Here is a 66806-nt window from a genome sequence, read left to right on the forward strand (position 1 = left end):
CCTCTGGTGCGCCTAGAGTCACTAGCTCGGTGCCTTGAAGCGGTGGACCGGCAGGGGATGACCGTACTAGCTGCTCTAGAGACCTCCGTAGAGGTAGCGAGCCTCTCAGCACCGCTACGTTTCCGGGCGGTAACTGAGAGAAGCGCTCGCCGGAGATCGCTGCGCCCTGGAACAACGGCAGGGTTGGCAGAATGATCTCCTGAGGGCACTGAGGAGAGACGGGCACCGTGAAATGCGGTGTACACCACTCTTCCCCAGAGGGAGCTGGCCCTCAAAACGTCCTAGGCGTCAGGACGTTATGATGAAGGCTATCCAGCGAAAACAACAGTCCGTAGAACTGCTTTCCACTAGAAGCCTTCGGCCTGGGAGCGCCACTTTGACTCTAGCGTCTGCGGAGTACAAAAGTGACACCCCCGGCACGTGGGGCTGGAACACTTTGGGACTGCTCCGCCCAGCAGCCCCTGACCGCCTCAACCTCCTCAGAGGAAGAGCGGTACACACGTGTTCTCACAAAAGAAATCACATCCCTAGAGCCCCTGTACATCTAATTTCACATAGTCAGATAAATATGTCATTTTATTCCTTAGAATTAAATGTAGTCAGCAACCAGACTAGTCAACGCGATCTGGTGTAGAAAAAATCACATAAAAATGAAACCATGTAATACACGCGTTGCCTCGGCAGCGCTCATGTCTTTTTTATATATATATATTATTTTATGCTACTCAGTCACACAAATAACATAAATCTCCTCAGAGAAATATGGATGCTGCAGCGAGCTGTCTCAGAGGGTGAAGAAACTGCAGCGCAAGTTTCCAAGCCTCGAGAATGAGCTCTAGATCCTGAACACGGGTGGAGATAGGACGAGCCGTCTCCAACCCGTTCGCCAGATCATGTGCGATTCCTGCTATCGCGGTCACCGCCGTGCCTCAGCAACAGCGAGACTGCGACCGCAAGATCGCATGCACGGACACACTCCTGAGAGCGTGCCCGGCGAGAGAGCATGCAGCAGCAGCAGCGAGCTGTCTCAGAGGGCGAAAGAACCGCAGCGCTGGTTTCCAGGCCTCGAGCACGAGCTCTAAATCTAGTGAACACGGGCGGAGATAGGACGAACCGTCTCCAACCCGTTCGCCAGATCATGTGCGATTCCTGCTATTGCGGTCGCCGCCGTGCCTCAGCACCAGCGACCTCAGGATCGCATGCACGGACACACTCCTCAGAGCGTGCCCGGCGAGAGCGGAGCGCTTTACAGTGAGAAAAAGCACAGTCAGCCCCCTGAGAGCTGACTGCGCGAGCTCCACTCTTTATTAATGCTGCTTATGTTAATATTAGGCATAACATGCTTGTGTAACTGGTGCTTGTGTGACTGGTGCTTGTTTGACTGGCGAGCTCATCGACGCCTATCCACATCAATCTCCTCAGAGAAAGACAGGCAGCGCCGTCGCGCCCTCTCATCGGGGAGAAAGTACCGCAAACGCGGGCTTCCGACCACCGAGAGCGGGCGCCGGATCTGGTGGCTAAGAAAGAAGATAGGGACTTGCCCGTCTTACATTCCTTCCAGCAGAGCCGAAAGCGAGTCCCGCGAGCACAACCACCGTTTTGCCTCGGCGAAAACGGGACTGACACCGCGAGAAACGCCAGTGAAAGCTCTCTCCTCAAAGAGAGCCTTCTGAGAGTGAAGCAAAGGCTCGCATCGCAGCCGTCAACTCCCTCGAGAGCTGACACTGCGCGCTTCACTCTCAAGCAATCAACACACGAGCTGCGTGTGTCCCTACCCTTTTTTTTTTGGCAGGGAAAAACACACAGCCTGAGCGCTGCCTGCTCTCGCCCAAAACTTCTCTTGATTGAAGCTTTGACAATGGAGTTTATCAGTGGACAAACGACACTAAATAAGACTCACAAACAAATAGTGGCTGACACACACACAGAGCGCTTGCTGAAGACACAAGGCTGGGGCCGGCTGTGCCTCTCCTGCTTTTATGCTTCCTGGTCTCTGACGTCACCCGCCTATGACGTCTCGCCCTTCCTTTGGACTGATTATACATATTATTCAGAGACGTCACGCTGGACGCGTTCCCCAATCGTTCTCGACGCAGCTCGAGTTCCTGAAGAGGAACATGGTGTATCTCAAACTGTCTGACTGACAGAAGAGGACTCAGCTGTGTATGTCTGTGCAAGACAAGCACAGTGTTGTACAAATAAACTTGTGGTGTAAAACTGCAGTTCACGACATAAAGTTAATATCACAAACATTATAGTTTATATTAGGCTTGGAGTGAATAAAACTAAATAAAGACTGTAGCTTTAAATATTTTATACTAATCAAACATCGAAAGATCAGATCAATGTAATAGATATTAATAAGCGCTGGATTCTGGGTATCCTCTGTGTAAGTGTAAAAGATAATCTCAGTAATCTTTCATCATTTCCTCATTATGCATATTCAAAAGAGTCTATGACAGGCTGCAAGTATTAATATCCTGCTGAACTGAATTAAGCTGTAGAGTCATAAACATTCACAAGATGAAGAATATACCCGCATTACTAATATTGTTCAACTTAAACTGTGAGTTAATAAAGTGTGTGAGACAGAGAGACAGACAAGAGCCTTGAAATCACCAGAGATGAAAAGCATGATGTATCTGAAACTAATGTTTGTGGCAAAATGATTCAAAAACTGGTCTAGACACACTTTTACTGTAAAACTGCAGTTCTCTTCTGTGTCAGTAGGTTGCAGTCGAACACTAGAAGTTGTCCACTACACAGTGACACACAATCACAGAAACACAGCAACTCAGTCAAAATATTTGTTTTAAACTTTTCAAAACTTAATGAGACAGTCTGTTCACAATCAAGATTCCTATTAATTTCACAAACACTCTAATTCAAGTGTAATGAATCTTTAAATGCATGGAAACTATATAAGCTTTGTTTATGTGTGTACATACAATATAATGCACACATAAGGTCCCTTTTTTATAGGATGTGCTGCTGATCTGAAATCTAGCACTGGTTCAACACAAAAGCTCATTCTGTAGCATATCATCAAAGGGTTTGAACAAACATTCAATGATAAGACACATTTTAACAGAAGAATACAATGTTTAATAATAAGCAGCACACAATGACAAGAAAATAATACATTTTATGCAAAACTAATGAAGACAAATGTAGATTGCATCATATAGTCATTCATAAAGCCAGAGCTGCAAGTTTTGCTATTGATGTTTCATTGTAATGACTGAATCTGAAAATTTAAATGACATAACATATATGGTTATTATTACCAGATCCATTCTTAACATTTGCAGTGACAACAGCAACAACAATTATGGTGATGATGGTTGTAATGATGGCACAAATATTGGCAGCAAGAGCACAGCGGCCGAATTTCTTTGCTCCTTTGACATCTCTCCTATACTTCATATTCATTGCCTGTGAATGTAAAAACACAAAAGAATATTTTCCTATTATCTAATTACCATTTGATCAGAATATAGGGCAAATATATAGCTCTCTGAGTCTAAAAGTCAGTTTCTGAATCAGGTTTGACCTGAGCCATTGCTTATAATGTATTATTTATTGTAACAAATTTAATTACCTTTAGGGAGCATTTCAATGCAGCTGTTCCCAGAAACAGGCAGTTGCAGAAGGTGATGGTGAACACTGAACAGCGTAAGTAGTCTTTCACTTTTACTTGGACTCTGCGAGGACCTTGGTGTTTATGCTGCATTTGGCGATTTTGCTGGATTTGGTGTTTTGGATTTGCAGCTTTTGGTCGAGATCGTCTTTTAGTCTCAGAGTCTTCATCTTCTTTGACCTCCACATTATCATCCTCCATTTCTAATTCATAATCCATTTCCATCTCCACATCACAAAAATCCCCTTCTGGAACTTCAAATTCTGGAATTTCAATTTGAAAATCTTCCATTGCCCGACTTTAATGAACAGAATTGTTCCTCAGGTTTAGTGACAGGTGGATGGTACCACATATGGCTCATACAATCTGATAAACACTTCCTGTGTATTTTTATACATGACTTACACAAAGCCCAAAGAGCAGGAAACCTACATTAGGGCCAATAAGCAGAAAACCCACAGCCGTGGTCTACAACAAAACCTGTGAGGTGTTTTATAACAAAACTCAAATAATGTTTGAAGATTTGGGTATATTTTCATAGTTTTCAGACATAACATGTTGTTTATATGAACATTAATCTTTACTTAAACTGATTTATTATAATAGAGAAAGTCATACAGGTATTAAATGTGAACAAAATAATATATTGTTAAAAAGTTTGTTTTTTTTGGGGGGGATATACTGACTTTTTATTATATGGACAAAAACAACTGAGAAAATGCATCCATGTTACATACATACATATAGTTTTATAAGGATGTAATGGTGAGTAAATGATGACTGAATTTACTCTTATGCTCTCTTTAAGGGCTCATACAGACATTTGTTATACAACACCTTTTTAAATGATGACTTATGGAAATTATTACTGCCATTCTAATATGTAAAATGTTTTCTGGCCATTAAAATCACCTTTTCTGAGTTGTGTTCACTGGGTATGACAGGCTGCTGTATAACGTGTTGGATGGTTGTATGATAGAAGTGACATACTGAAGCAGATTTAAAATGTTCATTTTCTCTTCCAGAAACACAGACACTCAGCCAGACCTGACAGTAAGTTTGTAATATTTATTTTTTAAACTCCTAGTGTTTCTTGGGTTATAACACTGTCAACCCTTCAGTAGACCCCTATACTGACATTAAATCAGAATTAAATGTATGTCATGCTCATATGATGTGGTAAAACATCGTGTGCTTGTTTTTATACTTTTTTCCTATATAATGACAAATAAGGCAAAGTATGTAAACCTCATACATAACCTCACATCTGTGGTGCACGTATAGTTTCTAGATAAGCATATTATAGTGGTAATTTTTTTTTTCACCTTTATTTAACCAGTAAAGTACTCGTTCTTCAAGAGTGTCCTGGCCAAGATAGGCAGCAGTACAACCATACATACAACACAGAATACACAAAAACATAAGACAACTAAAATAGCAGATACAACAACCACAAATCCTTAGCATATCATGCAGAACAACTACAGCCAGATGTGGCTGTTTCCAAGTCAGTTAATATCCTCTTAAAAGTAAGCAATGAGACAAGCTTATTAAGTTTCAAATTTTTCTGTAACTTGTTCCATGCAAAGGGAGCAGCATGCCTTTTTCCCCAGCTCAGTTCTAACACTTGGTACAGACAAAAGAACAAGATCCTGGGACCGAAGATTGTAAGTCCCTATATCTTTTACACTGATGTAGGTCAGAAGGTAGGATGGAAGAAGACCTAAAATAGCCTTATATATAAAAACATACCAGTGTTGAAGTCTCCGTGTTGACAGAGAAGACCATCCAACACGTTCATACAGTTCACAGTGGTGAGTGAGGACTTTAAGACCAGTGATGAACCTCAAAGCTCCATGGTATATAGTATCCAGTGCATGTAAACTTTGAGACGAAGCGTGCATATATAAAACATCACCATAGTCAATAATAGACATAAAAGTACCAGCAACTAACCTCTTTTTAGATTTGAACGAGAGACAGGATTTGATTCTAAAATAAAACCCTAGTTTAAGTTTTAGCCTTTGTCTGTGCAGTGCAAATTTATTTTTGAAATATGCTTCAGTTGTCTGCAGGGATGAATATGAATACATGAAGCAAAATATCAAATCAGAGTACATGCTTTTGTTTGTGAAGAGAGTGGATTTCAATTCAATTCCTCTGACACCTTTAACACAAGTGTGTTTTTTGATGTGTAGATTTGTGTTAGTGGTTAAATATTTTACAGTGACCTTTTTTTTTTTTTTGTCCAGGGCACAATTCGCAATAGAGGCCTTTAAACCTTCTAGTGCAGTTCCAAAAGAAACGTTTACTGAACTACTGCTATTGTCACTATCAAAAGTATTTTATGAATACAATTTAGCAGTTATTTAAAGTCCTTAAAAAGAATTAAAGGAAATTATGTAGAAAAAAAAAAATTCGAAAGAAAAAAATTAAAAAAAAGTCTCTAATGAGAGCAATAAATCATATGAAGCCTAACAGGAATATTTTTGTAGCATGTAGATTTGATCAGGGGTGGTAAAAGTACTCAAAAAGTTATACTCAAGTAAAAGTAGATGTATCTAAATAAAAAATAACTCCAGTAAAAGTAGAAAGTCCTCCATTCAAACATCACTTGAGTAAAAGTACAAAAGTATCCGATTTAAAACATACTTAAGTACCGGAAGTAAAAAGTAAATATTCAGATTAACTGTAAATATAAATAATTAAGCAGATCAGTTGTTTTGGGAGTGATATGCAGTGTTTTAATTGAACAAATGATGAGATTAGATACTTAAGAATTTGTTAGATTTACAATCAAAAGAGACAATGAAGAACCTTATCGCAGTATAGGGATTGAACTTTCAATAGACATGTTCCATAACATCATAGCTGCATCAAACAGAAGATGTGCAAGATACAAGGTAAGACTGTTTCAGAAAATCAATGAGTAAGAACCGCCTCTTTAAAGAGTTAGTTCTCCCAAAAATTCTGTCATTCACATTTTAGGAGCTAAATATCACGTTATTGGTATTGTCGCTTCGACCTGCGAGCATGAAAAACAACCACAGACTTGGCAACACTGATTGGCATATACTACACAGAGCCGTAATTCACTGACAATCTACACAAAATCATTTTTTTTCTCGATTTTGAAAGTGATTTTGTGTTAGTTGTCGGTGGACTATGGCTCTGTGTAGTAACTGCCGCTCCACCTGAACCAGTGTTGCCAAGTCCATGGTTGTTTTTCATGTCCGCCGGTCGAAGAAACCCCAGTCCCAATAACTTGATATTTAGCGCCTAAAATGTGAATTTTACCAAGGAAACCTCCTTGGTAAATCAGCTGTATATTACTGTGCAGGATACACACAATGATGTAGAAGAGCACTGAGCTGTACAAAAACAGGCCAGGGAGGAAAATGAGATAAAAATAAAAAATAAAACAAATAAATAAATAAATAAAATAAAAATTACACTAACAGTAAAAGCAGATGGCGCTGCAGCACAGGACAACTCTGAGCCAAAGAAACAGACCGAAGACATCTTATCCTAGTGGATGATATACTGGCCAATATTTACCTATATTTACCTAGAATATAAGCTATTTTGCCATGATTGCTCATACATATGCCATGAATTACCTTAAGTAAATATATAAGAACAAATAAAACCGCTTCTCAATATTATTAACTTGTCGTTATCTTAAGGTCATGTCCCAAAACCATTTAAGCTGGCGGTTATTAAGCCTCTTATTAAGAAACCAAAACTAGATCCTAGTGAACTGTCAAATTATAGGCCTTTGAAAAAGGCCTATGAAAAAGTTGTGTCTGCTCAGTTGAGCTCTTTCCTGCAAAACAATGATCTGTATGAAGAATTTCAGTCAGGTTTCAGGCCCCACCATAGCACAGAAACTGCACTTGTTAAAATTACAACTGACCTGCTTCTTGTGTCAGATCAAGGCTGCATCTCATTTCTAGTCTTACTTGATCTTAGTGCTGCGTTCGACACCATATATCATGACATAATCATAGATTGATTACAAAACTATACAGGTATTCAAGGGCAGGCTCTAATATGGTTTAGATCCTACCTGTCTGATCGCTAGCATTTTGTTTATTTAAATGGGTCATCTCAATAATCACCAGTAAAATATGGAGTGCCACAAGGATCCGTCCTAGGTCCCATTTTTTTTTTCCATATACATGTTGCCCTTTGGTAATATTATTAGAAAATACAGGATTAGTTTCAACTGTTATGCTGATGATACTCAGCTATATATGTGATGGGTATTGAAGAGAGAGGACTCAAATGCGAGGGCAAAATGACAGTCTTTAATTAAACAAAGGAAAGCCACAGGTAAATCCAACCAAGGAGTACAAAAGATGAGAACCAAGGAAGACCCGAAGGCTGGGTATAAATAACACAGGAAACCTCTGTGGCTGGAACGACCAGTAGGCTGGCGAGGCGGAGGCTTGACCGGGCTCAGGGGAGAACCGGGGATCGGAGCTCGCAGAGCGGGGCGGCCGCGGCGTAGGACAGCAGGTAAGGTTCTGTGGGGTGCAACGGGTGAGCACAGAGATGTACGGGTAATGATAGCAGAAAACTAACTTAACCCAGACTAGACAGGACAGGACAGGACAGGACAGGACAGGACAGGACAGGACAGGACAGGACCAATTTCTAGTGCAGACGCCAAAGGCAACGGCTTCATTCGGAAGTAACAATCTGACAAAGAGACACGGGAACGAGAGGGTAGAAGTAGCCCAAATAACGAGGCAGGATGAGAACCAGGTGGAGGGGAAATTATCTTAATGAGAAGTGAAGACAGCTGTGACACAGAAGCGAAGAGCGAGGGAGACAGGAGGGGAGAAACCAGCAGGGGGAGACAGAGAGAGAAAAAGAGAGAGATAGAGACAGGATCATGACAAGACCATGACAATATATCTCAACGAGACCAGATGAAACTTCTAAATTATCTAAACTAACAAGGAGTTGTCCACTACACAGTGACACACAATCAAAGAAACTACACAGTGACACATTCAGTCAGAACACTTTGTATTAAACTTCTCAAAACTTAATGAGACACTCTGTTCACAATCAAGATTCATTTAATGTATATGCTTCGTTTTTACTTCACAAACACTCAAATATGTTTATTAATTTTGCTCCTTCAAATGAAAACTAATAAACATTATTTATGTCTGTACATAAAATGTAATGCACACATAAGGTCCTTTTTTCAGGATGTGCTGTTGATCTGAAGTCTAGCGCTTGTTCAACACAAAAGTAAATTCATTCTGTAGCTTGTAGTCTTCAAAGAGTATAATATAATATATGTGTGTGTTACATGTGGATGTAATTTTATTTCTGTACAAGTAATGGCTTGTACTGATATGGCTGCCCTATGGCCGAGAGTTTTTGTTATTTTGTCTTCATTTATTAGGTGCTGATTTCATACGCCCGTGTTCCTTATGAGCTGAGTGGAATAAATGCTGACGTGACGGTGGAAGCTGTTGTGGGACTTTTGCTGGCAACTAATGGAAAACTAAACTGATTGTTCCTCTTTATTATTGTAAGTAACTCTTAAGTAACTCTTTAATAAATATCCCCCTTTTAAAATGAGCCTTTGCTTGCCTCCGCCTCTATGTTATGTTCACAGATGTAATAGTGTGTATAGTCCTCATTAACAAACATCCAATGAAATTACAAATATTTACAGTTGAATGCAACGTTTAATAATAAGCATCAAACAGTAACATTAAAAAAAAAAAAAAAAGACACAAATCTAATGAAAACGATTGTAGATTGCATCACATAGCCTTTCATATAGCCAGAGCTACAAGTTTTGTTGCTGAGGTCACCATAACAAAACACAACAAATTCATTGTGTGTTTGCACACACCTGGCGAATAAAGCTAATTATGATTCTTATGTTTCATTGTAATGGCTGGATGTGAAAATTTAAATGACATAACATATATTGTTATTATTACCAGATCCATTCTTAACATTTGCAGTGACAACAGCAACAACAATTATGGTGATGATGGTTGTAATGATGGCACAAATATTGGCAGCAAGAGCACAGCGACTGAATTTCTTTGCTCCTTTGACATCTCTTTTACACTTCCTGTTCATTGCCTGTGAACACCAAAAAAAAAAAAAAAAAAAAAAAACTAACTTTTTTCATGACATTGAATTTCCATTTGATCATAATATATTCCCAAAAATATGGCTCTTTGAATTGAAAAGTCAGATTCTGAGTCGAATTCCTTACCTTCAAGGAGCATATCAATGCAGCTGTACCCAGAAACAGGCAGTTGCATAATTTAGTGGTGAATACAGAGAGGCGTAAGTAGTCTTTCACTTTTACTTGGACTTTGCGAGGACCTTGGTGTTTATGCTGCATTTGGCGATTGTGCTGGATTTGATGGTTTTGCTTCATTTGGCGATTGTGCTGGATTTGATGGTTTTGCTTCATTTGGCGATTGTGCTGGATTTGGAGTTTTGGATTTGGATTTGCTTTTGGTCGGGGTCGTCTTTTATTTTCAGATTCTTCATCTTCTATGCCCTCCTCATTATTGTCCTCCATCTCTAATTCATAATCCATTTCTATCTCCACATCCCAAAAGTTCCCTTCTGGAACTTCACTTTCTAGAATTTCAATTTCTGGAACTTCAAATTCTGTAAATTCAATTTGAAAATCTTCCATTGCCCGACTTTAATGAACAGAATTGTTCCTCAGGTTTAGTGACAGGTGGATGGTACCACATATGGCTCATACAATCTGATAAACACTTCCTGTGTATTTTTATACATGACTTACACAAAGCCCAAAGAGCAGGAAACCTACATTAGGGCCAATAAGCAGAAAACCCACAGCCGTGGTCTACAACAAAACCTGTGAGGTGTTTTATAACAAAACTCAAATAATGTTTGAAGATCTGGAATGGAAGTTTTTGGTATATTTTCATGGTTTTCAGATAATAACATGTCTGCTATCTGTACTTATAAACATACAATCATCTTTAGTAATAAAGATTTATCATAATAAAAAATCATAGAGGTTTGAAATTTAAACAAAACATTTGGTCATAATGGCTTAATATTTTTGTTTAATTAGGCCAGTGATATCCATTGTTGTTTTTGATATACTTTTATTATATGGGCAAAAAACAGTAGAAAAATACATACATACTGTACATATATGTATATATTTCTACAAGGATGTGAGGGTGAGTAAATGACGACTGAATTTGGATGTTTACATTTCACTGTCCCTTTAAGAGCTCATACAGACATTTGTTATGCTACATCTCTTTAACGTATTACTCTTTAAATTATAAAATCATTACTGCCAATATGTGTAAAAAAAATTCACACTAAAATCACCTTTTCGGAGTTGTGTTCACTGGGTATGACAGGCTGCTGTATAACGCTGTGTTGGATGGTTGTATGATAGAAGTGACATACTGAAGCAGATTTAAAATTTTCATTTTCTCTTCCAGAAACACAGACACTCAGCCAGACCTGACAGTAAGTTTGTAATATTTATTTTTCATAGCCCAACAGTCAATAAACTATAAAAATGCATTATATTTCTGCAACTAAGCTAAAATATATTACTGTCAACCCTTCATTACACCCTTACTGACATTAAATCAGAATTATGGGTAAGTATGTCATGGTCCTATAATGTGGTAAAACATTGTGTGCTTGTTTTTTACTTGTCCCACATGAAAACCAAAAAGGCAAAATATGTAAACTTCATGCATAACCTCAAATCTGTGGTGTGTGTATAGTTTCTAGATAAGCATATTGTAGTGGTAATAGCTGAAAATTATACTAAAATGAACTCTCAAACAACATGTAGCCTTTATCTGTGCAGTGCAATTTTCTTTATAAAATATGCTGCAGTTGTCTTAAAGGATGACTATTAATGCATTCAGCAAAAAAATAAATGAGAGTATATGCTTTTTTGTGTAAAGAGAATTTCCATTATGCAAATATTTCATGAGTCCTGCTTATTTATAGATGTGCACATACACAGGCTAATTATGCTGCATATTTAGTGCACACTTAAGAGCAAACATTAAACATCATGACTGTGTGGATTCTGTTACACACACACACACACACACACACACACACACACACACACACACACACACACACACACATATATATATACGGGAACACATGATAGGTAAAAAATTGATAGCCTGAATGCACTGTAAGTCACTTTGGATAAAAGCATCTGCTAAATGCATAAATTAAATTAAATTAAATTAAATTAAATTAAATTAAATTAAATTTAGCAGATTTTTAAAACTGCATTTTTTATTAAATGTACATTTTATATATATATATTTATATATATTATTTATTCTATAAATAAACATAAACATGGCTGTATGTTCCCTGGTGGCCGGGAATGTTATTCCCACATAATTAGTTACTTTAATTTGGATACATATTCAGCCATCATTAAAGACATATTTAATCAAAACTGAATGAATGAATTATTTTTTTCTATTTGAAGTGTACGTTTTTTCGTTAGTCAAATCTGGACACAAAGAAAGCATTTTGTTGCTCATACTTACTTCCTATAAGAGCTTGATCAGTTACATGAAGTAATCAGAATCAATACCACAATTTCAAAATATGAAATTGAGTATTAAATACCATTAACAGAGACATTTTTGGTTTATTAAAAAATGTTTTACAAAGTATAGCACTCTGATACTGAAGTGCTGAGCATTGTCACATGACATCATTTTGACTGTAATGTTTAAGCAGATTATATGGTATATGAAATTTCAATGTAAAGACAAACCAATCCAATGAAGTTAACACCAACTCACAATTAAGTATGAACACATGGGAGTCTGGCCTAATGGTACACAACTGAAAAAAAAAGTAACATGTTTTAGTTATTGTATATTTATTTTTAATGTAGTCTATGTGTACATTAAAAGTACCCTCCTGGCACCGAGAACGATCCAGAACTAAATGAAGATTAATGAAGAACCAATGGGATAAGAGTAAGTGGAGAAATAGATAGATAAAATCCATTAAATATTTGTATTAATTTGTGTCCCATTTATAGATAATTCTGTGTTAGGCATATAACAGTAAATGAATAGATACATATTCAGAATATAATTAATAGATTTTTCATCACTCACACTGGTAAAATATTTAATATTTAAATTAATAGTTTGGCCTTTAAGTTATGATTGCACCTTATGACTTAATACAAATCTAATCATCTCAAGAAAGAGAACGAGGCTGAGCGTGTAACTCTTACCGTGCAGGATTTCAGAAAGTACGCAGAATCTTGTGTGCACACTTACCACTTACGTGGATTTTAGACCCTTAGACGGCACTGCATCACATACAGGAATACTACTGTAATGGAAATCACAACATGGGCTCAGGAATACTTCCAGAAAACATTGTCGGTGAACTCAATCCACCATGGCATTCACCGTTGCTGGCTAAATCTCTATAGGTCAAAAAAGAAGCCATATCTAAACATGATCCAGAAATGCAGGTGTTTTATCTTGGCCAAGGCTCATTTAAAATGGACTGTAGCAAAGTGGAAAACTGTTCTGTGGTCAGACGAATCAAAATTTGTTCGGACTACAGAGGACAAGGACAACCCAAGTTTTTATCAACGCTCAGTTCAGAAGCCTGCATCTCTGATGGTACGGGGTTGCATGAGTGTGTGTGTCATGGACAGCTTAAACATCTGGAAAGGCACCATCAATGCTGCAAGATATATCCAGATGTCGTCTGTTTCAAGGAAGACCTTGCATTTTCCAACATGACAATGCCAGACCACATGCTGCATCAATTACAACATCATGGCTGCGTAGAAGAAGGATCCGGGCACTGAAATGGCCAGCCTGCAGTCCAGATTTTTCACCCATAGAAAACATTTGATGCATCATAAAGAGGAAGATGCAACAAAGAAGACCTAAAACAGTTGAGCAACTAGAAGCCTGTATTAGACAAGATTGGGACAACATTCCTATTCCTAAACTTGAGCAACCTCTCTCCTCAGTCCCCAGACGTTTGCAGACTGTTATAAAAAGAAGAGGGGATGCCACACAGTGGTAAACGTGGCCTTGTCCCAACTTTTTTGAGATGTGTTGAAGACATGAAATTTAAAAATCAACTGATTTTTCCCTTAAAATGATACATTTTCTCAGTTTAAACATGTTATATGTCATCTATGTTGTATTCTGAATAAAACATCACTGCATTCTGTTTTTATTCACAATTTGTACAGTGTCCCAACTTTTTTGGAATTGGGTTTGTATTTTGTTTACTGATAAAGCATCAGACAAAAAAACACATCTTCTAACTCTTTTGTTGTTGTAATATAATTTCCTTAAAAAAAGTGGATACCACAGAATAGATTTAATTGCTGATGAGGTCAAGATTGAATTGTTTATTTTAGTGATCCATTCTCATTCTCATTCTTACCGAAGTAATTTATTATTACGACTACTATAAAAACATTAAAAACTATTCTAGTATTGATGCAACAGACATATATGAAGACAGGGAAGTGTCTAAAGAAAAAAAGAGCCATATTTACTGATGTGTGACCCTCAGGAAACACCTGCGTTTCGTTATTGCCTCTAAAAAAATAAGTGAATATGCATGTATAGTTTCATAAGACCTATTTTATATTCTGTAACTACAAAGCATACATGTATAGAAACCTCTAAAATACATTCGGTTAAAGCTAATAGCATGTTTATTAAAAGATAAATAGAAGATAATACAATCATGAAATTGCTATATTCTTATGTCTTCTCAGCAAGTGATATCAGAGGCAAATTAAGTGACACTGATGACTATAATATCATTTTAGAAAAGGTTTCTAATCCAAATTCTGCTAATCAACTAAACTTATGACATTATTGAGACATTTCAATAAAACTGTGAAGATCATTTTCACCTCACAGTATCACTTGTATTTCTGTCCTCTCTCTTTCCATCTTCCTCCACTGTATGAGGGTCTCTGAGGACTTCTATTAATGTGGCTTCCAGATGGATAAGAGTTGTGTCTACTTTGATCATAATAATTTTGCCTTTCAATGTCAAAAGACGTGTCAGAGGAAGCCCCAGGTAAATTATGTAAGATAACACCAGTATTAAAGACTTCTATAGAAGACCAGGAACACAGTTAGAGCCGCACTGGTCACAATCACGGCCATTGTGTTTGTCCTACATGAACATCGACTGTACTTCTGAGCCTTCACCATGTCTCCCTCATTCATCTTGCTTCTCGCCTTTAGAAAAATAAAGGAAAACTTGGTAAAACGGAGTAATTTTGAGTAAAAACTAGCATGTTGTTCTAGAAAGAAACATGCGGTTATCTGACTCAACTTTAATGAACATATCAATGCAGCAAAACCCAGAAACAAACAGTTGCAAAACATGATGTTGAACACAGAGCAGCACATGTAATCTTTTCCTTTCAATTTTACCCTCACATAGACGACTTCAGGTGAATCCACTCTATTATCTGCCTCTGAGAAATTGTTCATTTCAACTGCCACAGTTTCCCTGCCAGAATCCTGAGAGGGATTCTCATACATGTGTTGATGTTGCATTATGTTCACAAATATTAATCAGCAAGAAGTCATTCATAAGCTGCTGCTTCTGTTGTGTGTTACTGCATGTTTCTGTTCTCTTATGTTGTCCTGAATGTGTGTTGTCAGTTTCCATCAACTCGACCTTTGTGGTGTGAAAACTGTGTGAACTACTTTCATTGCCCTTTTAGACTAATATAGACTAATATAGCACTATGATTTACATTAAAATAACAGCACTAAACTGCAACATCTTAAAGTCTCTCTGAAAAGCCTGTGTCAAACTGTCTTGTTTAAAAACGAATTTGCAGTAAAGCAAACAAACAGTGTTTCATTGAAGTGGTCTGGAGCTCTTTCTTAATTTTACCCCGTGTCTACAGCATACACAACTGGCACAACGTTACTAAAGACAACATAACCCATAAACAGAGATTTCTCAGTTTATGACCCCTTTAAAAAGAAACCTGTACAGACTCTTTATTAAATTTTTAGTGTCAGGAAAGTGACCCTCCCAATGCAAATCAAAGCCCTGGACATCTGTTTAGTATTTATGTGCTGCTGACTGGATCTGAAGTGTTACATCACCACTGTCAAGATGAAGAATACACTCTGCTTACTGCTGCTCTCATTCAGCCTACAGCGTGAGTTTTCACACGTCTATTATCAGATCTACGGGTATACAGATTCCAAATCAAATCAGTCTTTTCAATCTTCTTTTCAGGCATAAAATGTCAAAGTATGGAGTCCATTGAAAGCACAACTGTGAAGAAGCCTGGAGAAACTCTGACTCTGTCCTGTAGAGGATCTGGGTTCAGCTTTGACTGCTGTAGCATGCACTGGATCAGACAACAAGCTGGAAAACCACTTGTGTGGATGGGACGTGTCTATAGTGACGGCAGTGGCAATGACTACTCTGAATCCTTCAAAGGTCGAACTGAAATCACCAGAGATAATTCAAAGAGTATGGTGTATCTGAAACTATCAGGCCTGACAGCAGAAGACTCAGCTGTGTATTATTGTGCAAGAGACTCACTGTGACACAAAGGTCTTGTACAGCTGAACAAAAACCACACTAACCGTTATCTCTCTTGTTACTAGAAGTCAACAGGTGGCAGCAGTGAATAATAATAACAATAATAATAATAAAAAAAAACTACAAAATGCAACCTAATGAAATGATTTACCATCACTGAAGATGTTACAGTATGCAGTGAAGTTCACTATAAAAGCTCCAACATTATACGGCACAAAGGCATATCTGATTTTTTTTAACACAATGTGTGTGCATGACGGTGATTAAAACCTAATTTACTTCAATAAAGTTTACTATACATGCTATTCTTGTAATGAGCATCAAGGTGTGGGGGTGCTGTGCTGAAGATGGTAAAAGCTCGTCAGAGGCCAGTCATGATCCTAACCCCTCTTGCTCCGAGTCTTCTCTCCCGTTAAACTGGAACAGCCAGCAGTGGAGAGACTAGAAGAGCCGAAATACATGGCTGTTTGTTAAGGATGGAAGCTTGGCGTGCATTGCATGTAGGGATGCAAAAAACCTGTTTCTGTCTGAAAAGGTTCCTGGCACGCACTTGTCAGAGGAGTGGATTAATGGGGAGGAAACAAGCAGCGCTGCTCAGAACAAGTTGCGAAAAAATATATATAAACACAGGGACAGCATTGCACACAAGAGGGCCATTGATTTAGCAAAAGGTGATTGTGCCAAATAAAGTAATTGAGGTGGATTCTAAATTACTGGAGGAGACCGCAACGTCATTCAGGTCCGCCTATATGGTGGCTAGGGAAAGGCTGTCTTCTTGACCTATCAATTTGTGTTGATAAAGTATAACAGTGCATATACAGTTGTAGCTGTTATATATCTTTGTAAGTAATTGTAAGTCCTTTTCTGAGACACTCGTGTCGATAATGTATAATAGTGAATACACTTGTAGCTGTTGTAAGTCCTTATTTGAGGCACGCACAACCCCACCTCCCCAAAACAAAAAGTGGGCTCCCCCAAAGGACACGGTATAGTTTGAACACTGCACACATGAATATTTTTTTAGCATATATAAATTATTTAAAGCTCTGTATGTTTATGTAAATCTCCTGTTGCATATTTAAACAGCAGGCATGAGTCAGTTTACACATTCATCTGATCACTAGAGGGAGTGAAGAATCACTTCAGTTCAGTCAAACTGTGCTGAGAAACAAACCATGATCTCTTCATCTTTAGTGCTGCTTCTGGCCGTCATATCCTGTAAGTTAGTCTGATATATCATTTTGTTGATCAAAAGATCATGATCTCTTATTAACAGGTATTATTTGATTTGATACAGGTATTGATTCATATGAACTCACTCAGCCTGAGTCTCTGACTGTCCGTCCTGATGCCACTCTCACTATTAACTGTAAAGTCTCATATTCAGTTACAAGCTCTGGTACAGGCTGGATTCGTCAACCTGCAGGAAAAGCTCTGGAGTGGATTGGAGTCATCTATTCTGGTGGAAGCTTATATTACAAGGATTCTCTGAAAAGCAAGTTCAGTATCACCAGAGACACTTCCAGTAACACAATAACACTGCAAGGAAACAATATGGGAGCTGAAGACACAGCTGTGTATTATTGTGCCAAAGAAACACAGTGACAGACTCCAACAGACTCCCTGTACAAAAACACCATCATCATATCACAAATTAAGTGTTTATTTATTTATTTATTTATTTATTTTTTTTTATATAATTTTCCTTAGTATGACTTTTACAGGTGCATAGCAGTTGTCTGAAGTTCATCAAAAATTCTAGACATTAATTCAGCTGGTCAAAAAACAAAAACAAACCTCAAGGCAAGCCTAATAAATATGTAAACTTATACCTGGCCTTTAAATATGATTATTTATTATATCTCGGACTTCCTCCAACAATGCAAAATTTTTATAGAAATGAGAAACGTTAGCAGATTATCATACTTGAACTGGTATAATGGTTTTCTATGCTACGTAACTTATCACATCTTTGGCTTGTCCAGTGACTGTTGCCAAAACTAACGTTATGACCCACTGGTGCCGAAAGTTTCTTCATTCATTTAAGATTTGTAACTTACCTTACCAACTGCAGCCATTTCCTCTTCTCTTTCTCATCACAGGGAAAGCGGTAAAATGAGAGTTGAATGTGACTTGTTTGTTTTTTTTACTCTGATCTATTCAAACAACACAGGACACAGCACTGCGGCATGGTAGAGTAAATAAAAAAGCAAGCAAAAGCGGTAGAAAGAGGTCCTGGTTTTTGGACCCGGAAATGGAGAGGTTACGTCACGACTTAACAATCAGGGCCCGGTTCCCCAAAACGTTCTTATCACTAAGTAGTTCTTAACCTATTCCTTAACCTCTCTCTTAACCTTATGGCACGATTCCCGACACGTTCGTACGCTAAATATATCTTCTGTAAGTCATACTTTCATAAGGTTGGTCTGGACCATTCGTAAGCTCTCTCTTAGCGTTGTTTGAGCTCAAGATGGTACTGTACAGCAGTCTTTAGAAATCAGCGCAGCGAAGTACAAGTCAAACTATGGTATGTTGACAATGTTTTGGCTCAATAATGATTTTATGTTATTTTTTAAGACTCATAATAAATGATGTTCTCAATGGATACAGGCCTATTTATGAAGTTGACTTTATGTGGTGGTAATTAGCCTAGGCTTTTTCGTAATGTAATTAAAGCGAATTGACAATCAATTTTTTGATAATTAAAATCTGGCAAACAATTTGGCTCTAAATGGCTAAGATCTATGAATGGATAATCATGGTTGTGTCCAGTAAGCGACCATAGCAGCGATCCAACGTGTCCTTGTATTGAATCAAAGACGGAGCCGGACGCGGAGCCATTCAGTTCATGTCAAATTGAGATCATTTCTACCCAGCCAATCACGGCCGTTGAGCAGCATTAAGCGTCATCGCGACAGCTGCTCTCCTCGCCAAGCCACACATCGTGGCCAATAGACCGTGCAAACTCCAGCTCGCCTCGTTCGATACAACGATCGTGCCGCCCGAGACCGCTGGATTGCAGCAGAAAGAATCCAAATAGCCTGGGCTGAACAGTTCTCACCGCGGCTTAACGTTAACCAATACATTTCCAGGCGAAGACGCTAAAAACAGGTTCTTCTTTTTCTTCATTGGATTTTTACGGCAGTTGGCATCCAAAGCGTTGCATCTAAAAGCAGGTTCGCGGCTTACGTTTGTTAAACGACGTCATGACGCAGTTTCCGTCTTCTTCTACTAGTGTTTTATGGCGATTTTGGCAAACCAGCGTAAAGGTGCTTTACCGCCACCCGCTGATCTGGAGTGTGGATTGCGCATAGATTTGGACTACAGGTACAAACGTTCCTTCGGATGATTATGCCACTTTTAACCACGAAGCCAAGGCATTACATTCGCCTTACTGCGCACGTTTAAACCTCACCGAAATGATACAGACATAAGTTCGATGATTAAAAAAAAAAACCTTGTAAGTCTCTGGATAAAAGCGTTTGCTAAATGCTTAATTTAATTTTACATTTTAATTTCTGTGCAAGTCTTCTGGTAGGACCAAATCATTTAGGGACCTATTTCACCATTCACTGGCGTGATCACTCAAAATTAATCTAAAACGCATCTGCCCTCGTGTTTTGATGCAGGATAGCAAGCCTGAGTAAAATTACTGTCGCCTTTTAAGGACCGTAATACGAAAAAACTGGCAAGTAAATATCTTTAGAAACCACTTGGAAGGGAATAGCACATAACTGCTGTTAACCCATTTGCTGCAAGCATCGCCAACGGCCCCAGTCTATTATCGTTCCACTTTCACAGCACGTTAAACATCACACTCTTATTTGATCTGGATAGTCTAAAGACTTGGCTTTTATATTTCACCAATATTTCGATAAAACATAATTTCAGTGATAATTTTCCATCATGTCAAGAAAACTATTCCCATTCCTGAATGGTAAACGTCGAAGTGTTAGCTCATGGACAAATGTTGATCATGGATCTAGTCAGAAAGAATCATGAACGGAAACATCTTTATTTTGGGTATGTAATTTCTGTCTTCTGTCCAAAAATGGGGGGTGACTGGTAAGGGGTTAACGTTACTGCTATAATCATGTCTTTCGGTACAACGTCTTACAAGACTAAACATGCTTCATCATTTCCAAAAGCCTCTGTTTCCACAGTACATACTACAACGTGAAAACAGCGTTCCAAACGTATCCGCTCGGGAGACCGTCTAAGAGCCCGGAGGCAAAATGAGAGGAAAGATGCTTTTCCAACAGGAACATAATAAGGTGGACAAGGCTTGAGGAATTGTCAAATCAGGCAACCAAATGCTAAGCTGGTTACACAGTAGGCTACCCATTCATTTTTAGCTTACCCCATCAAATGTCACTAACCCTTTTTTCTCTTCCCACAGCCAACATCTACAGCAGGCGAAGCAAGTAGCCTTTCCTGTACCTCCTCACTGCCGCAGCAGTGTCTGCTCCCGCAGGAGCCTTTCCCGTATCTCCCCACTGCCGCAGCAGTGTCTGCTCCCACAGGAGCCTTTCCCGTATCTCCCCACTGCCGCAGCAGTGTCTGCTCCCACAGGAGCCTTTCCCGTACCTCCTCACTGCCGCAGCAGTGTCTGCTCCCGCAGGAGCCTTTCCTGTTCTCCCCACTGCTGCAGCAGTGTCTGCTCCCGCAGGAGCCTTTCCTATAGCTCCTCACTGCCGCGCAGTGTCTGCTCCCGCAGGAGCCTTTCCTGTACCTCCTCACTGCCGCAGCAGTGTCTGCTCCCGCAGTAGCCTTTCCCGTATCTCCCCACTGCCGCAGCAGTGTCTGCTCCCGCAGGAGCCTTTCTTATACCTCCTCACTGCCACGCAGTGTCTGCTCCCGCAGGAGCCTTTCATGTACCTCCTCACTGCCGTAGCAGCGTCTGCTCCCACTGGAGCCTTTCCTATACCTAAATATATATGCATCCATGCATCCGTGGTTGCGTTGATAGCATCATGTATCGACAATAGCCAAGACGATATTAGGCCCATTCTCCAACCAACGTTTTTTATAATAATCATTAGGCGGCCTATCATAATTCGGCTATCAAACCGCTCCGCTATCCCATCTCAGCACTGCATTTCACGCTCGCCCCCAAAGGATGATGTGAGCCTGTAGGTGGCAAAGAAGTCTCCATCCACAAATAGACATACATCGTTTGCAGATATAAGGTATTCCATCGTACTTTAACAGGTAATCCGATATGTGCCATTTTTTAAAGGAGCTCTCACTTATGGAGTTTAATGACACAGTTACATTAGAACACATCTCATTCTGGTTTCAGGGGTGGCGCGTCGGTCCCATCATGAGGCATGTGGTCCGGAGCGCGTACGACCAAGGCATCATTTCAACCGAACTCACTCCAAATATATGCACTTACCGGTTTTTGAATACCTTATATTCAAGGCATTAGTTTACATCCATATTAGGATTAAATCATTGGACTTTAAATGGAATCTACTATCGTATATATAAAAAAAAAAATTTAAAAAAAATTCACAGGACAAGCGAGATGACAGTAGTGCCGACTACATGAACTAGCAGTATTTAAATATAGTATTTTATACTTAATGCCAGTTATCAGTACGTCCAAAAGTATATTTTTCGATTATTGGTGATTCCATAGGCTCTTTTTCGTGCACCAAATAGTAAGCTCAGACAAGTATAAAGAATCTTTCACTTACTCCACCCATGCACGATTACATCGTTGATATGTACCATCGATCTCACGTGCTGACAATGACCACATCGCCGATACATGGCACCTATTTGGGGTACACTGGCACAGGAAATCCAATTTATTTTTGCACGCTTAATTTCGAATACTATGACTGCACCAAGATTTTTTGGACTCATTATCGGAAGCAGCTCATTGGATTTGCTAAACAATTATTCAAGTAAGCCTCACAGCGTCTACCCTCGTAGACAAACAAATCATCCTTAGTATCGAACTCCCTGTCAGGCGCTGCAAGAGTGCTCCCGGTTGAACCAACCTTTGCCTTCTCCGTTCAACTATAAGCAAAGCTTACTCGTATGACATCACAAGTATTAAAATCCTGTCAGATGCTTTCCCGCTTAAGCAATCTTGGACTTTCCATCCGACCACCAGCGAAGCTTACCCGATTAAAAAGCCGATTAACCCCCCCCCCCAAAAAAAAATGTTCAGTCAGCAACACTTACCTATCGAACACCAACGAGTACATCGCAGCTAAAACAAATTTTCCCTCCGATGGCAAGATGTACCCATCCAATACCGCAAGTTACGCTTTTGCCGAACACTAACGGGTGCTTCGCAGATAAAACAATCTTAATTTTCCCTCCAATGGCTGGAGAATAAAAAAAAAAAAAAAAATAATAATAATAAAATAAAAAATAAATATATAAATAAAAAATAAATAAATAAAAAGACACCGGATGCCGGCCATAGCCTCCCGGCCAGATAACCTTACCTTTTTCATTCCTATGGCCGGCAAGGCTTCTTTCTTCGATGCCAAGAGCTCGAGCTCCCATCGGATGCTGACGAGAGCTCCCGGCCAGACAACCTCACCTTTTCCATTCTGCGGCCAATAAGGCTTAACCGTTCGTTGCCAGGAGCTCACACTCCCTTCGGACGTAGGTGAAAGCCCCCGGCTACCTGCTTTGCCATTCTGTCTTACATACGGAAAGGTTTACCCATCCAATGCATTGAGTCAGGGCTCCCATTGAATGTAGGTGAGAGCTTCCCGGCTAGACAACCTTACCTTTTCCGTCCTTTGGCCAGCGAGGCTTAACCGTTCGATCCGGGAGCTAAGCTCCTGTCGGACGAAGGTAAGAGCCTCCCGGCTGGACAACCTTTTCCGTCCTTCAGCCAGAGAGGTTTACCCATTCGATTCCTGGAGCTAAGCTCCTATCGGACGTCGGTCCGAGCCTCCCGGCTAGACAACCTGACCTTTTCCATCCTTGGCCAGCGAGGCTCACCCGTTCGATGCGAGTGCTCCCATCGGACGCTGGCGAGAGACTCCTGGCCAGCCAACCACGACCTTACTACGTGGTTTAGGTTACAAACCTACAAGCAAGCTGTTCGATGCCGCAAGTACCAAACACACAACATGTCTCTTGCCGGGAGTAGCAAACTCCCATAAAACGCTGACGACAGCCTAACGACCACACAAACTTACCTTTTCCTACGGCCTGCAAGGCTCACCCAGTTTTTGGGGAACAGGAAGTCCCCGCTGGACACTGGCAAGAGCCTCCCGGCCACCTATGGTTACCTTTTCTGTCCCACATCCGGAGAGGCTTACCCGTTCGATGCGTGTGCTCCCTTCGGACGCCGGCGAGAGCCTCCCGGTTAGACAACCTTACCTTTTCCTTTTCTATGGTCGGCGAGGCTTACTCGTTCGATGTGTGTGCTCCCTTCGGACGCTGGCGAGAGACTCCTGGACAGACTTGCTTTACGTTTCCACTCTACGGTCGGCGAGGCTTACCCGTTCGATGTGTGTGCTCCCTTCGGACATCGGTAACAGTCTCTCGGCCACGCAACTTACCTTTCCATTTGACGGTAGGCGAGGCTTAACCGTCTGACGCTACGAGTCTCGTCCTCTCGCCAAATCCTGCAAAATATAAAAAATAAAAAATAAAAAAAATATAAAAAACTCTCAGCTACCCTCAGCTACTCTCACATCTTTTAACCCCGCCTGGCGAGGCTTACCCGTTCGATGTTCTGAGTTCGAGGCCCCATCGGATGCCGCGAGAGTCCTCCCAGTCGGGTTTTCCTTTCCAACTCTCCCCGTCCGCCGAGGCTTACTCGTCTGATGCGTGTGCTCCCTTCAGACGTCTGGCGAGAGTTCAACCGGACGGGCCTATGCTTGAGTCGTGAGTCTCATCCATCCAATGCCATGAGTCGGGATCTCCCTTCGGATGTCGCCAGAGTCCTCCTTGTCGGCCAGCCCAAAGCTTTTTATCTGCCAAACCGAGAGGACCCAGACGTCCGTCATCCTGAGTCTCAATCTCCTGTCGGAGGCTTCATGGGCCCTCTCGGTCAGCGTTAGGCTCTTCACCCACTGAATAGCAGGGGCTATCAGCCAGTAGGGCCCGTACGCCGACACCGTGACCTATTCCGGTTGAGGCAACTCGGGTCCTCCCGGTCGGGCACCACAACCACGCTGCTCCTCCTCATCGGCCGGTAGGGCTCACCGTTCCAACGCCAAAAAGCTCCAGTTGAGCATCGGCTCGAGCCTTACTGACCGGGCGCCAACAACCACGTAGTTCACTAGCTGCAGCCGGTAGGGCCTACTCTCCCAACGCCCAAGTCGCTCCCTCCGGAGTACGTAGGCCCTTCCAGCCTGCCTATGAGATGACTTCTCAGAAACCAAATCAGCCCCCGCCAGTACTCTATGCTTTTTTGGGGGGGCATTCTTTAAACTGGCGGCTGTCCTCTTGTACATTTGCCTTTTTGGGGGGTACTCTAGGTTCGGGCCATTCCCGAGCTCGGAGCCCTTCCCCAGACAGCACGCCAAATACGCATACCATACCTCAGCTAATTATATGTAAGCGTGAACTAGTGAAATGTAATTTACTAATAAGATTTGGGAGGAGCGCGTCAGATACTTAGCCTAATCAACACAGGTGGACCATAATCAAGTAATCAGTCCCATAGTATAAATATCGCTTACTTACCTCTATCCATTGACGGTTTATCAGCATCCCTCCTCCACCCCATCTCCTCACTTCAAGTTCACTCTATAAATAGATGGGGAAGGGGGGGTACTCTAGGTTCGGGCCATTCCCGAGCTCGGAGCCCTTCCCCAGACAGCACGCCAAATACGCATACCATACCTCAGCTAATTATATGTAAGCATGAACTAATGAATCAATACACACTTTTCATCCAGCTGAAAATGCTTTACAATATTGAATAATCATAGTTGTGTAACATTTCTGAACATTAAAATATGTTCTCATAAATGTCCGATGTTCACATCTTATTAATTTCTGTTAAAATTTCTGTTTTTTATACACATATGCAAAGAAGAATTGAGGCTGGAGGAGGAGTTCATGCAAACCTGGGATGTTTATCTCTCATAAACTATTTATGTTCACTGATTGTATGTGGCTTTTGTTAAAGAACATCATTAGCAATGGCAACAATAATTAATTCAGTCCTGATACTACTGTTTTTAAATGGTTGGTTATTTTCTGAATAATAATATAAAAAATTATATATTACTATATAAATAATATTTGCAAGTACATAGTTTAACCTTTTTTAAACCTTTAACCTTTTTTTACAGCTATTCATTGCCAGATCTTCACTCAGTCTGAAGCTGTGGTAAAAAGACCAGGTGAATCTTTTCGTCTGGTGTGTACTGCCTCTGGATTTACATTCAGCAGCTCCTGGCCATCTGTAGTGAGACAGGCACCTGGTAAAGGACTGGAATGGGTTTCAACTATCGACACGTCCAGTTCGAAGTACTACTCCCAGTCAGTTCAGGGCAGGTTCACAGTTTCCAGAGATGATTCCAGCAGTCAACTGTATCTACAGATGAACAGCCTCAAGACTGAAGACACTGCTGTGTATTACTGCGCTAGAGAGTCACAGTGAATGAGTTCAGTGTCAAAGCAATACAAAAACCACCTTCACTGTTGACTTCACTGATGCTCCAGATGTACTGTTCCTTTTCCAAGAGGTGGCGCTCTTGTCAAGCAGTTTTTGTTGATGTCACAAATGTCACTGACTGCTTACATTTACTTGTTTTCTTGACAGAGAAAAAGACAGTCTGATTTTGAAATTCTGATGAAACATGAAATTCTGAAGAAACATGAAAGAGGGGAAGATGTGGCCTAGTGGTTAGAGAGTTTGACTCCTAACCCTAAGGATGTGGGTTTGAGTCTTGGGCCGGCAATACCACGACTGAGGTGCCCTTGAGCAAGGCACTGAGCCCCCAACTGCTCGCTGGGTGCTGCAGCATAAATTAAACACTATACAGGCTTATAAGGGAGTGACAATAAGTGCACAACTCATTTCAGTTAACATTTTTTTTTTTTTTAATGTAGAACTGTATGCCAGTTCTCCACTTGCTCTTTGTACAAAAGAGGAGTATCTGTATCAATAGGACAAATAAAGCTGTGTGAACTTCAGACCATGATCTTCTCTTCAGTTCTACTTCTGCTGGCAGCAGCTGCATCATGTGAGCTTCACTCCTTTTTTATTTAAACTCTAAACTAAAACAATGAAATAAGCTTCATAACTGTTAGCAGAAGTTTTGTGACACAATTAATAATAACAACACACTCTCTCATTGTTATTTTCAGGTGGTGTTTTCTGTGTTGAGCTCACTCAACCTTCATCTATGGTTGTGAAACCTCAAGAATCATTCTCCATCTCCTGCAGGATTTCAGTATTAGGTCATTGCATTAATTGGATCCGTCAACCCACTGGAAAAGCACTGGAATGGCTTGGATATATTTTTATTGATGGTGGCACTTACATTAAAGACTCAAAAAAAAAAAAAAAAACAAGATCAGTTTCACCCAGGACACACGGGGAAGAATTGAGAGACCTCGGAGTCAGCTGTGTATTACTGTGCAGGATACACACAGTGACTAAAAAAATAGCTACAGTTGTGTACAAAAACAAGTCTAAACACATTGAACAAATGTACATCAACTTGTTCTTTTCAACTAAAAATATTATTTATTATGACTGAATAAATATGACTATACCAACAAAAGTTATTTTTATGGTAAGATCAAGGCATAAATAGTTCTTTAAGGCAACACACTCATTGCAGTGTACTATACAATTCCACTTATGAACCCTGTCTAATCTGTGTGAGTGCAGTGAGATTGTGAGTACAGTACATATTTTTCAAGACTTTCTTTTATAAATCAAGTATAATCAGATAAATAATTTTGCATTATCGTTAACAATTACTATAAGAACTAATATCCCTACGAAAGTTCTAAGTGGCCATTGCATTATAATTTTTTCCTTGTTTTCTCGTTATAACGACTTAATTTTCTCTAAGAAGCTACAAAACTGCGCCAGCAGGTGGCACTATAGACCTGAATATAACTGATGGCGTGTTGTACACTATCCACACGGACCTTCCTCGTGATCGCTATAACTTGTGCAGTCTTGTTCTGACATTTAATTAATTCATAAATGTTAATTGAATCAATATGATTATTTAGTGTATTAAGTTCTTGCTAGATGCATGAGTTTCACCAACGCGTTCTGTGTCATAAAATAACTGCTCATCAAAACCAAGGTTGACGTCACTGTATTCTGTTTGCACTTATATCTTTATTTGTGCTTCATTCAGGCACATGATAAGCGGAGATGTTCTTTTCATCTAAAGTAGGCTATTTGTGATGTGCTTCTTTTCCTTATTATTAATTTTTATGGTTAACCATATTGGTGAGAAATGTGATGTATATGTAAAGTGCATAGGCTAATTTAATTAAGTTTTGTTCTATAGTGTTGTAATCTTTTTTTCTGCACACACAAACACACGCACACTTCACGTATACATGAACGCTCTTTTCAAACAGAAGCTTGTAACGCACGATATATCTGTCACAGCATATAATAACTACTAAAAATGACAAATGATATATAATTTTATTTCAAATAAAGGTAGAATTAAAAGTGAGGTTAATCAAAGCAGCTCTAAAAGATCTTAGAATAGTTTTGCATCCTTCTGAAGTGTTCGCGGTGTTGCCATTTAAACATGTTAATTACAAAAACAAAACATTTAGTGTACTGTCTCTGGAAAAAATCAACAGTGATTGATCCGCCTTTATTTATGTATAGACGTTATTACCTATATATTCACCTTATTCCGCCCCGCCCACTTTTAATACTTTGCATTTCCGCATTTTGTCATCCGACTTCCGCTAAACCGATACGGCACGTCCGGTTACTAGTTTAGTAGTTGTACGATTGTTTATAGTTTGCTATAACTGTGGAGAAATGACAAAGAACGTTATTTTATAAATTGGGAGCACGATGAAAACGTCTTACGACGATCAAATGGTCTCAAATTGTCCCATCCATCGTCGCTGTTAACGTGGGTAATGTTAGACGATATGAAGAAGTGGCCAGAGTTAACCTATATATTTAACTGCCCTGTCAGGAGGAGTTGATGGAGCAGCAAGGAAAAATGATTTTAAAAAAAATGTACCGAGGCTTACCAGTATTTACATAGTGAGACAGTGGGTCGTGTACTGTTACACAGCGAGGGTTTTTTCGTCTTTTTAAAATTGAACGTGCAACCAGCCAGTCGAGCAGTCTAAACCTCTCAGCATGGTGCTGGATAGTTTTGTGTGTGTGTGTGTGTGTGTGTGTGTGATGTTAATATACACGAAGTTATAAATGTTTTAAAGTATAATAACGTGTTTGATGACCATCATCAGACTAAGTATTTTGTCTAATAACTTAATTGCACAGTGGAGTAAGGTAAGTGAACGTTTATCAATTACACATTAGAAAAGGAGGAGGCTGGAACTTGGAAGTGAAAAACGCCTTATATCCAGGTATGCATAATTATTAGGCAGATTTTATTTTACAGATAAAACAAGCCAAAAAAAGATTATATATCACTTATAAAAGATTAAATGCAAAATTAATAGTTAAGATTGGTTTGGTTTGGAATTGGTAAATTTTACCAAAAAATATGATCAGAAAATCAGCTTGCCTCTTAATTCTGCAGTGTATATGCAAAAGGTAAGGTTAAGGTAAGATTTGGTAGGTGTACGTCAAGTCTAATCAATGAATAAGGTAAACGTCAAGTGTAATAATAATGAATAATTCTGAAATAAGACAACTGTGAAATCTTTGAAATGTATTTTAGGTTTGCCATGTTCTGTACAGGGCTGAGGGCCTGTAAGCTGCTCATCTGGGTTCCATCACAGCAAGTTACATGTGCCACACAATAAGCAATTCTGTGCCAAGACTGTAGCTAGACTATAAACCTTTTATTTTAAGTGTATGCTTCCTCGTGTCAGATGAGTTTCAGACAGGCTACCTGCTGCTTTCAACAAGATAGTTGCAGCTTTGTAAATAAGCAGGAATGAGAATAATTAGGTTAAGGATAGGATATTAGGTAATTGGGGTGGGGTGTAGAGGGTGTGGGTGAAGAACTATATCAAATAAGTTGTTTTAAATCAGTTGTGTTAAACAAGAGACAGACTGTGATTTGTTTTTTAGAACATGGATAATTTAATATAAGTTGTATAAAATCATTTGTGATGTATTGATCAGTGTTTGTTGTTTTCAGGAAGCAAGAGACACCTTCTACTGACCATCCTATAAAATTTCAACATTTAATTTCCATATGTAACAAAAAACCAAGATGGAATTAACTTGCAAACTTGACATGAGTTATTCCTTCAAATCAGAGATTAAAGATTAAAAAAAGATCAAATTAAGATAAATAAATAAAAACTATTTACAGCAGGTAATGTCAGGTGACACTGTAAAGGTTCATAATAACTATTACAGCAGGTAACTTTTGGTGACTTTGTAAAGGTTCATAAAAAATAACTATCACAGCAGGTAACTTCTGGTGACTTTCAGCAAGATCAGGGGCATGTGGATCTGATCACCCTCACAGTTGTCCACTGCATCACTGGCGGTCATCGATACATCTGTGGAAATAATTAAACATTTTTACATTAGAACTTACAATATATCATGAAAACTGTGTGTGTGTGTGTGAGAGAGAGATGCATTAGAGACAAAACAGTATACACACTATTAACTGTAGTGTTCAAACGTAGGTCAGTATCTGAATGAGAAATGAGGCTAGCTGGCCTGCTATCACCTGCAATCTCTGTAGCAGGAATAATGTGAGCTATTGTAATGTACTAGAATATCTTGTACTACCCTAAATATTAAATAAATGGGTGGACAATGGTAATCATGGAACATTCGTTGTACTTTGTTAACTGCCTGTTACTGATCATAAATGTATTCATAGAACGGACTTCATAAATCTAACGTTAGGCGAGCAAACACATAGCTAGTTAAGGTTAGCTTACCCGAATCTGATAACCTTTTCATCCCCGGCGTGACCTCTTTAAGGGGACATCGTAGTCGAGCCATTTCTCGGGGTAAAAGTGTTCGTCAGTCGCCTTCCCGTCCATGAAATGGTACGAACACACATAAGAGCGCTTGGGTGGGCGCTTCAAATTTAGCGCCTTCATCCATTTCCTCAGGTGCTTCTCTTTAGGTGGTGGGTGTAAATTGTAAAGTGCACCACAGCACTCTACATCGTTGGTGCAATTATTTTTTAATACAATTGTTATGCAGCCCCTAACTGAGCATATATCATACTTCTGTTCGTTCTGCGTTCTGTTATCTAGCCAGCCACTAGCTTAGGTACGTTACTTCCGGTCCCTCAGCCGGAAGTAAGATGACAAAACGAGTGCAATGGCGGCACCGTTGTTGCCATGGAAAATAAGGTGAATAGGCGAAGCAAAATTTGCTGAAATAGGCTAAAGTAAGAGCGCCTGCATGGTTGTCCATCAGATGCCTATCAAAGTTGAATTCGTTACTATAGCAACAGTAAAAACTGTCAAGTCGTTATAACGAGAAAACGAGTTCGTTATGTCGAGGTAACGAGAAAATCAAGTCGTTAAAACGAGAAAACGAGTTCGTTATGTCGAGATAACGAGAAAATCAAGTCGTTATAATGAGAAAACAAGTTCATTATGTCGAGATAACGAGAAAATCAAGTAGTTATAACGAGAAAACGAGTTCGTTATGTCGAGATAACGAGAAAATTAAGTTGTTATAGCTGGAAAACAAAAATTATAATGCACTGCCGCTTAGAACTTCTGTAAATATCAGATGTTTACGTCAATGCAAATCTCAACCCTTAACAGGAGGACACAGACAGAATAAAAGCTCTTTGTGTTTTAAAGCAGCACAGTGAAAATACAAGCAGTGCCATGTGCACGTCCTGATTTTGCCAAGTCCTCGTTGTCCTGAGACCAATATTTTTTTATGATGACCCTGGGACAACAACTGCCTCAGCCAATCAAAGTTTATGACGTCATCACTATGTGCGCATTGCAGAGTCCGCCAAAATAACAGTAACGCCCCTCTTACAAATTCAAAGAAAAGAAAAACTGTCCTGCATCTGCAAGCACCGTGATATACCAGAGAAGATAGCAAGTAAAAAGGTAAGACCACAACTTTTTAATTTCTCGTATAAATTTATATATATTAATGATAGTACAATTCATATTTCTTTTTAGATTATTTTTACCACCGAAGTTTTAACGTTAGTTTGCATTGGAAAGTTAGCCTAAATAGCCGTTCCTACTAGTCCAGACTGATTCGGTTAAAACAGTCTGATAAATGTTGTTTTTACATTTATTTCATTTTTTATTTTGTCCCAAACTATAAAAAGGCTGCGATTAAATAGTGGCCGTATTGCGATCTTAGTTTGTGCCGGTTTAGCGCTCGGACTGCCGCCACCACAAATTTTCTTAATATTTCTCTCGTTAACATGTAAAGTTATATCACTGTGCCATTGTCCATTTCCGTTTCGTTGCGTCCAGTAGCATTCAAAGACAAACGTCCGAAATGCAGAACAAAACAGCGCTAGTTTGCTCGCCGCACGGACCATTCAGCTCGGTCCACCATCAGACAGTACTGCAATTCGCTGCGAGATCCAGGTAGAAGCGATTTATTACTGATCTATTACTGTAATAATCCGTGATCACTGATTTATTCTGTCACATATGAATATGATGACCTCAAGTCATCACTGATTTATTCTGTTACATATGAATAAGATGACCTCAAGTCATCACTGATTTATTCTGTTACATATGAATATGATGACCTCAAGTCATCACTGATTTATTGTTACATATGAATATGATGACCTCAAGTCATCACTGATTTATTCTGTCACATATGAATATGATGACCTCAAGTCATTACTGATTTATTCTGTTACATATGAATATGATGACCTCAAGTCATCACTGATTTATTGTTACATATGAATATGATGACCTCAAGTCATCACTGATTTATTCTGTCACATATGAATATGATGACCTCAAGTCATCACTGATTTATTGTTACATATGAATATGATGACCTCAAGTCATCACTGATTTATTCTGTCACATATGAATATTATGACCTCAAGTCATCACTGATTTATTGTTACATATGAATATGATGACCTCAAGTCATTACTGATTTATTCTGTCACATATGAATATGATGACCTCAAGTCATCACTGATTTATTGTTACATATGAATATGATGACCTCAAGTCATCACTGATTTATTCTGTTACATATGAATATGATGACCTCAAGTCATCACTGATTTATTGTTACATATGAATATGATGACCTCAAGTCATCACTGATTTATTCTGTCACATATGAATATTATGACCTCAAGTCATCACTGATTTATTGTTACATATGAATATGATGACCTCAAGTCATTACTGATTTATTCGGTCACATATGAATATGATGACCTCAAGTCATCACTGATTTATTCTGTCACATATGAATATGATGACCTCAAGTCATTACTGATTTATTCTGTTACATATGAATATGATGACCTCAAGTCATTACTGATTTATTCTGTTACATATGAATATGATGACCTCAAGTCATCACTGATTTATTGTTACATATGAATATGATGACCTCAAGTCATCACTGATTTATTCTGTCACATATGAATATGATGACCTCAAGTCATCACTGATTTATTGTTACATATGAATATGATGACCTCAAGTCATTACTGATTAATTCTGTCACATATGAATATGATGACCTCAAGTCATTACTGATTTATTCTGTCACATATGAATATGATGACCTCAAGTCATTACTGATTTATTCTGTCACATATGAATATGATGACCTCAAGTCATCACTGATTTATTCTGTCACATATGAATATGATGACCTCAAGTCATCACTGATTTATTGTTACATATGAATATGATGACCTCAAGTCATCACTGATTTATTCTGTCACATATGAATATGATGACCTCAAGTCATCACTGATTTATTCTGTCACATATGAATATGATGACCTCAAGTCATCACTGATTTATTCTGTCACATATGAATAAGATGACCTCAAGTCATCACTGATTTATTGTTACATATGAATATGATGACCTCAAGTCATCACTGATTTATTCTGTCACATATGAATATTATGACCTCAAGTCATCACTGATTTATTCTGTCACATATGAATATGATGACCTCAAGTCATCACTGATTTATTCTGTTACATATGAATATGATGACCTCAAGTCATTACTGATTTATTCTGTCACATATGAATATGATGACCTCAAGTCATCACTGATTTATTCTGTCACATATGAATATGATGACCTCAAGTCATCACTGATTTATTCTGTCACATATGAATATGATGACCTCAAGTCATCACTGATTTATTCTGTCACATATGAATATGATGACCTCAAGTCATTACTGATTTATTCTGTCACATATGAATATGATGACCTCAAGTCATCACTGATTTATTCTGTCACATATGAATATGATGACCTCAAGTCATCACTGATTTATTCTGTCACATATGGATATGATGACCTCAAGTCATCACTGATTTATTCTGTTACATATGAATATGATGACCTCAAGTCATTACTGATTTATTCTGTTACATATGAATATGATGACCTCAAGTCATCACTGATTTATTCTGTTACATATGAATATGATGACCTCAAGTCATCACTGATTTATTCTGTCACATATGAATATGATGACCTCAAGTCATTACTGATTTATTCTGTCACATATGAATATGATGACCTCAAGTCATCACTGATTTATTCTGTCACATATGAATATGATGACCTCAAGTCATCACTGATTTATTGTTACATATGAATATGATGACCTCAAGTCATTACTGATTTATTCTGTTACATATGAATATGATGACCTCAAGTCATCACTGATTTATTCTGTCACATATGAATATGATGACCTCAAGTCATTACTGATTTATTCTGTCACATATGAATATGATGACCTCAAGTCATCACTGATTTATTCTGTCACATATGAATATGATGACCTCAAGTCATCACTGATTTATTCTGTCACATATGAATATGATGACCTCAAGTCATCACTGATTTATTCTGTCACATATGAATATGATGACCTCAAGTCATCACTGATTTATTCTGTCACATATGAATATGATGACCTCAAGTCATCACTGATTTATTCTGTCACATATGAATATGATGACCTCAAGTCATCACTGATTTATTCTGTCACATATGAATATGATGACCTCAAGTCATCACTGATTTATTCTGTCACATATGAATATTATGACCTCAAGTCATCACTGATTTATTCTGTCACATATGAATATGATGACCTCAAGTCATCACTGATTTATTCTGTCACATATGAATATGATGACCTCAAGTCATTACTGATTTATTCTGTTACATATGAATATGATGACCTCAAGTCATCACTGATTTATTCTGTCACATATGAATATGATGACCTCAAGTCATTACTGATTTATTCTGTCACATATGAATATGATGACCTCAAGTCATCACTGATTTATTCTGTTACATATGAATATGATGACCTCAAGTCATCACTGATTTATTGTTACATATGAATATGATGACCTCAAGTCATCACTGATTTATTCTGTTACATATGAATATGACCTAAAGTCATCATATGAATGCTAATGTATTATTACGGTTTTAAATCTGTTTAGAAGAAGTTACAGTAAGCATTGCATTGTTTTCTTGAGATTGTCATGGATTTTAACTTGACATTATTGATGTTTAGTCTAATTGTTCGGGTCCCTTTGCTTTTTAGATTTCGACATCAGAGATGGAGGAATTCATAAAAACAACGGTCTACAAAGAGGAGCGCTTTAAAGGAAACAAAAAAGAGACTGATATAACAGTCCATGTTTTAGAAAAGGATTTAGATGCCTGTGCATTTATACAGCAAAGACTCACTACCATAAACACCTCCAAAGATGCCAACTTCAGGACTGTGAATTCTGCAAGTTTGCAAAATCAAAAAAATGGATATTTCTTGTTTTCATGCAAACGGTCTGGAGCATGCACGCAACGAAGTCGACGTGCCAAAGGATGCAAGGCCTATGTTTCCTTTAAAAAGAGGACAGACTGGCTCAACAAACTGGTTATAGTCGAAAGGCTTTACACCATTCATTCAGGACATGACCCATCAAGTTCTTCTGAGGGCCACTTAGAAAACATTAGTCAAGAGCTAGTCAAGCATATTCAGGATTTAATATCTCTTGGTGTTAAACCAGATACAATTCTCCTAAAATCACATGAGTGGTCAAAAGAACAAGGACATACTGATCTCAACAACCGAGCTTATTTTGTTACCCCAAAAGATATTGAAAATATTCGCACATGTATGATGCGAAAAAATCAGCAACACAAAGATGATGCCACTAGTACCTCACGCCTTCTGGAGGGCCCTTTTAAAGACTATGTTATTTTTTATCAGCCTTATAGTCCTCAAACAGATCTTGTCATAGTTCTGCAAACACCGTCCATGAGAGACAACCTTCAAGAATACGGAAGAGATATTGTTTTTATGGATGCGACACATGGTGTCAACCAGTACGGTTTTCCTTTATTTACATTACTTGTCAGGGACAGTCATGGTCATGGAATCCCTGTTACCTATATCATCTTGGGGAATGAAAAGCAAGAGACACTTCAGTTGGCACTGGAAGAACTGAAACCAACATTTCCTGTACCTCCGAGGTAAATACAAACAGAAATGAATAAATTAAATTAAAATGTTTAATATAGTTTTTTTAATATATAAAATAAATGTTTCAATACTGTTTTGGGTATACTCAGTTTCTTAAAGGGTCAGTTCAACCAAAGATCACCTGAATGAGTACATAGCAACTGCAATTAATGTACCATATTTAATCTAGTGCACAGCAAAGTGTATCCTCTGCACAGGATGTCTAAAAACACATGGCTATATGTATTACACAGATTGTGTAATTAGGAGTCAAGCACCGATTTTGAGTCTATGGTCGCCCATAGAACTGCTTGTGGGAAAGTTATGAAATTTGCCACACTGATAGAGGACAGTTTCACCATTAACTGCAGTAAATGTCTCCAAACTTTACAGTGCCACCACATGTACAAATTCATGTTTATGCTAAATATAAATTCTTAACAAAATTATTTTTTTCCCTGATTCCTTGGCTCAGTACAATTCAGTTGGTGCCATCATGTAATTGTGCAATTATCTATGTCCTTTTCCATAAAATAAAATTTTTCCCGGTAATTTTTCCCACCCAAAAAAAACAACAACAACTAATCTTCCCTTAAATGGTTGCTCCAATTTTCTAGAAAATCAAATCAGATAATCTTCAGACTATGCTGGTAAAAAAAAGTTATCAGAAGCTTTTTGATAAACCCAACGATTCTTGAATAACATGCAAACAAATTCGAAGAAGGGCATGCAAACTTGGACTCAAGGCTATATTTCTGCAATGGTTTAGCATATTTAGACCAAACTTGCTACTTGGTAGATGTTACAGTACAAATTGGTTTGGTTAGTAACTTCTAAAGATGGTAAACAACAAAGTATAAAACATAAGGCATTTTTATCAGCAAATATCTGTAATATGTTATATTTTTCTCTGGCTTGAAGCTTAAAAATGTTTCTATTTTTATTAGGTGCTTTATGGTTGATAAAGACCAGGCTGAAATCAATTCCATCCGTAAGGTATTCAATGAGTCAGACGTTCTCCTCTGTTGGTACCATGTAACACAAGTAAGTACGAAGTTAAGATATAATTCTTTTTAAAATGAATATTAATTTATGGTTATAATATTAATACGAGTTGAAATTTATATTACAAACAGTTTTAGCATTTACTGCAGTTATTATTTAGTTATTTAACTTTCATTGGCTAAATTAGCAGTGGATAAAAAATAACTATAATGTAGATACAACTGAGAATACAGCAAGCCTATAAAATGACTTAATGTTATCTGGGTAATAAACCTCAAAGTGGCTTCATGTCAGTCTGCCAGTCATCAGCACAGTTTTAATTATTATTCCTGATGACATTACAGTTTGGCTCCTAATTCAGTTTTTATTTTAATTTTTTTGGGAGAAATAAATTTTTGGGGCAAAGTTTTCCTGGGCTATAGTAATAACATATTTTTGTTGTTTTGTTTTGAGTAACCCTTAACTATAAAAAATTGTTGCCATCAATTGATTGTAATAATTCTAGCCAAGTGTCAGGCCAATGGAAGTTCTCACCTGTTTAAATTACTTTCCATTTGCCCACCATTTATTACACACAGGCAGTAACTCGATGGCTGTCAAGATCTGAATCTGGTGTGAGTGGACCTGAAAAGGCAGATTCAAGAGCGCACATCATGCAGTTCATGTCAGAGCTGAAATCCTGTTCAACGGTGTGTTTCTATTTCAATTGTTTTAAAGTACAATTTTATCTTGTAATGTGACATTCATGAAACTTTGGTAACAAGCTTGTAACAATATTTCGTTTTTATTAACAAAAGTTATTATAAAATGTTGTGTACGTGTGTGTGTGTGTCTGTATATATATATATATATATATATATATATATATATATATATATATATATATATATATATATATTCTGAGTGTGACATTTTATAATATTTTTCATTACTAAAAAGTTTACTATTACTTTTTATGTTTGTGTTTCTTTGGCAAAAAATACAGAAAAATAATATTATAGTGTAAAATATTCTTACATTTTAAAGTAATGATATTCTATTGAATATACTTTAAAAAAATTTTTATTAAATATTTGATGCAAAAAAAAAAAAAACATATATATATATATATATATATATATATATATATATATATATATATATATTTATATATACATACATACATATATATGAACAACTACTCAGACAGTGTGCAGATGTATTACTATGCAAAATAAAAATTTTCTATTTTAATATACATGAAAATGTTATTTATTCCTGTGATCAAAGTTGAATTTTTTAAAGATTTTTTTGATGAATAAAAAGTTAAAAAGAAGAGCATTATTTATTTAAAATATAAATATTTTCTAACAATATACACTACCATTATTGATAAGAAGTGATAGCAAAGATTTACATTATTTGCAACTATTTATAGTTTGAATAAATGCTGTTCTTTTTAACTTTTAATAAATCAAATAATCCTGAAAAAAAGTTTCCAAAAATAAAATTAAAATAATAATAATAATATGGCAGATTAATACGATTATTTAATAAAAAAATCAGCATATTAAAATGATTTCTGAAGATCATGTGACACTTTATACTGGAGTAATGGCTGATGGAAATTCAGATTTACATAACAGAAATAAATTATATTTTAAAAGATAATAAAATGGAAACCATAATTTTATATTGTAATAACATTATGAAAGATTACGGTTGTAAAGTCTTACTGATCCCTAACTTTTAAACAAAACTTTTGTACACTTTATGTTTGTAAGCATTATATTTGATACATTTGTAAGCATCTCTATTTATATTAATCATCTGTTAATTATTACATAATGTTAAATAAGTTAATAAACACATCTCATATTTCTATCTATGTAAATATATATATATATATATATATATATATATATATATATATATATATATATATATATATATAGATCTATTAAGCATTACATGTTTTATAATGATTAATAAAGGTTATTTAAATTGTTGGCCTCTTCAGGTCAAAAGTTTACATACACTTTACAGTATCAGCAATATGTTATTTTAAATTAATAAGTTTATTTTAGTTCTGTCTTGAATAAGATATTTCAGATGACAGATCTTTACATATATCTTTACATAGTCCACAAGACAAAATAATCATTGAATTTATAATAATGACCCCTTGAGAAAGAATACACAGACTTGCATTTCTTGGGTGTACAAACATGGATATTTTCAGGTGGGTCACTGTTTTAGTAACTGCAAACAGTGTTATTATATTTGTTTATTCTATCATGTTTAATATAGGCCAAAAATGGTTTGAGACATTTTAATCTATTAAGAACATTACAGATTCTTAGTACTCTAACTGCACACACTTGGGTATAGGTCTGCAGTTCTCATACTAATAACGTCAAACACGATTTTCCTTGTCCATTTTTACAGGAACATGAATTTAAGAAAAAATCTGAGATGTTTCACTGCCAGTTTAAGAACTTAAAAGATGTCTGCAAGTACTTCAGGAACCACTGGGAGACAATTGGTCATCTGTGGTCTAACTTCGGAAGATGTTATAAGCATGGAGACTCTGACACAAACAATCTAATAGAACGGTATTTATAATTTTTATGCATGTTTACTGCATTATGTATTTTTGGACTTGCTAGTGTATTTTGGAAGCTAGTGTAGTGTTTTGAGTATTTATTAATTTGTTCAAAAGTGTACATTGTAATAATTCCAACCTGTTGCTGCACTTCATTCTGATCAAATTTTCCCCCTTATAGTTTCTTCCACCGTTTAAAATACCAATTCCTCTGTGGCATCCGCAATCGTAGATTGGATCATTTGATTGCTGTGCTGCTGAACAAGACTGACAAGTACTTCAATATAATACAGGATTTGCAGTCTGTTGGGAGGGTCAGTAACCCTTTGGAATGCAAAATGGAAGAAATAAAGCAATCTGCTGAGAGGATGCTAGAGAATGGATGGGCCATGAAAATTACCATAGCTTCAAAAGAAACATATGTATACAATGTTCCATCTGAGAATAATCCACATGTAGTTTACTGTGTGTGTCCTGCAGAACAGTTCTGCAGTTGTGAAGCTGGTAAAAGGGCACATTCGTGTAAGCATCTCTTTTTATTAAGTCTTCTCACTTGCTGTGGTCCTGAGACTTTTCCAGACATGGACACACAACTGCATCCATGCCAATAACTTGATTTGAACAAATAAGTATAGCATTACTGCAAAGCCTCAAAAAACAATAGAGGTTGAAAGCTTATTTGGAAGAGCAGCATCAAAACCGTGTATTGTGACAAGTATATGTGACTGCTGTACTTTCTCATACCATAAAAAATGTGCTTGTCTACTGCTTGCGAAGGGACTTTTGAATGAGGTGATTGAGACAAAATCAAGAACTTCTATGAACAATTCAGTAGAGCCGATACAAAATTAAATTGAGAATGAAAGTGCATATGAAGATATGCGTCGTACAACTATCAGGAAACTGGAAAGCGTACTGAAGATTCTACAGACATGGGAGAGAATTCCAGAGGATATTGCCCATAAAGTGAATGAACTAGAAGTGCAAACAAAAGAAGAAAGTATGAACATTAATGGATTTGGGAGACTTTGTGATGCGGACATGTCACGTAAAATACATCCACTGTTTGCAACAAGAAAAAGAAAGACAGACAGAGAAACAAACTCAAAAACAAGGACATCTGTCACATCAAGTTTTCCTGTTAAGTCAAGAAGAAAACGCAGAGCAAACAGTGGGCCAAAAAAGTAATTCAAATAAAGTTTAAAAGAAATGTTTTATTCAAGTGCATATTTTTGCCATTTTTATCAAACTTTGTATTTGTTATCTAATACATCTCTGTTACCTTCAGTAATCCAATATATATTTACTATAAAACGGACCACAAAAATAAAACTTTGTATTTTGTATTTGTCTAGAATGAAATAAAAATCAAATTATGATCAAGTAATCTGAACTTTTCTGTTTTTGTTTACAAATCTGAACTGATTTGTATGATGTGACTTCCACATTAGTATATGTGTGCCCCTTATGGGTGCTGAGTTTTTTTCATACAGTCCTCTAAAAAGGAAAAGAAAAAATCAGCTGCTGTAGGTCCAAAGCGGTGAGTGGCCAAATCCAGCTCTGATTCAGGGCCAAGGTTTTGCACATTAAGCTTCATTTGTTCAATGGTCCTCCTGCAAAACAATATTTAAATGTACATGTTACTTGAGCTGCTATCATCAGTTTTTTGTTATAAATCACAAAAGACATTAAATTTTTTGCTCTAGTTGATTAACTGACTTCTTGATACAGGGACTAGTTGACAGGCTAAAAAGGTTTGTACAATGGTAATGTAAGAATAAAATGCACATTAGGCCAGTTAATTTTAACAAACAACTAAAACATCTACAAAAAGTGCTATTTTTTCACTGTGTGCTAATAAAAACTTAAATTCAGTAAGATTTTAATGCCAAAAGAGGGTTTGCGCTAAACCCTTAGTAAATATGGCCCTTAAAACCGAGGAACTTTTGCCATTGGTTGTACATTAAAACAACATTCAAGATGCCCAATCCTTAAAATGTATTTAAATGTTCAGCAAAGCAGACATAAGTTTAAAAATCATTATTTTTCAAAAAGGATGTCAGGCTGAATACAATAAATAATTCTTATTTCTTTGGGAAAATAAATACTGATATACAGTGTCACATCTTAACTCACTCCTGGATGTTTTCCTCATAGCCAATAAATAAAGGTGCAGCCACCAATATATTATAAGACATGATACCAAACAGAGGAAGAAAGAGAGCTTACACAGACATACTTACAGTGTTGCTGGGATGTCCTCTTCAGGTATCCCAGAAAGTAGTTGGTCTTTTGGCACATGTTTGGTCAGTGCCATTCCAAACCCCTTGGCCAGGTCTTCCGCCTCTCCCTCTGTTAAAGTGCTGAATATCGTCACCTTTGTCTTTGCCTTTTTAGGCTGCTGCAGCACATTGGGTGGAACATCTTTTTTGCCAACCTATGCATAAACAAGTACAGTGTCACAGATGCAAAGCATGTGAGCAGAGAGCTTTCTAAATATCACTCATGTATTCTATAAATAGCCATAAGAGGCAATGTGGCAAACTGTGTATGATTTGTGACCACTAATAATCCAAGATGATGCACCTTGCGTTTAAAAAACAGTGATATTTATGCTTCTTATTAACTTGCAGCCCTTAAACTATTTTATTTGGCCACTACATCTTATAACTACTTTTGTGCTTTTATACGTAAATGTAAGCAATACAAACCCTTATTAACGCTCTGAACATGTTTGTGGACATGTTTTCTCCTTTGACTCTTCTCTTCAGCTCATCTTCATCTACCTGGTAGGTCTTTCCTTGTGCTGTTAGCCTTCCTAAAACTTTATACACTTTCTTTTCTTTTTCCTGCACTCCCTCGTGTTCCCTATGTCTTTCTCCATTGTGCTTATGCCTCTCTTCCTCCTTGGTTTCCTCCATCTCTTCCTCGCTGCAACAGGCCACAGGTTTACCTATGCCCTCCAACATGGATATAACTTTCTCTTCTGTTCAAAAATATGTCAGAATATGTGTGATTACTAGCTAACAACACCTGTTTCTAAACAAACAATACTTGTGTCTAACACAAACAAACTAAACTCAGACACTCCTTTTCTGACATGATTTCTGATATGAAAAATGACAAATATCGACTGATATGTCGGTTGACCACCAGAGAAAATAACAACAAACAGACCATATATGAGAACTAGGGCCTTGTTTTGGCCTGCAAATGTGCATAGTGTTTACACTGACTCATCGAATATGAATTGAAAACTAATTTGGAAAATGGCTATCCCAGGTGAAGTGACTGTAATAGTGCAAATGAGGTTTAGCCAAAGTTCAGTTAGGTCAGTCAAATGCAAGAATTAGAAAAGTTACCCTGTTGTAGTGCAGAGCCTTCATCAGATCCAGAGGTCTCAACTAACACGTCTGGGTCAGCTGTGTTAAACAGAATACATAAATGTGAGAGATAATCTAAATGAGACTTCATTACAACTGGTGCAAGAGATCCAACCAGTCAATAACAAAAAAGTCATTAATATAATATATAATTACCTGAGTGTGCTGCAGTATCTGATGCAGGCAAAGATATTTGGGCCAATGGGTTGCTGTCTTCTGTATAGAAAGTTATACACAAAATTTTGTGACATCACCTACAACAAATGTGCTTATGACTTGAGATATATGTGTCCTAGTGCCATAAGAGAGACTATTTAAAGCTATCCCACATAACTGTGCAAAACTACAGCTTTGATGAGTTCAATTCAGTTAATCGAGGTAATGAAGGTATAAATGGCAAACAAATGTAGCAAAGTTATAAGTAAATTTGTGGCCCTAAAACGACAGCAAAAATATACAAAAAATAAATAACTTATATATACATATACATACATAAATGCACTTACTTTCTTTCTTCCTGAAATATTTTTGGCACAAGTTCCACATTTTTTGGTTTGATCTGTAAACATATACAAAAAAAAGTGTTTATTAATTTATTTATTTATTTTTTTTTTTGCTTGCATGCACTTTGGTTTATAAATTTTAATTTATTTATTTTGATTGAATAAATATACATTTACTTATTCAACAGTGGCCTGTTACTTTACTTATTTGACTGACAATGGAGGATCTGATTACCCAGTATCCTTCAACAACAGTTTTAAATGAGCAATACATATGGCAAGGGGCCAAATCTCAGAACTTTTAAATGTATAATAATACCCATTTAAAACATTTCCATCAATAAGGCACATACCTAAAGATTCAAACAAAAGTGAGGACAGGCGCATTCTTTCCTGTTGTATTACAGGCCACTGGAAGGAGGTTATAAAGCCACCAGCCTTCAGAAATGCAGTGGCAAACTTAAAGGAAGACAAACATTTTTAAAGAATAAAAATAAGATAGAGAGAAACCTATCTGTCACTACAGAATCTGACAATTATTGGCACTTTAATAAAACCATGTACAAAGGAAGATTATGTATGATAATAAGCTTAAATTTAATTTGTTTAAAAAACATGCATGCAATGATCTACGCTTGATAACTTACTGCAAGTGTGTGGATACCACATGACACTGAATCGGCTTGCAAATTATGTTTTGTGGTTTTGAGGTCCCACTCTCCTTTTACTCCCCTTGAGGCTGCAAATGCACTGTAATCAACAAAATCACAATTGCCACTAGCATACAATTCCAACAATTAATTTCAAAATAAACATTTTGTCATAATCTACTCTTTTTTGTGTGTCCTAATAACAAACTTAAGATACAGTGAGGAGTACTTGTGCTAGTCACGGGAACTAATTGTGCAACAGTGGGACTGTATACTGGATACTATGCGAGTTGTGGATGTGAGGCATTTGATTAGAAATCGGGTCAGCTGAAAAATTAATTATAGTACTAGCAGGTACTGCCATTTTAGATAAATTGGCACTTAAAGTAGACTTTTAAACAAAACAATGAATACTTACGACCAGTGCTGAGAAATTGCTTGGCATTGCCACTCTGTCTCTCCAAGTGAGTTAAAGTAGGTGATGCACCTTCTGTCAACATTGCAATGCTAAAACAGAAATATATGAAGTTATAATAACCATAAGACAATTATTGCAATACCATTCACTCTGCCTTATGGCAAAACATGTAGTCCTGACATGCTCAAAGTGCCATGCTCCAACAACTCACACCAGCAGGAAATTGCACCAGTTTATATGATCCTAACACCTAAGAGCAGAGGTCTCCAAAGGAACCGCTTTCCTGCAAAGTTTAGCTCTAACATACAATAAAACTCACAAGAACCAGGCGCATTCTTTCTTGTTGTATTACAGGGCACTGGAAGGAGGTTATGAAGCCACCAGCCCTCTGAAATTCAGTGGCAAACCAAAGAATGACAAACATTTTATAGCCCCCATATAGGATCTCTCATTTGAATAGATATGATATAGACATTTGATATAGATAACATGAAATAATGCACCTGGTTCTTGTGAGTTTAATTGTATGTTGGAGCATGGAACTTTGAGCATTTCAGGACTACATGTTTGGACAATTAAATACACAAGAACCTGCTAATTAAGGTCTCACTAGGCATACAAGAAAATTTTAATCAGGTGTGTTGGTAAACTCAGCAGGTAAGTGACCCTCCCAGACCAATTGAAGACCCTGCCTTAAGAGTTTGAAGCCAAGGGGGGCTAAACTGACCTAGTAATTTTTATTACCAGGAACATTTAAGGGGAACAAAAGGATTAATGTGTGGTGTAGCTTATAATAATATGAAACATTTTATTCATAATTTGAACATGTAATAATATATATTAGTTTTTTTTTTTCTTGAAAGTTTAGAAATGTCAGGGTTTCCCGCAGCATTTGTGAGCTCAGAGCTGCTGTTACTGGAGCCGTTACCGGTGAAACTTCTACCTCTCCTGCTATTAAAGCGTGTCCTGTTGGCAGAAAATGAATTTGCGGAGTGCCGCCACGAATAGAGTGTAAGGCTGTGGGAAACACTGAATATACCTGAACTATGTTGCACATTATGTCTATGCTCTATGCTAGCAGAGGTAGACATATCTATTAAAATGAGTGATCCTATATGGGGGCTATATGTCATTTTTTTTTAGGCAAGAATAAAATAGAATCCACATGCAAAAATGTTTTATCCTCAAAAAGGTTTGACTCACAAAAAAGCTCCAGTGATTGCCATTCTCGAGATACACTCCAAACACCTCTGTTGCCCTTTCCAAAATGTTGTTCTGTTGATTTAGAGAAGTGCATGTGACAATCATCTACAGAACCAGGATGCTTTGATTAGCCTAGAAGCTATTCATTAATATAATACCTAAAAAAGAATAAATAAATAAATAAATAAATAACAGTGATATACCTTGAGAAAATAGTGGCTCTTTGCCCTTTTAGATCCATCCAGTATTTTCGTGAGTGCCTGACAATTGATATGTACAACACCTGGGCGATCCTGTTTTAAGGCAAAACAAAATATTGTTTTCCATTTCAACAGAGTTGAATATATTAACTGTCACGGACAGAAGAGAGAGACAACAGGTGATTCAGGTAAGTAGAGGTTTAATGAGAAATAGGCAGGAATTACGTGATCGGGAACTGAGAACAGATGGTGGCAGGCAAGCTGGGTGATCAGACGGTGGGTATTCAGATGATACTAGCGAGGTTTAGGCAGTAGAGTCGTTGTATCTCTGACGAGACCAGACAGAGAGTGACAGGAGCTGAGGGCTTATGAAGAGGTAGTGGTGATCAGGTGCAGGTGCGGTGACTTCAATAATCAGGTGATAATGAGCGGATGGGAGGAGTCGGGTGATCGGACTCTGATGGTGTGGCAGGTGTTACTGGTGGTTCCGTGACAGTACCCCCCCCTCTACGGGCGGCTCCTGACGCCCGCGCTACACGTCGACGGGGTCGGCCTCGACCTCTCGGCGCAGCGCGGTTAGGGTGGGAGTTGTGGAACTGGGTGAGGAGGGATGGGTCCAGGATGTCGTCCCTAGGGACCCAAGAACGTTCTTCGGGGCCATATCCCTCCCAGTCTACTAGATATTCTAGGCGACGGCCCCGCCGATGGGAATCCAGGATATCCTGCACACGGTGAATTGACTCTTCTACAGCAATTTCTGGAGGAGGGGGTACGTCCACACCATCAGGTCCTGGGGAAGGAGAAACAAGAGGGTCAGTGAAGGGTTTCAACAGTGAGACATGAAATGATGGTGCGATCCGGTAGTGTGAGGGAAGGTGAAGACGATAGGTGACCTCGTTGACCTGCCTCTCGATAGTGAAGGGACCTATGTATCGGGGACTCAGCTTACGACAGGGTAGGCGAAGACGGATGTCTCTGGTGGAGAGCCAGACCTTTTGACCCGGTTGGTACTGGGGTGTATCTCTCCTCTTGGTGTTGGCCTGGCTCTGGTGTCTTCGCACTGCCCGTTGGAGATGGACGTGTGCTGAGTCCCATACCCTCTCACTCGCTTCGAACCAGGTGTTGACCGCTGGGACTTCTGACGGCTCTCCCGACCAGGGGAAGAGAGGAGGCTGGTACCCGAGTATGCATTGAAATGGTGTTAAACCGGTGGTGTCTTGGCGTAGCGAATTCTGTGCATACTCGGCCCATGGGAGGTAGCGGCTCCAGCTTCCTTGGTTCTGGTGGCAGAAGCTTCGTAGGTACCTTCCGATCTCTTGAATCTTGCGCTCAGTCTGACCGTTGGATTGGGGATGGTACCCTGAAGATAGGCTGACTGAGACTCCAAGTAACCTGAAGAAAGCATGCCAGACTCGGGAGATGAATTGGGGACCTCTGTCTGATACAATGTCTTCTGGTAGACCAAAGTGACGGAATACTTGGTGGAATAGTAGGTTGGCAGTCTCAAAGGCAGTGGGAAGACCCTTTAAGGGGATGAGCTTACATGCTTTGGAGAAGCGGTCGACCACGACTAGGATGCTGGTGTGAGAATCTGAAGGTGGGAGATCAGTCATGAAATCTACGCCCAGATGGGACCAGGGACGACGTGGTATGGATAGTGGTTTCAGCTTCCCTTCGGGGAGTCGTCGTGGGGTATTGGAGATGGCACAGACTGAGCACCCACGAACGTACTGAGAGACATCCTGCGCGATGGAGGGCCACCAGAACCGGTTACGAAGGAGTGAGAGGGTTCGGTGGCTGCCTGGATGTCCAGAGCCCGGAGACGTGTGAACTGAGTCCATGAGGGATAGGCGTAGAGAAGATGGAACGTAAGTCTTTCCCTCAGGACCTCCCGGCGGAGCTGGCTCGGAGCGGGTGGCTTCCCGGATACGATCTTCAATGGCCCATTCGATGGGACTGACAATGACGGCTGGAGGGAGTACAGTTTCAGGAGGTGATAATTCGGGTTCAGGTGCATGAAGACGGGAGAGAGCATCGGCTTTGAGATATTTGTCTCCCGGTCGATAGGTTACTCGAAAATTGAAACGAGTGAAGAAGAGGGCCCATCGGGCTTGACGAGGATTTAGACGTTTGGCTTCCTGAAGATATTGGAGGTTACGGTGGTCCGTAATGACCTCGACTTGATGGTGTGCTCCCTCTAGCCAGTGTCTCCATTCCTCGAAAGCCATCTTTATAGCCAGCAGTTCCCGATTACCGATGTCGTAATTACGCTCCGCCGGGGACAGTTTCTTGGAATAGAAGGCACATGGATGGAGTACTGGAGGCTTCCCCTGCTGTTGAGATAGTATTGCTCCCACTCCAGTCGATGAGGCGTCCACTTCGACCACGAAGGGGAGGTCGGGGTTGGGAAGGATCAGGATGGGAGCTGAACAGAAGGCGTTCTTCAGTTTCTGGAAAGCTTGGATGGCAGTTGGGTTCCAGGACAGAGACTTGGGCCGACCCTTAAGGAGGGAGGTGAGAGGTGAACTGATGATACTGTATTGATGGATGAAACGATGGTAGAAGTTTGCGAATCCTAGAGTTGGGTTCCAGGACAGAGACTTGGGCCGACCCTTAAGGAGGGAGGTGAGAGGTGAACTGATGATACTGTATTGATGGATGAAACGATGGTAGAAGTTTGCGAATCCTAGGAATCTCTGGAGGTCCTTGACGGTGGTAGGTTGCGGCCAGTCTTTGATGGTGTCCACCTTCCTCTGGTCCATTTGGATTCCCTGTGGGCTGATGATGTAGCCGAGGAAGTGAACCGTGGTACAGTGGAACTCACATTTCTCCAACTTAAGGAACAATTGATGATCTCGGAGTTTTTGCAGGACTTGACAGACATGGTGGTGGTGTTCAGATAGGTTCTCGGAGAAGTTTAAGATGTCATCAATATAAACGATCACGAATTTGGTCAGGAACTCACGGAACACTTCATTCATGAAGGCTTGGAAAACAGATGGGGAGTTGGACAGCCCATACGGCATAACGAGATATTCATAGTGGCCAGATGGAGTAATGAACGCGGTCTTCCACTCATCGCCTCTTCGGATGCGTATGAGATTATATGCACTTCTGAGGTCCAATTTGGTGAAGATTTTGGCTCCGCGAAGTTGTTCCAGAGCAGTCGGTACCAGAGGAAGGGGATAGCGGAATTTGACCGTTTGTTCGTTGAGTGCCCGGTAGTCAATGCACGGCCTCAAGCCTCCGTCCTTCTTTCCCACAAAGAAGAAGCTGGATGCAGCAGGGGAAGTAGATGGTCGAATGAACCGCTGTTGTAGGGCTTCCTTGATGTACTCCTCCATGGCCCTCTGCTCCGGGATGGACAGTGGGTAGATCCGACCCTTGGGTAAGGTGGCTCCAGGCAGCAGGTCAATGGCACAGTCCCATGGCCGATGAGGTGGTAGCTGTGTCGCTTGTTGCTTGCTGAATACATCCTGGAACGCCCGGTACTCAAGGGGAACCTCTGCTAGGTGGTTGGATTCTGGACTTTCGATCGACGTGGAGTGAAGGTGAAGACGAGAGGAAGAAGGGGATTCATCCGGAGCAGGTTTCCGACTGCAGATCTTGATGACGGGTTGTAGACAGGATAAGGAGCAGGATTCGCCCCATTGCGTAATTTCCCCTGTGGTCCAGTTGACTCGCGGCGAGTGTTCGGACATCCACGGGCGTCCCAGGATGATATCTACGGTGGACCCCTCCAGCACCAGAAATGTAATCTCCTCCCGATGAAGACATCCAATGCGGAGTGAGACAATGGGGGATTGATGACAAATTTGACCACGGCCCAGCGGTTTACCCAAGATGGTATGGATCTCTAACTTCTTCGAAATCCTTATCCTCGGGAGGTTGAGCCTCTTGAGGAGTTTGTGGGAGATGAAGTTCCCTGAGGAGCCGGTGTCAATGAGGGCATGCGCTGAAACGGAGTGAAAACGGGTCACTAGCATGACTGAGGTACGGGATAAGGGAGATATCATGGGAGGAATCTGGATTGTACTCACCGCTGGGCGTGGAGGTCGTACTGGGCACTGCAGGCGGAGATGTCCTTCGGAACCACAGTAGAGGCAGAGACCATTGTGAATGCGTCGTTGACGTTCTACTGCAGTGAGATGGTAGGAGTCTACTTGCATGGGTTCTGGTGCTGGAAGGTCTGTAGATGGTGTGGGAGGCAGAGGTTGCACAGCGGATTGATCCAGATCACATGCGGTGAGACGTTGAGAGATGCGAATGGTACGCTGAATAAGGTTCTCTAAGCCGACGACATCATCATAAACGGCCACTTGATGGCGGATGGCAGGATTTAATCCATGACGAAAGCAGGTGATAAGCGCAGTTTCATTCCATCCACAGTTGGCGGCTAGAGTGCGGAAACGTAAAGCGTACTCACTCGTGGTCATCTTTCCTTGACGAAGGCGGTACAACTGATCATGAATGGAGAGAGCGGCAGTGTTGAGGCCAAAGACTTCCTTGAAATGGGTGGTGAAAGCTTCCCATGAACGAGTGAGGGGGCCATTCGCTTCCCAGATAGACTGGGCCCATTGGAGGGCGGAACCTGAGAGGAGGGAGATCAAATAGGCGATTTTAGTACGATCCGTAGGGAAAGCATGTACCTGCATCTCAAAATAGAGCGAACACTGTAGAAGAAATCCGCTGCAACCCTCTGCCTCGCCGGTGTATGTTGCAGGTCGGGCCATGGGACTGTGAGAGGCAGGTATTGAAGGAGAGTGAAAACGTGGTGGATCGCCCGCTTGCGCCAACTCGGGGAGAGAGACTCGTGGAGGGTTCTCTTCCAATTCAGCGCCATGTTGCATTTTGTTGGTCTGGTCTTCTGTCACGGACAGAAGAGAGAGACAACAGGTGATTCAGGTAAGTAGAGGTTTAATGAGAAATAGGCAGGAATTACGTGATCGGGAACTGAGAACAGATGGTGGCAGGCAAGCTGGGTGATCAGACGGTGGGTATTCAGATGATACTAGCGAGGTTTAGGCAGTAGAGTCGTTGTATCTCTGACGAGACCAGACAGAGAGTGACAGGAGCTGAGGGCTTATGAAGAGGTAGTGGTGATCAGGTGCAGGTGCGGTGACTTCAATAATCAGGTGATAATGAGCGGATGGGAGGAGTCGGGTGATCGGACTCTGATGGTGTGGCAGGTGTTACTGGTGGTTCTGTGACATTAACGTTACAAATCAAGCTTAACTGTACAGTTTTAAAATTATATTTGTATGTGTATCATTAATTTCTATTTTATTATTAATATTATCATTATTTAGGTGTACTCTTCAAGATATTGCTGATAAAATTTCACTTACCTTGCTAAGGATATCACATATGGAATTCATGACCTGAATATTTCAAGGACAAATGTGAGATTTAAAAAAAATAAGTAAAAAAAAATAACTGCTCTATTTTTTTGTCACACAGAAATGTTGTGAATCATTTATATCACTAGTCCTTTTTCATACTCTTTAACTATGTAGAAAAAAAACCTAACCCGGCAAGCAAATACATTTTGTAAAAAAATATTTAGTTAAAAATATACAGAACTCCAGTGGATGAGTAGAACAGAAAACATGTTTGAAGGCTAAATTCTAGAAGTAGGCCATGGTGGCTTGTTTTGGTGGTAGGAAATACGTGACAGAAAATAAGTGTAAGAATTTATAACGGATAATAATTTACCTCGTCAGAAACTTGCTCATCCCTCATTAAAGTGTTCAAACTGTTCACTTGAATGTCATATGGCCCCACACTTCCTAATGTGAATATTGGGCTCTTGTTTTGGAGACATCTTAATGCCTTATCTATGCAGATGAATAATAATTAATAAATGACACATTTTGCAACCACACTAATTTTAACAATAAACAATAAATATGGGAAATGCAGATCTGAATACATTGTAAAGGTATTTTTATAACAACATGCTGTAAAATAAGTTGCTTATCATGTAGGTTATGGAGAAGCAATCCCCCTTAAGTGAAATCATACCTTCCATTGTGTGCTCTTGGTCACTTGGTGCCCTTTAAATACAGAAGTAACAGACAGTTTTTAATGATAGATCTTATCTCATTATATTGTATAGGTCATTATATAATCATGAGGAAAAGTTTTTTTGAGCAAACTGTAATATCTTAGATCCATCTGGAATTTTGGATTCCAAGATGTTACAGTGAACTGAAAGTTGAAATACATTTAAAGCTGCAGTAGGGAACTTTTGACGCTCTAGCGGTTAATAAACAGAACTGCTTGCGTCGTGCAGAAGAACATTGTAGCTGGAGCTACTTCTCTCTGTTTATGTCTATGAAGAATCACAAAGGTACTGGGTTACTCCGCCGCGGTACCCCCGAAGCAGTCTAAAATAAATCAGTAATGACTTGAGGTCATCATATTCATATGTGACAGAATAAATCAGTGATGACTTGAGGTCATCATATTCATATGTGACAGAATAAATCAGTGATGACTTGAGGTCATCATATTCATATGTGACAGAATAAATCAGTGATGACTTGAGGTCATCATATTCATATGTGACAGAATAAATCAGTGATGACTTGAGGTCATCATATTCATATGTGACAGAATAAATCAGTGATGACTTGAGGTCATCATATTCATATGTGACAGAATAAATCAGTGATGACTTGAGGTCATCATATTCATATGTGACAGAATAAATCAGTGATGACTTGAGGTCATCATATTCATATGTGACAGAATAAATCAGTGATGACTTGAGGTCATCATATTCATATGTGACAGAATAAATCAGTGATGACTTGAGGTCATCATATTCATATGTGACAGAATAAATCAGTGATGACTTGAGGTCATCATATTCATATGTGACAGAATAAATCAGTGATGACTTGAGGTCATCATATTCATATGTGACAGAATAAATCAGTGATGACTTGAGGTCATCATATTCATATGTGACAGAATAAATCAGTGATGACTTGAGGTCATCATATTCATATGTGACAGAATAAATCAGTGATGACTTGAGGTCATCATATTCATATGTGACAGAATAAATCAGTGATGACTTGAGGTCATCATATTCATATGTGACAGAATAAATCAGTGATGACTTGAGGTCATCATATTCATATGTGACAGAATAAATCAGTGATGACTTGAGGTCATCATATTCATATGTGACAGAATAAATCAGTGATGACTTGAGGTCATCATATTCATATGTAACAGAATAAATCAGTGATGACTTGAGGTCATCATATTCATATGTAACAGAATAAATCAGTGATGACTTGAGGCCATCATATTCATATGTAACAGAATAAATCAGTAATGACTTGAGGTCATCATATTCATATGTAACAATAAATCAGTGATGACTTGAGGTCATCATATTCATATGTAACAATAAATCAGTAATGACTTGAGGTCATCATATTCATGTAACAGAATAAATCAGTGATGACTTGAGGTCATCATATTCATATGTAACAGAATAAATCAGTAATGACTTGAGGTCATCATATTCATATGTAACAGAATAAATCAGTGATGACTTGAGGTCATCATATTCATATGTGACAGAATAAATCAGTAATGACTTGAGGTCATCATATTCATATGTGACCGAATAAATCAGTAATGACTTGAGGTCATCATATTCATATGTAACAGAATAAATCAGTAATGACTTGAGGTCATCATATTCATATGTAACAGAATAAATCAGTGATCACGGATTATTACAGTAATAGATCAGTAATAAATCGCTTCTACCTGGATCTCGCAGCGAATTGCAGTACTGTCTGATGGTGGACCGAGCTGAATGGTCCGTGCGGCGAGCAAACTAGCGCTGTTTTGTTCCGCATTTCGGACGTTTGTCTTTGAATGCTACTGGACGCAACGAAACGGAAATGGACAATGGCACAGTGATGTAACTTTACATGTTAACGAGAGAAATATTAAGAAAATTTGTGGTGGCGGCAGTCCGAGCGCTAAACCGGCATAAAATAAGATCGCAATACGGCCACTATTTAATCGCAGCCTTTTTATAGTTTGGGACAAAATAAAAAAATGAAATAAATGTAAAAACAACATTTATCAGACTGTTTTATTTAGGCTAACTTTCCAATGCAAACTAACGTTAAAACTTCGGTGGTAAAAATAATCTAAAAAGAAATATTAATTGTACTATCATTAATATACTGATATAAATTTATACGAGAAATTAAAAAGTTGTGGTCTTACCTTTTTACTTGCTATCTTCTCTGGTATCACGGTGCTTGCAGATGCAGGACAGTTTTTCTTTTCTTTGAATTTGTAAGAGGGGCGTTACTGTTATTTTGGTGGACTCTGCAATGCGCACATAGTTTTAGCAACTGCACCCTGTGAGTATACTACTCTGTGTGTGTGTATATATATATATATATATATTTGTGTATGTATGTATGTATGTTTATATATATATATATCAAATGTGGAGTTTAGTTTGTCTTATAGAAAATTTATATTTGTTGTTTGTAGGTCTTTTCTGCATTGAGCTGGATCAGCCTCCTGTAAAGGTTGTAAAACCAGTAGAAACATTTACCATCTCCTGTAAGATCACTGGATATTCAGCCTCAGGTGGAGGCTACACAAACTGGATCAGACATTCAAGTGGAAAACCCATGGAGTGGATTGGATATTTCTATACTTCCAGTAGCAATCGTGTCACAGATTCTTTGAAAAATAAGCTCAGTTTCTCTTCTGAATCTTCCAGCAACGCAGTTATATTAACAGGAAGGAATTTCAACACTGAGGACACAGCTGTGTATTATTGTGCTCGCGATGCACTGTGCCAAAAACTGCCACAGGACCTGAACAAAAACTAAACGAAACATTTTTTCAATAAACAGTTCCTTTTCATATTATAAAGTAGTACATATTTTCACACAATAACCACAGTATTGTAAAATCAAAGCAAATAAATAAATGAATATCCAACACTGAATTAGTCAGGTGATGTTTTAGCCTTTGTAAATACTCCTTTGTCAAATTCATCCAATAAATGGCATGTTATAACCTTGAATGCTCAACTGACCCATTGTAAGAATAATTTATATGCCAGAAGAGGATACCCTTCTTTAAAAAAAAAAACATTTACAAAACACCTTTAGGTTTTGAACACACCCACTATGTTTTTCACCATGCATTTGCAAATATATCAATGCAAACTCAACTGCCATATTTTCTATTTAAAACTAGTAAATGAGAGATTTATCTGAAGAGGAGAGACAATGTTTTCTCTAAAGCTCTTTGTGTTGTTGGCAGCCATACACAGGGAGTGTTGTATTTATTTTTAAAGAGTAACAGTAACTGTCTGCAGGTGCTTCCTACAAACTCATCTGTGTATGTAGTGGATTCACTCTTAGTGACGATGCACTGGATCCGTCAGAAACCTGGAAAAGGACTGGAATGGATCTTACACTATTATACAGACTCTGCAAAAGCTCAGCTCAGATTCACAGCATCTAAGAACAGCTTTAATTTCTATCTGCATATGAGTCAGTTAAAGACATTAAAGTGATAAACTGAAAAGTAGATTCCAAAATGCAAGAGACATTTCCAGGAACACAGTGACTCTGCGAGGACAGAATATGCAGACTGAGGACACATCTGTGTATTACTGCACCAGAGAGAGAACACACAGTGATACAAAACACCAGCAGTTCTGGTCAAAAACATCTTGAATGAAAAGAGCAATAAAAAGTCCCCATACATACTGTAGGAATACAAAAAAACGGCCCACGAGATCATTTTGTCGAGGTAACGACATCCATTTCTTGTGGCCACGACTTCTTTTGTTGAGGGAACAACATTTTTTCTTGAGGCCACAAGTTTAATGCATGACCTGCATGACCATAGCAACCCGGATTATCAGAGATGGATTCATTAATATTTTATTTTGAATTAAGAAATTATTATATTATTTGTCATAGAAAATATTTGATTTTTTTAGAAGGAATAACGAAATACAGGTGTTTCCTGAGGGTCACACATCAGTAAATAAAATAACATTTAATTTATAAGTTCAATGCCATAAATGTTTTAATAAGAGCAATAAATTATAATTTTGTCACTTCTGTTCAACTGGTTTTCAAAAAACTCTCAGTGTTAGTAATGTTGATAAAAGATCCCTGATATAATAATAATAACATGAGGAGAAAAAAGCAGTATTGCATGATTAGGTAATGGAATAATACAGTTCATTTTACATCATAGTTTTAACTTGGTAGTTTAAATTTACAGTCAAAACTGTTTACATTTTCTGCTCATTGACTTTATCCATGTAAATAATTACATAATTAAATTCAAACCTAAAAGCCTTTGTTGAAAATAATGTTCAGGACAGGGTTATGCACATTAAGTTCATTAGCTCTGTGCGATTATGTAAATCTCCTATTGCATATTTAAACAGCAGGCATGAGTCAGTTTACACATTCATCTGATCACTAGAGGGAGTGAAGAATCACTTCAGTTCAGTCAAACTGTGCTGAGAAACAAACCATGATCTCTTCATCTTTAGTGCTGCTTCTGGCAGTCATATCCTGTAAGTTTAGTCTGTTTTCTGTGTGATACATCATTTTGTTGAACAAAAGATCATGATCTCTTACTAACAAGTATTATTTGATTTGATACAGGTATTGATTCAAATGAACTCACTCAGCCTGAGTCTCTGACTGTCCGTCCTGATGCCACTCTCACTATCAACTGTAAAGTCTCATATTCAGTTACAAGCTGTTATACAGGCTGGATTCGTCAACCTGCAGGAAAAGCTCTGGAGTGGATTGGAGTGATCTGGAATAGTGGAAGCACAGCCTACAAGGATTCCCTAAAGAGCAAGTTCAGTATCAACAGTGACACTTCCAGTAACACAATAACACTGCAAGGAAAGAATATGCGAGCTGAAGACACAGCTGTGTATTATTATGCCAAAGAAACACAGTGACAGACGCCTACAGACTCCCTGTACAAAAACATAGTCATATTGACATTACAGTATTTATCATGCTTTGTCTTTTAACTGATATTCACTGATCTTCATCAAAACAACAATTACCTAATAAAATAAACAAAACAATTAGATAAAATAAATAAGCATGTTTCAACAGAAAGTCAGTAAAATCCATTATATTTTACATAATTTTGCTCTTATCCCATTAGAAGAGAACAAAGTTTTACTGTTGTCTCAGAAGAGGTAGTAGTTTCAGCACTGTTTGATCAGCATTAGCCGCGTTTCCACTATCGAGCTTAAACCGGGCGTGCTAGTGCGTGCCAGGGCCAGTCGTGTTTCCACTGTCACTTCCGGGGCTTGATCGTGCTTTGCCAGGGCTTCCTCGGGGCCAACGGCCAGGGTTTTCTGGCCCGACGAAAACCTTGGGCCAAAGCGGGCCAGTTAGGGCTAGAGGAGGGGCTATGAACAAAGGCGGAGTTTCTCCGTGTCTGGAGAGCATCAGCGCGGATAATTTCAGAAAGATAACAGCTTAAACACCAGCATTAAAGACTTTTTAAAATAAGTTGAGTTCAAAACTCACTCTTAGTCAGCAGCGAGTTTGAAATAACTTAATAATAACTAAACAAGGCAGAAATATTTATGAGCGATGTAAAAGACTACGCACGCTAAACATTAAGTTACCATAGTAAACATGGTAAATATGACCGCTTGGATAAATCAGACGTCAGCTTCTTATTCTCTATCACAATTGTGTATAAGTAGCATTTTATCTGTTGTCTCGTTTCAAGAGTTCAACTCCACGTTGCACATCATCAAAATAAAATAATGATTTTTGTTCGGGAGCTTTTATAAAAATAGAGAGTCTGCGCTGCGGATCATTTCAGAAAGATAACAGCTAACACCAGCATTAAACACTTTTTTAAATAAGTCAAGCTCAAAACTCACTTTCAGTCAGCAGAGAGTATTTGAAATAACTTGATCCAATGTGGATTATAATCACCATACAAGGCAGAAATATTTATAAACGATGCAAAAGACTATGCATGCTGGGGATTAACATTACCATAGTAAACATGGTAAATATGACCGCTTGAAGAAATCAGACGTCAGCTTCTTATTCTCTATCACAATCGTGTATTTATTTAGTAACTTATATTATCTGCCACAAGCCTCTTCTCGAGAGTTTAGCTTTCATATCATATCAGCTTTTATAAAAATAGAGATATTATCATTCATTCTATATGTGGCTACAAACAGAAACAGACTCGACTGAATAAGCAGGCTATTTTCATAAGCGTTAAAAATAAATAAATAAAATAGAAATAAGTGTATTTATGTGTGATTAATTTTGAGTCCTGATAAATTAAATCAATATGATCAATGTATCACTTATTCTATAGTTAAAACATCGATGCTTTTGAATTTGAATATATAATAATAAAGCATGGAAACAAATGGTCGCATCATGTTCGTTTTGTGATCACGCATGTACCAGTGACTTATTTCGTAGTTTTCTGATAACTTCTCTTTGTTGGTGAAATTTTGAGGTTGCATGACGTTGTTCTGAGAGGCGTGTAAAGGACGTGTTTTAGTGACGCACAGCAGAGCTTCAGGCTCCACTGTGGAAACCCTGCGCTATTCTGGCCTCCGTGCTACTGGCCCGAGGCTATGAGCCCCGCCCGCCCCGCTTTAAGCCCTGGCTCGCACTGGCCCGACAATGGAAATGCGGCTATTGAGGGTTTAATCGTCAGATCTGTGTCAGTCAATGAACTGAAGTGTTTATTCTGTTTGTGTGATGTGAGTCAGGAGGTCTATAAGAGATGTGAGCTGCCTGCTTAAACACCAATAGACTGCAGTAATCTGTCAAGAGAATTTATACTGTCATAGACAATTTTCTGCAATTTCATATTTGATAATATTGATATTTTAATTTCATATTAAAACAAAAAGCACTAATATTAAAAACCATTAAACAAGATACAATTAAAAGTAATGCAACACAAAGATGGAATTTATCACTAATAATAGCAAAATAATGCTGTCTGTTTATATAGATCAAACATTAACAACAAACAAATCTCAATCTGGTCAGCATTTTAAATAATCAGTTCTGTGAATTGAATATGCAAATCAGCTTACTTCTTTAAATGTGACAGTTCATCTTTGTGATCTGAACAGACATCTGAACTCTGGAAACTAAGGCTATCTTTCTGGTTTAAACTTAACATACACCATGTTTAAAAAGTGTATTTTATTTGTACTTCTGAACGTTTTACCACGTAAGTCACCACAAACAACAACAGTGCAAAAATGTAACAATATACTTCATTACATTTAATATTGTTTCTTTTTCCACAGGTTTTGAATGTCAGACATTCACTCAGTCTGAAGCAGTGGTTAAAAAACCAGGAGAGTCTCACAAACTTACATGTACAATAACTGGATTTACTTTCAGCGGTCTTTATTTACACTGGATCAGACAGAGCCCTGGAAAAGGACTGGAGTGGATTGCATATATCAGCACAGCTAGTTCTCCAATCTACTATTCCCAGTCAGTTCAGGGCAGGTTCACAGTGTCCAGAGATGATTCCAGCAGTCAACTGTATCTACAGATGAACAGCCTCAAGACTGAAGACACTGCTGTGTATTACTGCGCTAGAGAGTCACAGTGAATGAGTTCAGTGTCAAAGCAATACAAAAACTACTTCCTCATTCACATATGGTGATGAATATTGACTGATCAACCGCATTCCATCATATAGAAATATTCAATTATAATCACATTCTACCTTTGCTAGGTTGTTAATAAAAATTTACAATATTCAATTTCATGTGTTTCCAATACTACACTGATTCTGTGTTAGCAGAGCTATGTTTGATTTATGCATGCAAACTGTGAAATGCTGTGATCCATTCTCAATCTCAGTTCTCATGACCTAAACAGGTTACTGAACCACATTCAAGATGACAAATGCATCACATAATTACTAACTAAACAGTATCACGTGAGCAGGAGGATGTTGTTATCAGTAAAGTACAGCTGAGATTTGGTTGTAGGTTTGAAGATGCGTGTTTTTACAGCCGTGGTTATATTCACACCAAAACAGTTTGATTAGTATTAAGTTAATTTTGAGTAATTTGACTTTTAGACACTGTGTTGCCAGTTAATCACTCTGTCAACTAAAACAACTCCTAAAGAAGTCAAGGCAAAATAAACCACCGCTTCTTTGTGAAACAATTACTTCCTGAATCTGAATAATTCAGGAGGGTTTTTGAATGAATCAGTTTGATGAATGTCTCAAAGATTCACTCAAAAAGTCACTTGTCACTACTAACTGTCATAACAATTTACCCTGCAGACAGAGTCACTGCAAAATCCTCATCAGTTAATGCACAGACTCATTCTGGAACGAGAAAACACATGAAAAACAGACAAATCTAATACAAAGAACGGTACATTACTGTATAATGTGAGTGATCAAACATGTAATGATCCTATTTATTTCTCTTTTGAAAGCATGAAATCACTCTTACAGTGAATCAACAACAGGCTTTTAACAGTGTGCATGGTTCCTAATCATAAATGTTACAGTAATTACTTGAAGTAAATACTTATTTAAAATAAAGTTCATCGTATAATGTCACATAATCTCAGAATTCTTGTTGTTTGAGTGTATGTTCACCAGGTTTGATGATAGTTGTATATTTTCACAGACAGTTATATTGTCAAATTATATTTACAGACTTGACAAAACCATTCAGATACTGAAATATGCTGAACTGCATGCAAAATCTAATTCGTCTCAAACCATGATTTCACAACACCACAGTAAAAAAAAAAAGGGTATAATGAAAAAAAAATTCTGTAAGTAATTTTCAAATGCAAAAAAAAAAAAAAGGTGATAAACACAAACACTAAGTTTTAGTAAAATAATCTGATAGGCTATATGTGTATAATTTAATAACATATAGCCTAGTTTGATATATGAATTGGATGTTCGTCAACGATTGCATTCAGTCTGAGAATACCGTGTTTACAGCTCCGTAAAATAAACTACTGGAAGCTCTGTAGTTTTGCTGCATAGACCTACAGCTAAAATATTAAAATTACAAACACACAATAACATTTTCAGTTACTTCCATTTCTGAGAAAAAAATGTAAATAAAATACTGTAGTCCTAAACAGAACATGCGAGCTCAATCACGCATAAATAAAATTAGTGTCTCTAAAATGTGTTTGCGTTAAACTTGTTATTAACATATTAATGTTGACAGTCCTACTTGAAATAAAATACATTTTAACCAAAGTAAAATAAAATGTTAAAAAAGTTAAACATTTTATACAGCTAGTCCACATTTCTGAATTTAATGCCTTATATGTTTTAATATAAGCAATAAATTATATATTTTTGTCACTTCTATGTGTTCAAATTTTTTTAATTACTTACAGTCACAATGTCTGCAAACTGTTTACATTTCTGCTCATTGACTCTGTCCCTGTAAATAAAGACCTCATTAAATTCAAAACTAAAAGCTTTTAAAATCATGTCCAGGACAATGTGATGCATGTGAAGTTCATAAGCTCTGTGCGATTATGTAAATCTCCTGTTGCATATTTAAACAGCAGGCATGAGTCAGTTTACACATTCATCTGATCACTAGAGGGAGTGAAGAATCACTTCAGTTCAGTCAAACTGTGCTGAGAAACAAACCATGATCTCTTCATCTTTAGTGCTGCTTCTGGCAGTCATATCCTGTAAGTTTAGTCTATTTTCTGTGTGATACATCATTTTGTTTATTACAAGATCATGATCTCTTACTAACAGGTATTATTTGATTTGATACAGGTATTGATTCATATGAACTCACTCAGCCTGAGTCTCTGACTGTCCGTCCTGATGCCACTCTCACTATCAACTGTAAAGTCTCATATTCAGTTACAAGCTATGACACAGGCTGGATTCGTCAACCTGCAGGAAAAGCTCTGGAGTGGATTGGAATCATCTGGAGTGATGGAAGCACAGACTACAAGGATTCCCTGAAAAGCAAGTTCAGTATCAGCAGAGACACTTCCAGTAACACAATAACACTGCAAGGAAAGAATATGCGAGCTGAAGACACAGCTGTGTATTATTGTGCCAGACGTACACAGTGCCACACGCTAATAGACTCCCTGTACAAAAACACCATCATCATATCAACAGAGGTGTTAATTATAGGACCTAAAAACTCTGCTTGTAATAACCTAGAACACTGTCTAAGACTTGATGGTTGCTCTGTCAATTCTTCGTCATCAGTTAGGAACCTAGGTGTGCTATTTGATCGCAATCTTTCCTTAGAAAGCCACGTTTCTAGAATTTGTAAAACTGCATTTTTCCATCTCAAAAATATATCTTAATTACGGCCTATGTTCTCAATGTTAAATGCAGAAATGTTAATCCATGCATTTATGACTTCAAGGTTAGACTATTGTAATGCTTTATTGGGTGGTTGTTCTGCACGCTTAGTAAACAAACTACAGCTAGTCCAAAATGCAGCAGCAAGAGTTCTTACTAGAACCAGGAAGTATGACCATATTAGCCCGGTCCTGTCATCGCTGCACTGGCTCCCTATCAAACATCGTATAGATTTTAAAATATTGCTTATTACTTATAAAGCTCTGAATGGTTTAGCACCTCAGTATTTGAATGAGCTCCTTTTACATTATACTCCTCTACGTCCGCTACGTTCTCAAACTCAGGCAATTTGATAATACCTAGAATATCAAAATCAACTGCGGGCGGCAGATCCTTTTCAAATTTTGGCGCCTAAACTCTGGAATAACCTACCTAACATTGTTCGGGAGGCAGACACACCCTTGCAGTTTAAATCTAGATTAAAGACCCATCTCTTTAATCTGGCATATACATAACATACTAATATGCTTTTAATATCCAAATCCGTTAAAGGATTTTTAGGCTGCATTAATTAGGTAAACCGGAACCGGAAACACTTCACATAACACCGTACTTTCTACATCATTAGAAGAATGGCATCTACGCTAATATTTGTCTGTTTCTCTCTTGTTCCGAGGTCACCGTGGCCACCAGATCCAGTCTGTGTCCAGATCAGAGGGTCACTGCAGTCGCCCGGATCCAGTACGTATCCAGACCAGATGGTGGATCAGCACCTAGAAAGGACCTCTACTGCCCAGAAAGACAGCGGAGACCAGGACAACTAGAGCCCCAGATACAGATCCCCTGGAAAGACCTTGTCTCAGAGGACCACCAGGACAAGACCACAGGAAACAGATGATTCTTCTGCACAATCTGACTTTGCTGCAGCCTGGAATTGAACTACTGGTTTCGTCTGGTCAGAGGAGAACTGGCCCCCCAACTGAGCCTGGTTTTTTTCTCCATTCTGTCACCGATGGAGTGTCGGTTCCTTGCCGCTGTCGCCTCTGGCTTGCTTAGTTGGGGTCACTTCATCTACAGCTATATCATTGACTTGATTGCAAATAAATGCACAGACACTATTTAAACTGAACAGATATGACATAACTGAATTCAATGATGAACTGCCTTTAACTATCATTTTGCATTATTGACACACTGTTTTCCAAATGAATGTTGTTCAGTGCTTTGACGCAATGTATTTTGTTTAAAGCACTATATAAATAAAGGTGATTGATCATATCACAAATTAAGTCTTTCTGATCATTTTTCAAAGTGTAATCACTAAAAATAATTTGCACCACAATATGAAACCAATGAAACTCAACAATCATAAATCTTTGCAGTATTTCACCAACACAACTTCACCTTTGCTATTTGCTAGTTCTTTACAATATCTGGAAGATAAGATTTACAGGTCATCTTGTTGTTTAACAGTAGCCAAAAAAACAATATTACCAATTTTTTCCCCCACAGATATAATATAAAAAAGAAAAAAAGATTATTTAAATGGAAATTAAATGAAATTTAATGAAAGAAGGAGATTCAATACTTTTCTCGCAAACAATGGCATATTTTATACATTTTAAAGCTCCACCCAAATGTAAATGACATTACAGACAGTATTTCTACCAGCAGTGTTCAATGAGATTGTAGAAGTTGACCTTCCTGCATCATTTGAAATGGCAGACATTTCATTCTTATTTTTTCTCCTGATATGTTTTACTAGTATGTATAGACAGTCTGTTTGTCTGTGTAATAATATTTAATTCTGGCTTCAGATTTCATTAATAGATTAATAGATGTACTGTATATATGATAATGCTGACAGGCCATTATATATTTTTGTTTTAGGTGTTAACGGCCAGAGCTTGGAGTCCATCCCATCAAGTCCTGTCACCAAAAAGCCTGGAGAAACTCTGAATCTCTCGTGTAAAGGATCTGGATTTGATTTTGGACAGTACGGCATGCACTGGATCAGACAGTCAGCAGGACAAACATTCATCTGGATGGGGGTTATCTGGTATGACGCCAGTAAAACAGTGTATGCTAAAAGTGTAGAGGGACGAATAGAGATCACTAGAGACAGTTCAAACAGCATGGTGTACCTGAAACTCTCTGGTCTGACAACAGAAGATACAGCTGTATATTACTGTGCAGGATACATACAATGATGCAGAAGAGCACTGAGCTGTACAAAAACAGGCCAGGGAGGAAAATGAGATTAAATATAATAAAATAATAACAACAGTAACAGCAGATGGCGCTGCAGCACAAGACAACACTGAGTCAAAGAAACACACCAAAGACATCTTATCCTACACGATGATATACTGGCCAATATTTACCTATATTTACCTTGAATATAAGCTATTTAAATGTCATGATTGCTGATGCATATGAATGACCTTAATTGAATATATAAGAAAAAACAAATATCTAGTTGATTTAAATGTGTTATATTGTTAATGTCACAGAGGTCAATGCTGTCTTCAGAAAGAAATAAATGTAGATACTCATTTACTGGGTTGCATATGCAGAATTGTATGCAAATATAGTCTCTCCTCCTCTTTATTTGAGTTTTAAGATGAAGAGTAGCAGCTTGTTCTCACTCGTCTCAAACCATGATCTCTTCATCTCTCTGGTTGTTGCTGCTGCTGGCAGCTGTTTCTCGTAAGTCTTTAATGCTTCTTTAGAGATACTTCATATTAAAACACTCAAGGTTATACATGATATTGACCATATTTTCCCCCTCAGGTGTCCACTGTGTTGAACTGTCCCAGACTGATTCTATGGTCTTAAGTCCTGGTCAGGTTTTGACACTGTCCTGTAAACTCTCTGGATATACAGTGTCTGACAGCAGCTACTGCACTGGCTTCATTCGGCAGCCTGCAGGAAAAGCTCTGGAATGGGTTGGATACATATGTGGTAGCGGTAACACATATTACAGTGATAAACTGAAAAGTAGATTTCAAGTCTCCAGAGATTCTTCCAGCAACACAGTGACTCTTCAAGGACAGAATATGCAGACTGAGGACACATCTGTGTATTACTGCGCCAGACTCACAGTGACACAGAGCAGCTACTGTCTTGTTCAAAAACCACTCTAACACTCGACACACAAATAAACAGCTTTATGCTATCCTCACTAATACTAATTACTGATTCAGTTCAGATGCAGATTAAATACTCATAAATGCTCATTAATTATTCAGAAAAATGACCCAAATATTAGTGTACTTTCTTTATAAAAAATGTACAATATTATTAAGTAACAAAGTTATAAAATATAATTATTTTTCATTATTTCAGATAGTGAAGTCTATTTTTAGGGTTTAAAAATCTTTCACACAGTCTAGATATTATTAAATGAAAAAATTAAAATGAATCTCTTTTATAATAATGCTAGCTAGTTATAAATGTTGGTATTGTCATAGTAAAGAGTAGTGTTGTAGTTTAATAGTTAGAATGTTATAAGTTAATTTGATGAAGGAGCAAATCATTTAACTCAAATCTGATTAAAGTTTAAGTTGTACCACAAAATCTACTGGAACCTGCAACCTGGAAAAGCAGTGGTGTGGATGGGCTGTATTTGGAGTAGCGGACAAGGACAAGACTATGCCAAAAGTTTTAAGGGATGAATAGAAATTAGAGACAGTTACAAAAAAACATGGTGTATCTCAAACTGTCTGACTGACAGAAGAGGACTCAGCTGTGTATTTCTGTGCAAGACAAGCACAGTGTTGTACAAATAAAATTGTGGTGTAAAACTGCAGTTCTCATCTGTCACGAGATAAAGTTAATATCACAAACATTATAGTTTATATTAGGCTTGGAGTGAATAAAAACTAAATAAAGACTGTAGCTTTAAATATTTCATACTAATCAAACATCGAAAGATCAGATCAATGTAATAGATATTAATAAGCGCTGGATTCTGGTTATCCTCTGTGTAAGTGTAAAAGATAATCTCAGTGATCTTTCATCATTTCCTCATTATGCATATTCAAAAGAATCTATGACAGGCTGCAAGTATTAATATCCCGCTGAACTGAATGAAGCTGTAGAGTCATAAATATTCACAAGATGAAGAATATACCCGCATTACTAATATTGTTCAACTTAAACTGTGAGTTAATAAAGTGTGTGAGACAGAGAGACAGACAAGAGCCTTGAAATCACCAGAGATGAAAAGCATGATGTACCTGAAACTGTCTGGACGGACAGAAGAGGACTCACAGTGATACTAATGTTTGTGGCAAAATGATTCAAAAACTGGTCTGGACACACTTTTACTGTAAAACTGCAGTTCTCTTCTGTGT

At 38.2% G+C, this 66806-nt stretch overlaps 1 protein-coding gene, 1 long non-coding RNA gene and 3 gene segments (V, D, J or C); 4 read left to right on the forward strand and 1 right to left on the reverse strand.

The window, feature by feature from the left end:
- Window positions 1–3112: 3112 nt before the first annotated feature.
- On the reverse strand, window positions 3113–4119 carry si:dkey-204f11.3 (uncharacterized protein LOC100034401 homolog). Its single transcript, XM_052551882.1, has 2 exons — window positions 3602–4119; window positions 3113–3435 (listed from the first exon to the last, which is right to left on the reverse strand). Exons 1-2 carry the CDS (start codon window positions 3929–3931, stop codon window positions 3256–3258), a joined length of 510 nt encoding a protein of 169 aa, XP_052407842.1. The 5' UTR covers window positions 3932–4119; the 3' UTR covers window positions 3113–3255.
- Window positions 4120–15725: 11606 nt separating this feature from the next.
- LOC127952969 (Ig heavy chain V region 3-like) lies at window positions 15726–16297 on the forward strand. The segment is given in 2 exon segments: window positions 15726–15875; window positions 15956–16297. Coding segments are annotated over 2 exon segments (363 nt in total).
- Window positions 16298–17324: 1027 nt separating this feature from the next.
- Window positions 17325–17898, forward strand: LOC127952978 (Ig heavy chain V region 5A-like). The segment is given in 2 exon segments: window positions 17325–17485; window positions 17565–17898. Coding segments are annotated over 2 exon segments (351 nt in total).
- A 41170-nt stretch (window positions 17899–59068) lies between these two features.
- LOC127952994 (uncharacterized) lies at window positions 59069–59565 on the forward strand. The gene is made up of 2 exons (XR_008153079.1): window positions 59069–59331; window positions 59411–59565. It is a non-coding gene; the product is annotated as an uncharacterized LOC127952994 (long non-coding RNA).
- A 5521-nt stretch (window positions 59566–65086) lies between these two features.
- Window positions 65087–65609, forward strand: LOC127952955 (Ig heavy chain V region 5A-like). The segment is given in 2 exon segments: window positions 65087–65157; window positions 65242–65609. Coding segments are annotated over 2 exon segments (402 nt in total).
- Window positions 65610–66806: the final 1197 nt, after the last annotated feature.

The sequence above is a fragment of the Carassius gibelio genome, chromosome B3 (genome assembly GCF_023724105.1).
Source record: "Carassius gibelio isolate Cgi1373 ecotype wild population from Czech Republic chromosome B3, carGib1.2-hapl.c, whole genome shotgun sequence".
Classification (NCBI taxonomy): domain Eukaryota; kingdom Metazoa; phylum Chordata; class Actinopteri; order Cypriniformes; family Cyprinidae; genus Carassius; species Carassius gibelio.

Bases quoted from the DNA above. Each gene is read 5' to 3' on its own strand.
- si:dkey-204f11.3 (XM_052551882.1), bottom strand. From the start codon at position 3,931: ATGGAAGATTTTCAAATTGAAATTCCAGAATTTGAAGTTCCAGAAGGG. The intron at 3,436-3,601 runs GTAATTAAATTT...TTACATTCACAG, and splicing joins CATTGAAATGCTCCCTAAAG to GCAATGAATATGAAGTATAG.